This window comes from Cornus florida, unplaced genomic scaffold (genome assembly GCF_030987335.1).
Source record: "Cornus florida cultivar Cherokee Brave unplaced genomic scaffold, ASM3098733v1 CherokeeBrave_3.0.0_Hap2_Chr01, whole genome shotgun sequence".
NCBI classification, from domain to species: domain Eukaryota; kingdom Viridiplantae; phylum Streptophyta; class Magnoliopsida; order Cornales; family Cornaceae; genus Cornus; species Cornus florida.
This window is the reverse complement of record NW_026775571.1, coordinates 54766388-54834049: the sequence shown is the minus strand read 5'-3', so window position 1 is coordinate 54834049 and position 67662 is coordinate 54766388. Positions and strand designations below refer to the sequence as shown.

The 67662-nt window shown below is 36.7% G+C and overlaps 1 protein-coding gene and 1 pseudogene across 2 annotated transcripts; both read right to left on the bottom strand.

The window, feature by feature from the left end:
* Positions 1-10317: 10317 nt before the first annotated feature.
* Positions 10318-13739, bottom strand: LOC132272484 (G-type lectin S-receptor-like serine/threonine-protein kinase At1g11330; annotated as a pseudogene).
* Positions 13740-19018: 5279 nt separating this feature from the next.
* Positions 19019-58094, bottom strand: LOC132297411 (exocyst complex component SEC10b-like). 2 transcript variants are annotated; one of them, XM_059794915.1, is made up of 25 exons: positions 57960-58094; positions 57650-57751; positions 57177-57410; positions 57016-57090; positions 56480-56581; positions 56290-56340; positions 56101-56206; positions 52109-52228; positions 50938-51029; positions 38876-39044; positions 38720-38796; positions 38485-38583; positions 38298-38388; positions 37045-37130; positions 36773-36946; positions 29502-29555; positions 29281-29409; positions 29022-29114; positions 28789-28935; positions 28398-28495; positions 26576-26660; positions 25467-25525; positions 20002-20100; positions 19835-19918; positions 19019-19391 (listed from the first exon to the last, which is right to left on the bottom strand). In XM_059794915.1, the coding sequence occupies exons 2-25, from the start codon at positions 57749-57751 to the stop codon at positions 19313-19315; spliced, it is 2505 nt and encodes an 834-aa protein (XP_059650898.1). In that variant the 5' UTR covers positions 57960-58094; the 3' UTR covers positions 19019-19312. The 2 variants fall into 2 exon arrangements, 1 of the variants encoding a protein (XP_059650898.1); XR_009479228.1 differs by lacking the exons at positions 19019-19391; positions 19835-19918; positions 20002-20100 and having other exon boundaries at positions 29022-29110; positions 57960-58043.
* Between the last annotated feature and the right edge of the window lie 9568 nt (positions 58095-67662).

Here is a 67662-nt window from a genome sequence, read left to right as displayed (position 1 = left end):
AAGTGTTCAAGTGATCTGTTATTGGAGTCCCATCTTGGTATCTCAAAGTCATCAAGTGTTTTATCAAAAACATCTTGTTATTTCTAGTCTTCCGGGCATACAACTGCTCAAGCTTATTCCAAAGTGTGCGTGCATCTGTCTCTTCAACAATGTGGTTCCAAACATTATCTATCAACCCACTGTCTAATATATATATCCACACACTTGCCAATGTTGTAATGCCCATTTTCATCAGATTTATTATCGGGCTTCCCACTAGCAAACACCGGTAAATGAAATTGCTTCACATAGAGAAGGTCTTCCATTTTTCCTTTCCAAGTGTGGTAATTTGAACCATTCAAAGTGAACATTCTACTTAAGTTTGCTTCCATCATTTAACACAAGAAATTAAGCAATAATAATAATAACCAGGCTCTGATACCACTTGTTGGGAGGATTCAAGGACTGATTCTAGCAACCTGAATCTCTCACAATTAAATCAGCAAAATTATACTCCCCTCTATATATATGTAAATCTGTTAGGAAGCAATTAAATAGAGCACAATAATCTGAAAAATATAATCAACATCACACACACAAATAACAAAATCAATTTTAGCGTGGAAAAAACTCCCCGATGTGAGAAGCAAAAAACTACGGAACTGTAGGCATTAAATCTCCACTATCAACAAAATAATGGGTGTACAAAAGTTATCTCTAGTTAGAACTAGAGGTAATCAGTCTCAAGAAATAATCTTTTTTGGCAACAAATATCTTATAATCAAAGATTAAGGAGAGATCTCACCAAAACAGAGGTACTGCTCATAGACCCAAAAAACTGATCAAGAATGCCCGAAATCCAATCTCTACCGTTCAGAATATAGAGCCTTGTATTGCAAACCCACCCACTATATTTCAGCTTGATCGGACCACAAACACCTACTGATCGGAGCTATTGATGAAATTTGGTTGCACTTTCCAAAAACTGGTTTTAGGAATCTTTTCTGTGTGTTTTCGGCAGTAGCAGTAGAAGACGCGACTCATCTCTTTTGTCAATACAGAAACCTACATATATATGTGTGTGTATATATGTGGGCTTCAAACCCACATGGGCTTCACTTGGGCTATCCTCCAATTAGGAGGGAACCCAGCCCAACAGCTTGCACCCCAGCTTTCACACTCTCGACACTTGAACCAATTTTTTGCACTTCACCAATCCCAGGAGAACGAGACACACCCTAAGGCACTGCAGCGAATGTGTAATACCTGTCAACAAACCCTGGGTAGTAGTAGTAGTAGTAGTAATAGTTTTAACCAAAAAAAAAAAAAAAAAAAATCCCAGGGTAGTAGCCACTTTACATTTTACAGTAGGACTCATGGAAACATCATCACTAGAAAGTCTTATTACCTGAACTTCCACCTCACCCACCAATCTGAACATCCTCAATTCCCTTCACAATAGGTACCTCTTCCACATATTCCACAATTTGTAGAATCTCAAAAGTATTTGATGTCTTCAGAAAAATTTATTTCACAGGAGCAACTCTCTCAGGCAAATTATCAGATACCTCATCTACATCACACTTAATAAGTTTGCCTTTCTTCTTAACAATTCAAAAGTGATACAGGCCAAATCAAACCAACAAACCGTAAAGTGGTGGACAGATTGGTTGTCGGATGGAATTGATGTGGATCAACGGAATTATGTAATAGTTAGAGATCAACTGGAGCACAACTAAAGAGATCTTCTAGAGTGCGTTTATAAGAGAAATTGGTTGAAATTAATCGTAAAGTAAATCAATTATGGTGAACAAGCATTGAAGATTTGTTGTCTTGTTGAGTCTAGAAAATTTGGGTTAGTGAAAGAATGTACTATTGTGAAAAGAGAGAAGAAGTAGAAGAAGAATAAGGAGATGATAAAGTGGGCTTCCCTGGAAAGATCGACAGACCTCTATAGTAACTGTACTAGCTCTACCGTATCGTTTGTTTCATTTCTTCTTTTTGTTATTCCGATTTTTTTCAAATTTCAAATAATTATTCTTGCGTTGCGCTCTCCATATCAAATATTGATATTTTCAACTTATTAGCGATTCCATATATCCTTAATGGTGATATAAAAAGGTTTTGAATCCTTTATGGTGGACCACAAGTGATATTAGACCATTATACATTTGAAAGAGATTTTGTAGTGGTGATCTTGCAATTCTCTTGCTTTAGTATCACTGATTATAATGCAAATGAGATTGATTGGTAATGAAAGACTTGAGACCAGCAAAACACAGATCCTTTGTATCAAGATTTCTCATAGTAGGTAAAATAGTAAGCTTTAGTTGTCTCAAGAAAAGCACATTAAAGAAGTGTTTGGAAGATTCATGTGAACAAGGCAAAAGCAGCCATAAGATGTATGATTGTTGTATGCAAATAATAATATGGACAAATAATGTTTGAAAGCAATGACGCCCAGTAGATGACGACTAACATGCTTGTGACATACACTGTTTTTCGATCAAACTCTATTGTTTAGCTAGGGCTCCAAAATCGCATTTTTAAACTGTTAAATATTTTGGAATTTTTATTGGAGTTCTAAATGGGCTCGAAAACTTTTTTTTTTTTTCTTTTTGTTTTTTTTGTGTTTTTTTTAGAGAGATTTGAATTTTGAGCTTGTTTTTAGCTTTCTTATACTATTAGAATTAATAATATTTTCAGAGTTGTCTTTGCTTATTCTTTGTGGATTCAAAATTGAATTATTATTTTTACCTGAATGTTAATAACTTCTGCTTCACAGAAGGTGCATGATGCATCTTCAAATGCCTTTATGAATAATCACATAATTATATATAAATAAACTGGCCAAAATGTTGAATAATGCAATTAAGTTGTGATGTTGATGGCTTCATTCTTCTTGCTTGGCTTCTTCCCTTAATTTGCTTTGATTTTTCCTATAAAGTTGTAGATAGACTTGAGTTTTGAAGGGCATGGACCTTTCAAGCATCTTTTTTCTTTGAAAATTCAAAGCTGATATTTTGTATAATTAATGGATCAAGTAAAACTGCATAAACCAATTACATCTAAATAAATCATGTGCTACCCTTTAAAATGAACAAATAAATAAATTATCAAAATGAAAATTCAAACATCGGGCTTTAAGAAATAGATTTGGCTATGACTTGGTCCAACCTCAAGAAATGGACTAACTACTGCAATATGTATTTGGTCCTCTATCATAAGTTGTGAGGAAATGGAGGGTTGAGTTACTGTTCTTCATTTAAGTCCTTCGGCAACAAAGTTATTAGACTTGCCATGGTTCAAGCTTATTTACTCTTCTTCTAATCCTTGTTCTTGTATTATACAGTTCTTGTACTATAGAATTTTGCACAGCTATAGACACAATTACATCAATTCAAACCATCAATGACCCTGAAACTATAATCTCCAAAGGTGACAACTTCAAACTGGGATTTTTTAGCCCTGTTAATTCTACTAACCGGTATGTTGGTATCTGGTACAACTCTGCGAAGTCTGTGGTATGGGTAGCGAATAGGGATAAACCGGTTAATGACTTTTCTGGGACTGTGACTATATCCAAGGATGGCAATCTTGTAGTCTTGGATGGGCAGAAACAGATTGTTTGGTCATCAAATGTTCCGAATTCTATGTTGAATTCAAGTGCCCAGCTTAATTTCAGATTCTGGGAACCTTGTAATTCGAGATGACTCCAATGGAAACATAATATGGGAGAGTTTTGAACACCCTTCTGATTCCTTCTTGCAGGGGATGAAAATTAGTACTAACAAGTTTACTGATAAGAAGACTCAGCTGAGCTCATGGAAAAGCCCTTCGGATCCATCCAATGGAAGGTTTACTTTTGGCATCAATCCTCTAAATATTCCAGAAGCATATGTATGGAATGGTAGTCATCCATATTGGCGTAGCGGTCCATGGAATGGGCAGATTTTTATTGGCATACCTGAAATGGTTTGCTCATACTATAGCAGATATGAAGTTGTAGGCGATGAAGCAGCAAATTTCAACAAGAAGAATTAATTTGTGGATATAATTCTGGAAAATTCAAGCCCAATGAACAGAATTACGTAACTTTGGTTCAAAATTGATGTTATCAAATAGCCAAGTGCGAGGGATCTCAAGATCGGTCCAATTGAGGAGTTTGGGCTCGATTATTGTATTAAAAGGTCGTGGTTCAAACAAAGTGACTAGTTTTGAGTCAATTGTAGGAACAGTAGCTGTTTCGGGTTCGCGAGTGAGCTCGTAGAGAACTTTCCATTGTATTCCGAGACTGGGTGAGTCATAATCCATTTGTAGTTTCGATAGATGGAGTTTGACTTGGAGTACTTTCTCAATGTTTGGATCAGAAAGTGAGACAAAATAATTAGGTTTGATTTTAAACCAAATTAGGTTGTTAACCAGATTAGATTGGACGCCGCCTATGAGAGCATCTACTGGTTTGTGAAAACGGTTGTCCATGATAAGGGCAATAACAGGTTGATCTGTACCGCGTCGAAATAGAGAGGTTATTTTGATTTGAACCAATCCAATATGAATATATCGCGCTAGAGGATTTTGCTTTTTCTAATGCTCAATCTTTTCTTTGTTAAGGATATTGAACCCGCAACGACCATTGGAGGTATAGTCGATGGTAGTGTTTCCACTGAATTGTTTTAAAATTTGTTTGGAAAAAATAGCGAATCGAGAAGTCTTGTATACTTCTTCTTTCTTTATACATTGAAGTTTATCAAACTGAATAAGTTGTTCGTTTGTGAACTACACTTCTTCACCAATGATGTCACTAAGTTTTATGTTAGTGTTTTCATCAGGTTGTGAAGGAGCAAGGTTCATCATACAGATAGTATCAATATCTGTAATATCACTTTCAGTATCACTGGTGGATGTACTGGAAGAAGAACAGGAATATTCACTGCTTGAAATTTCATACAGAATGGTGTTTGGATCAGTGATCTCGTGACCATAAACAACACAGAGATTATCTGTTTGTAAATGTTTAATCATTTTGGATGCACTTTTGCCTTTTTGAGGGCAATTGGTGGCATAATGACCAGTTTCATTGCATATATAGCATTTACAGTCTTTTTTGACTTATAAGGTTTTAGAAGCTTTGGGGGACTTCTTAGTTTTTTTCTTTTTCCCCTTCTTCGGTTTGGAGGGAGAAGGAGAAGTAGCTTGTGTAACATACTTCTGTGAGGCGCGTACTGGGCGTTTTCCAGCTTTCCATTGTTTCCAGCGAAAATTTTTACGCTTTGGTTTGGGAGAGCGGGAAGAAACAATTTGAGAAGGTGCGCATCCAATTTTCTAAGTTTCTTGTAGAATCTTGTCACAACATCGTTGACCTTCAGCTGTGTTACTGATTTGGTTTTTGACTTGTTTTTTGGCCTTTGTCTCAAGACATTTTTCGTTGATGAGACGATAGACAAAATTAGTACGAAAACCGATGTTATCAGGTTTCTGGATACGAACAAGAAAGTCGGGATATCCTTTTGCTGCAAGTTCATCCCAAGGATTGGGGAGCTTATGAAAAAATTGGATTAGCCAATGTTCAATAGCATTAGGTGGGAGTCGACGAAAATATTTTGTGAAGAGCTTGACGTAGTCAGGAAAACGGCAAATGTCGCATAATTCGATTTTTGAAAGTGCGCATGTTGCATCATCTGTGAGGAGTTGTTCGCCGGTATGGCCGACTAATTCTTCTTTAAGAATTTTAACAAAGCCTCTTAGAACACCATCGATTTTATCGAAGTTATTTAAGAGTTCGTCTTTTTGTCGTTGGCCTTGGGTGGTTTGATCCCATTGTCGAAGCCAATCAAGCGCATCACTTTGTAGGGTTGCAGAGATATAATCAAGGAAACGGTCACGGTGCCAGGTTCCTTTGTAATTATTCACAAGAATAGCTAGGGATTGTGCCCATTCATCAATAGTTTTCTAATGATCTTTATAAGGGACGCTGGAAAGATCAAGATAAGTTCCATGTTGTGAAATGGGAAACTTATTAAGGTCGTCTTTTCTAGTCCATGTAGGAACTGTAGAAAAATCGTATTTATACGAGGAACTATAAACAGAAGGCTTTTTTGGCTCTGTTTTTTCGCCTTGATCACCTGTTGGTTGGCTGGAGGAAGGAACTTCTTCTGCTGGGAGAAGATCTTCAATAGGAAACTCGCCATAAAAAGACTCGTCAAGAACGGTATCGGATCGACGTTTCTTTGAGTATTTCTTTTGTCGAGATTTTGGGGTAGATATGGGATCTGCTTCGATGGTTTCATTGAGAGATTCGGAAGAAGAAAAACGAGATATAGGATCTGCTTCGATGGTTTCATCGAGTTCTTCTGATGATTCTGATTTATCAGAGAAGACATAGACCTGTTCATCATCAGATGGGTCATCAGACTCACTGCTGCTTTCAATTGGCGTGTAGCCAAAGTGGGTAAGAAGATCTTCATTTTGTAGGGAGATCTGTCTTATTCGATTGATGATATGTGTACTTTCATCAAAAGTGAGCTGTGGGTTTACATAGAGAGCTTGTAAACAGTTGAGTTGATCTATGATGTTGTCATAATCATCTCGCCGGTATTTGGGTGAAGAGGTTTCTGAAAAAACTTTGATCTCTTTATGTCCATAAAAAAGGGGTTTTACCTTAAAACGATGAGGTTGCTTATTTTCATCAGAAAAAGGTTTTTCTGGAGTAAGAAAGGCTTCAGGAGATATGGGGTCCTGTTTTTTGGAAGGATCAGGTGGATCTGGTTCTGGGGGATATAGATCTGACATCTTAGCTTTTTGAAGTTTGGCTAAGTCGATAGTCATTTGATTTATTTGGTCCTGAAGGACTGATGTATCCTGAGGAGTAGAAAGGGTGAAAATCTGGGTAAGAGTTTCAAGTTTGTCATTTAAGGAGATCATTCCTTGTTGGACATCTTCGAAGGAGGAATCCATATGGGTATTGGTTGCCTCTAGATTATGTTGGAAATCGATTTTCCAATCAGTAACCATATCGATAAGGAAGTTTAGTCCTGCACCGAGTTAGGTGAACGCAATAGGTTTCATGTGTGTGAAGTGAGAAATATGGCGATAGCCATTGAGATCTTGACCATTGAGATTACGGATACAGTTTACAGAACTAGGTTGTGCCATATAAACAGTTATTGGTTCTTAAGACCTTTGATTTCTGTTATGGTACCTAAAACCAAGAGTTCCTATTAATAGCTTAATGACAGTTGTACACACAGTAGTACGAACAATTAAGCAAGCACAGGATAATATGGGCTTAAAACAATAATCAAACATATGAGATTTATAACAGTAATAAAGCACAAAGTAGGTACTGAAAACTTAAATAAAACTTACAATAGTGGTCCAGATTCGAGGTTCGGCTCTGATACCAATTACAAACGATGCGGAATTACAAACACAAAGAGGAACCAATACAAAGATAGACAGAACTGATATTAAAACCTAATACCGAATCCGTTGTGAGGAAGCGGTTTAAATAAGCTTACAAAAGGTAAACAGTTCTTGAGAGGATAAGAACGAATCCTTTCTTTTACTGTTTGAAAAAGTGGTTGTCGGCAACTTTCACTGTTGATGAATAGTTTGTCGGCAGCTTTTGGTTACTTTTGCTTTTTGGGAAAAGTAGACAGGACAGCTCTTTTTGTCGTGTGCTGGATAGATTGCAGTCAATTGGAAAAGAGTGTCGGTTCATCCTTCCATAGCGTTAATGATGTTATGGAGTTCATATTCATCAAGTGGAGGAGTGCTGGCTGGTGATTGTGCATCAGCAATATCCCATTCAAGATTGAGTCGTTCGACTCCGTCTTTGACTCTTAAGGGGATATCGAGTGTGGTCATGCTAATGATATCTCTTAAAAAGTCTTTAGCAGTCTGAATGCGGTGTTCTGCATTGTCGTCTCCATAATAACAATTGACGGTAGTGACAAAGAGTCTGCGTCCGTCACAACAGTATAAAACTGGATCTTGATTGTGATAGGATCCATCAAGAAGACGTCGAGCAGTATCTTGTAGGTGTAAGAAACTGTGAATTTCGAAGTAATAGGGGTTAATGCTGTTAGCAATTTCTTCTGAATTCAACAGACGATTATGCTCGTACTCATCATGTGCGGTGAGCTTAAGATACCATATTTGATAAGGTTGAAAAAATCGAGTTTTTTCTCGACTTCCAATGGTACTTGAAATCCAAAAGGTAAGGTGGCGGCTATAGTTCCAGAGCCGGCTGACTTTGTAAACCATGGATTTGATCATGGCAGGAAAATGCTGGTATGAATCATGGGAAGAAAAGGTGAGTTTGTTCACGAATCCCCAATCCACTGGTTCCATGGACCAGTCAAAACCAGGAATGATGAAAAAGGCAGACTCTTTTTCCATTATAAAGCATATCAAAGGTATTTATATCTTCATGTAATGTTCGATAATAAAATCGAATGACATCATAATGGTTTTCAATTTTTCGATCGATAATCTGAAATAAATCAGTGGGAAAAACATTTCTTGCTTTTTCAATAAAACAGATACGATTGATTTTGGCAAACGTATTTTGTGGAAAATCTTGTTCTTCTACCAACTGGGCTAGCTTGAGAAAACAATTAATCTGAGATAAAGAAAAATCTTTTTCCCAGTCAATAATAAGACAGATCTGGATGCAAAGCTTTTTAAGCTCATCAGTCATGGCTGCTTGTTTAGCTATGAGGGCTGTAAGAGAACTCAGATGTTGTTTGAATTTCTTATGTGCACCAAGTTTATGTGCTTTCCAAACATTGTTAATTTCATTGTAAAGATCGTTTGGAAAACCAGAGTTGTAGAAATTGTTAATTTCTGCAGCATCTGGAGTTTGAGAAAACATTTTTTGTGAGACTTGACCCACATTATAGAAAACTGTTTGGGCTTCTATAAGCGTATCATAAGCTTTAAAGCAAGAACCATTAAATGAACGAAGCTGTTTGTGACAGTCATTCCAGGTCTCATAAATGCCAGGGTGGTGACCCGCAAAAACCACGAACCATTTGTTTGGCTGTGATGGAGTTGGTTTAGTTGTTGCTTTTTTGGCAACAGTGATCCAACCGTCTTTATCTTTGGGTGGATAGTTGTGTTCATCCATCTGTTTACATAGAGAAAGAAGTATTTGGGTTAGATACGTCTAGTGGTCTGCTTAAGAAGTCTGCAAGAAAGTTGTTAGTTCCTTTGATATGTTCAATAGCAAAAGAATATTGAGCAATCACATTATACCATTTTAAACGACGTCCATCTAAACAATTCTTTTTGTTTATAAGGAAATCTTTCACTGCTTGGTTATCAGTGCGAATAATAAAATCTTCTGGTGCTAAATAAATATGAAAGCATTTGATTGCCATTTTTATTGCCAGAAGTTCTTTTTCATAAATAATATAATTCTGTTCATTGGGCTTGAATTTTCCAGAATTATATCCACAAATTTATTCTTCTTGTTGAAGTTTCTTTGGGATTGGAGCTTTGCGAGCTCGAATCATGGGAAAGGATGGAGTATCGTCAACCCATTTGTCTTTAGGAATGGCTTTTAAAACACATCGCCAGTAGAAATCGGAGGCATCCGTTTCAAGAATAAGTTTATCTCCATTTTGAGGGAAATATACTTCAGGAATATGGACTAAATCAGCTTTGATTTGTTTGATAATGGTGGTGTCATTATCAGTCCAGGTGAAAATGACATTTTTCTGTAGCTTCTTTATTAAAGAAGCTCTTTTTGAGATAAGCCTTTAATAAAAGTGCGACTATAATTCAAGATTCCCAAAAAACTTTGGAGTTGCTTTTTATCTTGAATAGTGTCAGGAAAATCATGGATTTTAATAATAATGTGATCCATGTAATGCAGCTTTCATTTGCTGATTTGCTAGTCATTTTTTAGTTTCTCTCAAGTTGACCTTTTAGATTATGCTTTTCTTTCGTATTGGAAATGGGCCTTTTTCTGTTGATCTCTTACTGTAATCATGGGGTATACCCTTGTTTTCTCCATGTACTTTATCTTAAAAATCCAATGAAACAATCAATGGGAACAAAAATGGTATTATAGTGTTTTTTTCATCTTTTTTCCTCCCACTTTTTAATCAAAACTACAGGCTATTGCCAAAGTGGTTGATTTGCCTGATTAATCTGTAACAACTGGCTAATCAAAAACAAAGAATAGAAGGTTTGGCCAAATAAGTGGAAGGATAGAGGCAAACACTGATTTTTGAATAAAGTTGATGAACACACTATGCAAAACAAAACCATATATGCTATATTCAATTAATGTGCACTTAATGGATGACAATCTGAAGAATTTGCATGCTAACGGCCATCAATGGTTGTAAGAGTTACGTTATTCACAGAACAACTCCCTTGGCTTTGTCGAGAAGACCTTATATTTGAGAGGCACTGTATTTCAGTAAATGCAGGTTGCTTTGGAGTTGGGAGATCTGCAATTTCACTACTAAGCATCGAAAGAACAGTTGAAATAGTTGGCCTATTAGTGGCGAATTCTTGCACACACAACAGTCCTACATGTACGTATCTCAAGATCTCTGCTCAAAAACATGGATCAAAAATTGTTGAATCTGTTAGCATTACAATCCCATCTTCATTCCACAGCTTCCATGCCTGGACAAAGTAACACAACTATGAAATGTTGGACTTAGATTAAAAGAGACTATATGGAGTAACTGAGGCAATAATTCACGTGAACTTATAAATCCTAGAAGGCTTAAAGAGTGCTCGTCAGAATAGAAACTAGTGTTCTTTCGCCCACTTACAATCTCTAACAACAATACTCCGAAGCTAAAGATATCAGATTTTTCCGAGAATTTACCTTGCATTGCATATTCAGGTGCCATATAACCACTGCATTGTGTTATTACAGCCCAAATAGTAAAATTATTTGAGTTCAAGTATTGCATGAGAAAAAAAGATTGTCACATGAATGATTAATCATTTTTGACAAAGCAAAAGCTAGTACTTACTATGTTCCAACAACCCTTAAGGTCTTGGCTTGGTCTTGGTTGCCTCCAAAAATCTTTGCCATGCCGAAATCTGAAATTTTTGGATTTAGATTTTCATCCAATAAAACATTGCTTGTCTTTAGATCTCTATGAATAATCCTTAATCTGGAATCCCTATGCAGGTAAAGTAGACCTCGACCAATTCCTTCTATAATGCTGGCACGTTTTCTCCAATCTAGGAGTGTTCGCTTGATTGGATCTGGAAGAATATTGAAGAAAAGAAAAAAATAAGTAGGTTAATGTTGTATAGAGAATAAATTTATGTTGTGAAAGAATTTATAGTTTTAGTACATCAATTGTTCACAAACACTGCAAAAGAAAAGGCCTTCTGTCTTGTCAACACAATGAAGTTCCTGCTGATGTTAAGGTTATGAAATTTAAATAACTAGAAATAACATAATGAGCATTATCATGAACTAATCAAAGAAATATAAAGAGCTTTATCATGAACTAACCAAATAGAAATGCATCCAAGCTTTTATTTGGCATGTACTCATATATCAACATTTTTTCTTCTCTTTCCACACAGCAGCCAAGAAGTTTAACAAGATTGCGATGCTGGAATTGGGAAATTACCACCACGTCATTCATAAATTCCTCCAGCCCTTGTCCAGAGGATCTTGAAAGCCTTTTGATAGCTATATCTTGTCCACTCAATTTTCCCTGAAATTAAAGATAAAATTGAATTTTTTTTATTTTTTTGGGGGCACAGCATAAAGTTTCAGATGAACATGCATTACCTTGTACACTGGACCGAAACCACCCTGCCCGAGCTTATTAGCTACATCAAATTCGTCTGTTGCAATTGCCAGCAGGTAGCTCTTCAAGTTTAATTTGGTTCAGATTATCTCCAACTGGCATGCTGTCATTTGAACTATCTGCATTCACTTCCATTCTTGTAAATGATAACTTCTCACTTCTTTTCTTCCTTCCTGATTCAGAATTTAGCAATAGGCCGGTAATCTATATAATAACAGAAAATATGTGCTAATCTCTTGAGCTAATTTTTACGAACATATACCTCGTGGTCTAGCCATCCACCTCCAGGAAAGATAGATACAAATTGCAATGGTTACTGACCCTATGAGCACTGCAATTGCGATAACTAATTTTGTGCTTCTCTTTTTTCCTGAAAAACACACATTAACAAACTTTGAGACAGTTCTTAAGTTAATATGGATTGAAGAATCGAGAATTTAGACAATTTCCACGGCTCTAACATGTTTAGTATATGCAATGGTTCAAATTCAAGTGATATATGCTTATTCTGAATCAACAAGTAAAAAAAATAAAAAATAAAAACACAGGAAAAGAGGACTATTTCAAGGATGATGAAAAAAAAAATTACCAAGTTCTGAATACGCCACACGAATGTAAAGATCTGCCCCACCATAGGAGAATTCCTGTATGTCGATTAAGTCTCCCCTCCACTGCATACAACCAATGCCATTATCATATGCATAAGCTATACAAGAACAATTGTTCAAGCATTGGCTTCTACAGTTGTCTTCCAAAGCAAATAACCACTCAGCAAAAGCTGGCACTTTCACTATCTTTAGCTTCAAAAAACCATCTTCTTTGCCCTTTTCACCGCCACTGTTGTTTCTCTCACACCGCAATTGTGTCGTCCTCACACATCCACTGCTCCAATTTCCTCTACTCCATTCCTCCTTATCCTTTGGATCGAACCCTTGTAAACATGTGCAAATTGGTGAACCCTGCACATTGCAGCTTCCGAATGGACCACACTTGCCATAAAATTCACATTCAGTAACTGGGGCCGACCACAAATTCTCCCAAGTCTTGGTCTTCTCCATTAGAGCTCCATCAGAACTCAAGGCAACATATAACAGAGAAGACTCTTTTGCGTAAGTATAAGTTAAAATCACATTTCCTTCCTTATCATCTACAACTTCAAATCTGCTATAGTACACGGAAACCATTTTAGGTATGCCAATAAAAAATTGCCCATTCCATGGACCGCTACGCCAGTATGGATGACTGCCATTCCATACATACACTTCTGGAACATTCAGAGGATTGATACCAAAAGTAAACCTTCCACTGGATGGATCCGAAGGGCTTTTCCATGAGCTCAGCCGAGTCTTCTTATCCGTAAACTTGTTGGTACTAATTTTCATCCCCTGCAAGAAGGAATCAGAAGGGTGTTCAAAACTCTCCCACATTATGTTTCCATTGGAGTCATCTCGGATTATAAGGTTCCCATAATCCAAAAGCTGGGCACTTGAATTCAAAGAAGAATTTGGAACATTTGATGACCAAACAATCTGTTTCTGTCCATCCAAGACTACAAGATTGCCATCACTGAATATTGTCACTGTCCCAGAAGAGTCATTAACCGGTTTATCCCTATTCGCTACCCATACCACAAACTTTGTAGAGGAGTTGTACCAGATACCAAAATACCTGTCAGTGGAATCAACAGGACTGAAAAATCCCATTTTGAAGGTGTCACCATTGGAGACTATAGTTTCAGAGTCATTGATGGGTTGATTTGAAGTAATGGTGTCTATGGCTGTGCAGATTTCTATTGTACAAGAACAGAAAATTATGAGAACAAGGATTAGAAGAAGTGTCATTAAGCTTGAGTGGTGCTTCTTGGTGAAGATGGGATGTATTGTGTTTTCTGATCTGTTGCCAAAGAGGGCTTCCATCAATGAACATTAAGTCATAGCCAAGTCTCTTTTTTTTTTCTTTTTTTTGGTTGGGTAGGTAAATTGTATCTTTCTTGACCAAATGAAAAGTGTTGACTACCAACTGCTTTCTTGGAAAATTCATGAGAGAGAAATGAAATTAAGGGAGGAAGGTATATATGCCTTCTGATCTGTTGTTGCCAAAGGGCTTCCATTTCAACTCTCCATTTCCTCACAAGTTATGAAGAGGATCAGATGTGAAGCAGAAGCTTCCTCCACTGCTAAATGGACTAAAGTCATAGCCAAATAAATGTATATATTGAGGTTGGACTAGGTCATAGCTAAATCTATTTGGGTAAATTCTATTTTCTTCGTTGGAGTTTGTCAATATTTCACAGAAACCTCCTTTTATGTTACATAATTTCACTTAGTGACTTTTTTTATCGTTTTACTCATGAAATGCTTGTTATCATTTCAAGCATTAGAAGGGCAAAATGGTCAAGAAAAGATAATTTGTTAAATAAACCAGAACCTCAAAGGAAACAAGTGGATTAGAAAACATAAAGCCGGTCTATGTAGGTTATTGAGAAGCTTCAAAGGAGATAAAGTGGAATTAACCCAATCTATTTTTGGAGCCCCCGGTTTGGATTTTCATTTGGTCAAGAAAGATACAATCTTTTAGTAATTTAAATATATTATTTTTTTGTTCTTTGTAAAGGGTAATGCATAATTTATTTAGATGTAGTTGGTTTACGCAGTCTTATTTAAAACGTGAATTGTACAAAATATCTGCTGTTCTGAAGAAAAACAGATGGTTCAAAAGTTTGACAATCTACTACTTTCTAGGAAAATTCACGAGAGAGCAAAAGCAAATTAAGGGTAGGAGGAGCCAAACAAGAAGAATAAAGTCAAAGTGAGAACTTATTCAAAATTTTGGTCAGTATATTTATATATAATAATGTGAGGGTCCCACTACTGCGTCAACTGTGATATTGATGATAATGAGAGAAAAGGTTAAATGTGATATGTAGCTTCATTGCTCAATTTATCAAAAAATAGTAATGATAATGAATAAACGTTTGTCTATTTACTCAAAAATTGAAGTTGTTATATAGTATTATATACATACCCATTTATACCTCTTTCAAATACCTCGAAATACAAAGCATTTTTTTTTTTTACAGCTTTTAAACTCTATACCTATTTTGTAGTGTAGCATGTTAATGTGATTCTTCAACCAATACTTCAATTTTTTTTTTTTTTAACACAACCAATACTTCAATTGACTTTTAATCTTTCCCATCCAAAATTGAAGGTTGATTTTGGTGCCTAGATTTTGGGTTAAGCGCTTTTTATTTTTATCAAAAATGTTTAAATATGTGGTCTAAACAATAAGAATTTAAGAATATGAGATAGACTTCACAATTTTAAGAACTATTACCATGGAACGCCACAATTGCTCTTAACTAGTCATGGGTGTAGAGACTTCTTTTTTAGTGTTGTGGCAATATCAACGGGCGTGGAACACGGTCTAATTCTGAGTGCTATGGCAATATCAAACGGGAGTGGAACACGGCCTAATTGAAGTGTTGGAACTTCAATTTTTTTTCTTCATGTTTGGACACTTTGGAGAAACTTTCAGGACGCAGTGGGATAATTCTGTAATTATTTTTTAGAAAATGTGATTCTAATGCAATTTTTATATCTGTTATGGGTTAATTAAAAAATATTAGAAAATAAAAACAATAAGCATCTAGCTCAAAGCTCCAAATGTGATAAACTAATTGTGTAGGCAAATTTTAATGTCGAAACGTGATTAATGGATTCGTATTTTCATATTTATATTAATTCTTAATCTGGGAAGAAGTGATAGACATGATTAGTTTAAAAGTAGTGATACTTACACCGAACACTTGCAGTGAATTGCCTAACCAAATAATTTGTAATTAGTTATTTATACCAAATACAACTAAGTGGAGGGCTTCACTTCTTTATTTGTTACATAATTAACCAATTAATATAGTATATCTAGCAATTCACTTTAACTATTCAGTACAAGAATCATTTCCCTTAGTCTAATACATATCGGTTAGATTTGAACATCACTTACCTCATGTGAGTGAGGGCGTGAGTACACTTTTTTTTTTTATCCTTTCTTTTGAATTTTATTATAGATATTTTTTTAATTTTATTTTCTCTTCTCCCATGTTATATATGGTGCAAAAAAAATTTAATACTTCAACATATTATTATTCATTAATTTAGTAAAAAAAAATATTATCAACATGCCTCCTTAATAAGAACATTGACTTAAAGAATTCACGATTGCGAGATACTGTTACGTAATACCGTTATTCATCCGAGTAATATCTATATTCATCCGAGTTCGTACACGGCAAAGCCAAAATTAAATTCAGACCAGGCATAGTGTAAAAAATATGTATATATTCAATAATCACGATAATAAATATAGATTCCATAAAAATAATATGTCAATCAATAAGTAATTTAAGAAAGATAAATAATTAACAAAAAATTTAAAAATGAAAGAAAAATGAGAAAATTTTGAAAGTGAAAAAAATTGGAGTTTGATTCAAAAAGGAAAATTTGACTTTTTTTAAAGGAAATTAAACGAATTTAAAGAGTAAAAAAGAGAAGAAATACACAATTTAAGAGAGAGTTTTAGAAAATAAAATTTTAGGGGGGAGGGGGGGGGGGCATTATCTAAATTTTTTCATATATATATGTAAAAATATATAAATTTAGTATATATATTACAGTAAGCGGGGCCAGGGGCACGTGCACTGGCTCTGCCCTTGGCTACCGTGACTATAACTGCAAACCTTATAATTAATAAAGCAAAGTACAGAAAACCCCCCCTCAACTTGTAGCCTTTTCCAGTAAACTCTCTTTTCTAATTTTTTACCAAAGAACCCCCTCGACTTGTAGCCCTTTCTAATGAATCTTCTTTGTCTAATTTTTTGCCAAAAAACCCCCCTCAAGGCCTCAACTATTTAGGGGGTAAAAGAGTTAATATTTGGACCAAAATGTCTTTTTATATAAATCTTAATTTTTACGAACTTAAAAAATTAATATCTCACCAGCCGTACATCCAAATATTGCAAATAATATATACACGGAAAACTTATAAAACAAGAATTTCAGAAATATAAGATTTGTTTAACAAAACTTCAAACCAGAGAGAAATAAATAATCTAAAAATCTACTCCAACAATCTTATTTTATTTTAATTTTCAGAATTATTCATTTTCTTATAGAGCATAACATATAAAAAAATTAGCACCAATAGAGACCGAATATTCAATTTTTTTTTTTTTTAAATGGTGAGTCTATAAAAGAATGAAAATATTTTGACGCAAAATATAATATTTCATGAAATCGATCACAGTTGGGGCTAATTTTTTTTATATATTTGGCTCTATATGTAAATGAATAATTCTGAAAATTTTCTTGTAAATATTTCGAGTATTTTTATTTTTTTTAAATAACATAAGATTGTTGGAGTAGATTTTTAGATTGCCTATTTCGCTTTAGTTAAGAAGGTTTGTTGTACAAATATTATATTTCTGAAATCCTTATTTCATAAACCTTTTATGCATATATTATTTACAATTTTTAAATGTACTGTTTATGATATATGAATTTTTGAAATTCAGGAGAATTAAGATTTAAATAAAAGGGTATTTTGGTCAAAATATCAACTCTTTTACCCCCTTCAGATAGTTGATGGGGGTTCTTTGGTAAAAAAATTAAACAAGGAAAATTTATTGAAAAACGACTACAAGTCGAAAGGGGTTTTTTGGTTAAAAAATAAATAAGGAGGGTTTACTGAAAAATGCTACAAGTGGAGAGAAATTTTCTATACTTTGCCCTAATTAATATTGTGTTTCAAGTTAGAGCTCGGACTACTCTAAAAGTTCGAGTGTGCCCACAAATAAGTTTCGCATAAAAAATTTAAGTGAAATTATTTTACTTTTCACTAAATAATTAAAATATCGACAAATTTCTACACCTACAATTACAACTTAAATCTCTCTACATAAAATTTGACCGAATTTATTTATTTTAACAGGTAAGTCACGTAAGCACATTCTTTTGTTTCATATGGACTCCACATTCTATTAATTCCACTAGGGTCAGGAGAAGGAAATGTCAGTTGGACTAAAATTCCTATTAGTAAATTTAGACTAGTTAAAAATACTTAAATCTTTGATTTATCAAAAAGTCACTTCAAATTTTCGAACCGAATGCAGATGTCATAGGAGACCGTGAAGGCATGAATAAAATCATACAAATGACCTAAATGTAAGTCAAATTTAGATAATGGTCAAGTGGAGGAAGATTAGTTTTTCGGTTACAAATTTCTGCAAACCATTACAAGCTTATTTCTTATTAAATTAGCCAGGTAAAGAAGTTTATGTTTTAACTTGTATATGTTTTGGATTAAATAATATGATATTAATTAAAAATTAAAAAATTAACTCTGTAATACAGTTATAGATAATGAAAATGAGAGCTCTTTTTCTTTCCTTATAACCAACATGACCCTTTCCACTGTCCATTACTGCCTATAGCACTTCCACATTTTATTAATATGTTTTATTTAGAAAGTTAAAAATTACTACTAAAACACTTGGTAAGAAGATCAGAGAGCGCATTAATCAATTTTATACATTACAGTATTACATCTCCAGATATTTTTATTATTATTATTTTCTTTGATTCTATGTTTAAGTAACAAAAAGACAGCTGGAATAACCCTTACAGGAAAAAGGGGGGGAAATTGAACTTTGAGAATAAAAAAGAAAAAGAAATAGAAATAGAAATGAACTTTGAGAATAATTCGCCACCTAGAAGTGCGGCCAACATTGAGGAGCACTCTGCAGGCCACTCGCACAACACATATGGAGGGTACGGTTCTAGAGTCTTTCACATTTGTGTAGGGAATTGTAAATGGAAGGTGTAGTTAGAGTCTTTCACATTTGTATAGTGAATTGTAAAGTGTCAAAGTACGATCGATTCTAGAAAATTTCATTAAAGAGTTTGTAGGAAATTGGAGACTTTGTAAGAAATTGGATGTGTATATAAAAGGTAGGAATTTCATTTGTAGTCAACCAAGTCCCTACGGTGCAAGTGTAATGTCACTTTTGGGAGTGTAAATGTTTGACTCGTACAAGAATTCCAGAAAATGTTGAGACGAATGTGAGGTTAGTTTTGGGGGAGAAGACTAATAATTTATTATCTCCCACTTAATTCTGCATTTTAAAGTTATAGACTCATGTCACCACGTCGTACCAGAATGACGGGACTGAATTCAAATTTAACATATAAATGAAAGATTCTTTTTTTATCTTATCCCTCAAAAGAAAAAAAAATATAAAGTACCTTTTAAAAAAATAAATAAATAAAAAAGCATTAAAAAAAACAATTGCTAATTTGCCTATTTTTTCCCAAAAATGAGCTGGCTGACAATCATGTTAGCCACTAATCTGTTCCTAACTTGGTTTAGAATTGAAAAGTCACCAAATTTAAGGTACCAGCTCCCTCACCAACATAATGACTAATAAACCACTCAGAAAGTATGGAGGATTCACTTATCATTCCACAACAGAATTAACTAGAGCTAGGCCACAAGGAGCTAAGTTTGGCTGCAAGTTTTGCACTCTTGTAGTCCTCTCTAGCCTGGATAAACCTGAATTTGCAGTCAATTCAAAAGTTTAGAATCTCAAAAAAGGACACAGGATAAACGATACAGCCGCCAAAAGATAACAAGAAAAGAGCAGATAAGGTATAAACGTTAAAGATATGATGGCATTGTCTTTTTCGTCTTTCCCCAAAAAAAGTTACTGGTAGAAGTTGGTTGAATTTTAAATGTTATTAACTACAATACATGCTTCCTTCCTGAAGCAGAAAGCTAAAGATGAGAATAGTTGTTAAACATTCCAACACCAAGGATCTTTTCTGGAAAAGTAAGTTGTATTGTTAACAACTTCTAGCAGTCAATCGAAATAATAGCATAAGGCATTTCAAAATGTATTTTAGTTAGAGGAAAGCTGTGCCATTGAACTAATTTTTTCTATAAGTAGTGGTGCCAATTGGGTTTTAAGATATAGAACATGGCAACATCAAAATTACCTTTGTGCATCTTTCCGAATACTTGGGGTACCCTCAAATAGGCTGGAGAGGCTCTCAGGAGCAACAATAAAGACATTGGCCAAGCTGTAGGCAAAATTAAATCAGTAAATTAAGATATAAATTACTAAATATAATGCCTGAGATCCTAGCAAACCCCTACAACTTACATGCCCAATGATTCAAATTTCTCATCCACAGAAGGAGCATTAAAATGGCGCACAAATTCTCCATACTCAGTTATATCACGCTTCAGCCGCAGTCCTCCACTAGAAACAAGATCGACAAATTGTTGAGTGAAGCAAAGGGATGAGAACAACAACAATAGTAAATAATAGTTGATTGGTGAAAATTTAAATTTACAGACTTATATAGAAAGTTAATGTTGCAAAAAGGTCCATGTCAGCATCATCAAATGATGCTGGCAAAGATAGAAAATTTTCCCATAATGTCATAAAATGTGTCTTTACCTACCATACTTTATCAATAGTAACTCTGTGAAAGAAAGGTGGAGCCATTTTCCTCATTTATTGCGGGCCATATTATTTGTCACATGCCCTTAAGACAATAGTGACAATTGTCTGAAACCATTTTTAGGATCTTTTACATTTTACAAATACAGCCAAATTGCAGTCTCTTTCACTGATTAGTCTGGTAGCATTTGAGCTGCTTACACCAGTAAATGAAAGAAGCAAACATGTGTGAGCATGCACATGCAGACACGCAATGAACTCTAGTTGCAACGCATTTGATGATAATTTTCTGAGAGAATTTATTTATAAGAAACAATAGGTTGGCAGAAACCCAATGTGTTGTAGAGCAATATAACACCAGACTTTATAATATTCAACCATCAGATTTCTTGAAGAACACCTTTATGCAAAGCAAAACAAGAGGTTATCTGTCAACAAATATTTTTTATATTTTTACCAATTTCAAGAAGCCACTGAAGGTGCTAATCAAAATTTTGATGGTAAACTCAGACATGAACAAATCTAGTAGCTCCATTCAACTTCACCATGTCAAAATCTATCTGATTCAAAAGTTCATATCGCAAGTAAATTCAAGAGCAATCTGTAGCTCTTCCAAAGGGAAAACTCAGACTAACTGGAACTAGAATCAATATCAGAGCCAGGATTTATGTAATATACTTGTTTCCTTCCAACAATGCCTCCAAATAAATATTTTGAACTGGTAGAATAATTTAGAATATTCTAGAGCCAGGTATTTCTATAATTGTCAATCACATTTAGTAATATAAACACGTCGGCATAGAGATGAGTGTCTTATCTCATTTTCTAAAATCCTTCTTCCACTTTCTTTTCTCTCAATCTCTCTCGTACTCAAACTCATTCAACCCTACTTTCAACTTGGTATCAGAGTAATCAATCGGAACCCCGAAACCTTTGAAGAAGTTTGAAATACACCAGGTCAGGCTGAGAATGTATTGATGTCATTAGTACAGTACTAAAAGTTAGCATCTGTAAATTATGTTGTGATTTGTTTTGTTCTTTGAAGCTGTTTGATAGGCTTTTCTCCTTTTTTAAACTTTTTTTGAGAAATTGGGACTGATTCTAGAGTTTCTTGGATGGTGTCAAATAAATTAAAAGTGAAGAGAAGAATTAAGCAAGGAACACGAGAATATAACGTGGTTCGGCCACTACGGCCTACATCCACAGCACACAAAGGCCAAAGGAAACATCTATTGCTGGAAATTGTGTCTCAAATTCATAGTTTAATTAGGTTTCTATTTTAAAGTTGTACTTTGTTCGGAAATTTTTTGTTAGACAAGTCTTGGGTTGCAAGGGATTGTAATCCTTGTCCAACAAGGAATTGGGTTTGTGACTATATAAATAGGTACCTAGGTTTTGGGTTGAGCCTTGTGAGATTAAGAGAGATATAGTCTCACAAGGGATTTGATGGATAGAGATAATTTATGTCTTAGTAGAGTAGGAAAAACATTGGTAGCACTTGTAGTGAGGAGAAAGGCTCATGGAGTGGTACATGTGAAAAGGCATGTACACGATGTTGGTGTTGTAATGTTGTAATATCTCTATGGAAACGTAGTGGAATCTCTTCTCATCCGTGGATGTAGGCCGGTTTTGGCCGAACCACGTTATATCATGTGTTTGTGTGATTTTTTTGTTGGCTTTCATTGGATCTTTGTGTTTGTGTAGTTCCGTTGTCCCAACAAATTGGTATCAGAGCCGAAGGTAAGGGAGATACAAAAAACACAGAGAGTCTCACTCAATAGGTGCTACAACAGGTTGCAGGTGGAGTCAATCAATCAGTTTGTTTGATCACAATGGTCCGAAAATCGTGATGGGTTATATGGCATAGAGCTTGAATAGTTAAGGTGAGGGTTTAGAGATTTGACTGATCGAGCAATGTACAGTGTCGACAATCAAAGTTTTGCAAGTTGATCGTTACATCTTGGCATGCAATCCGAAGGAAAATGAGTAACTAGCTCCGTGGATGAAAGTCCCTAAATCAGACTAGAGGAGGAACTGACTCCTTTGGTGAAAGTCCCTAAATTAGACTGGGACGTAGGAACGATTTTTGGGTGAAAGTCCTTAAAGAGTGATTCAGTTTTGTGTGCAAGATTGAAGCTACAATATATTGTCGTCATCAATGCGTGGGAAGCGACAAATGGCTTGACGAAATTTGAGCCAAGGTGGAGAATGTTAGGAATTGTGTCTCAAATTCCTAGTCTAATTTTCTATTTTAGAGTTGTATTTTGTTAGGGAATTTCTTGTTAGACAAGTCTTGGGTTCCAAAGGATTATAATCCTTGTCCAACAAGCAATTGAACTGTGACTCTATAAATAGGCACCTAGGTTTTAGGTTGAGACTTGTGAGATTGAGAGAGGTGTACTCTCATAAGGGAATTGATGGGTAGAGCTAGTTTATTGGTTAGCATAGTAAGAAAGACACTGGTGGCACTTGTAGCAAGAAGAAAGCCTAGTAGAGTGGTAGATGATGAAAAGACGTGCACTGTGTTTGTAATCTACTATTTGAATATCTCTACAGAATTCTCATCCATGAATGTAGGCCGCTTTTCACCTTCCTCCACTTCATGTTCGTATGTTGTCTTCTCTCTCTCACCCACTGAGGATAAAGTTAAACGAGCCACGTTGTATCTATGTTTGTGTGTGATTGCTTTGTTGGCTTTCATTAGATATTTTTGTTTCTGTGTGATTGCTTTGTTGGCTTTCATTGGATCTTTGTGTTTGTGCGGTTCTATTGTCCCAACAAACTGGTAGCAAAGCCGAAGGTGAGGGATCTAGAAAACACAAGGAATCTTAACAGGTTTTGGTTTCTCTATTTCTTGTTATTCTACTAATTTATGTTCCTTTTTGGCATCTATTTTTTTCGCTTTCTGAATATAACTCCTGTAAGGAGGCTATTCTTGATTATCATTGGCAACAGTCCATGGATGAAGAGCTCTCTTCTTTGCATAAGATTGGCACATGGGATTTGGTACCCTTACCCCCTGATACACGTATGGTTGGTTGTCGATGGGTTTATAAAATTAGGACTAAGTCTGATGGTTCCATAGAGTGGTATAAAGCTCGTTGGGTTGCAAGGGGATTCACACAGGAGTATGGTATTGATTATGTGACGACTTTTACTCCTATTGCTAAAATGACAAATGTTCGCGCGTTTCACTACTAGATGTCAAAAATGCCCTCTTATGTGGGATTTGGCTGAGGAAGTTTATATGGTCCCACCTCCAAGTATTACACATAATCTTGGAGAAGTGAGTAAACTCAAGAAGGCTTTGTATGGTCTCATGCAAGCTCCTAGAGCTTGGTTTCAAAAGTTTTCTACAATGATACATGGCTTTAATTTTCATCCTAGTGATCACGATTCAGCTCTCTTTTTTCGTTCTACTTCTGTTGGTCGCATCATTCTCCTCTTATATGTTGATGACATGATTCAAACTGGTGATGACAAAGCTAGCATTGCTCTTTTGTAGTTGCAGTTGCAACAACAGTTTGAGATGAAGGATCTGGGTCCCCTCCACTATTTTCTTGGCATTGAAGTGGCCTCTTTTCCCAAGGCTATCTTCTTTCCCATTCTAAGTATGCAGCAGAAGTTATGCATAAAGCTTGTCTCATGGATTCTCGGACAGTCGAGACTCCCCTAAAGCTCAATGTTCATTACTCTTCCTCAGATGGTGTTCCATTAGCTGATTCTACTTTGTATCATGTTATAGGTAGCAGTTTAGTGTATCTCACAGTTACACGGCCTGACGTTACCTATGCAGTTCATATTGTGAGTCAGTTTGTTTCTTCTCCGACTACTGTTCACTGGGCTATAGTTCTTCGTATTTTGCAATATCTCCGGGGTACTTTACATTAGTGTTTATTGTTTTCCTCCACTTCTGCTTTGGAACTTCGAGCTTTTTCTTATGCTGACAGGGCCAAGGACTTAACCAATCATACTAGCTTATGTGTTTTTCTAGGTGATTGTCTCATCTCCTGAAAAAGCAAGAAGCAGACAGTTGTTGCTCACTCCTCTACTTAAGTTGAGTATCATGCCATGGTTGCTACTACAGCGGAGATTGTTTGGCTCAGATGAGTCTTGGTGATATGGAATTTCTGTTCCTACTCCCATGTATTGCAATAACAAGAGTGACATTCAAATTGCACACAATTCTGTCTTTCATGAGCGTACAAAGCATATTGAGAGTGATTGTTGTGATGTTGTGGTCCGAATTTGATATTGGGTTGCATTGTGACCCGCTTTTGAGCCGACGACCTATTGGATGAGCTTTGTGTGGGCCCAAGCCCACCAAAGCCCTAGGGGTTCGGGGGCTTGCCCCCAAGGAAAATTTTTGACCCATTTTTTGCTTGTGGGTAGTGGACCCTAATTAGTACTCTCTTGTAGCCCGATATCTAAGGGCGTTTAGGATTTGGGGTGAATAGATTGAGAGACACTGAAAATCATATAGAGAAGAGAGTGGGGCTAAAACTTGTGATCTCCGATTTTATACATAGTGAAGACTTTCGCCAGATCTCCACCGTGAACGTAGGCTTTGCCAAACCACATATAAATCTTTGTTTTCTTTGTGTGGTGTGTAGAAAACACCAGGTTGAAAAGTGAATCAACATAAGAGAGGAAGAGAGCAACAAAAATTGATAACAAGATGCTGTGAATAAGTCTTGCCTTCTTAGACTGATAAGAACAATTGTCTCCGAGATGAACCTACAGCAACAGTCGAAGACTTTTTCCCAACTACTTGGGCCTCCAAGATGAACATAAATTGATTAATGTTTGATATTGTCCAAATTAACGGAAGAATAGACCACATGGGAAAATAAAAGAAAAGTCAAAGCTCCTTCAAGTAATCACCATAATAAGTTACATGAAAAGATGCAAGATTCACTTTTGATGACAAAGTCACTTGCCACATACAACTACTCAATTTATTAGATATATATATATATATATATTGTTTAGCAAAAAGTGGTTTCAAATTTTTGTCTCTTTCTTTTACTTAATGAATAAGGTCTCCAAATTTCTCAAGGATCCAGCATAAACTTCTCCCAGCATTTACAGACACACTTCCTGAATAAGGAAATCATTTATGTTTGTCACACAGGCTGTAAGACATAAGAGCAAGGTCCTACCTGGTGTTAAAAGTGAACTTCTGCCAATGATTAAGAAGCCCTTTGTGTAAGCGGTTTCCCTATATCAACAAATTCACAGTGTCATAAATTCAAAATGTAAATTGAAAAGACCATAAACACCACAACAAAGATTGCTGAAAAATATTACAGAAGATGGATTGCCAAATGTAATCACAAGACATTGCAATTTTAAAGACTTGGAAGATGTTGGAAAAAGGACGTCTATTAGTTCAATAAAATTTGTCACTGTTTAAGTGAATAGGTATTCTATATTATGATGATAGTTCAATGGCTTCATGTCATCAATTTTTTTTTTGGGGGGGGGGGGGGGGGGGGGGGGGGGGGGGTGGGGGTGGGGTGGGGGGGTGTTGGGGGAGGGGAGAGGAGGGAGGCTAGGCCTGTTTTTATCAATAATTTGTTAATAAAACTACACAAACCTTCTAGGAAAAAAAATTAAAAAACAAACTAAAGAAACTATTAATTCCAGTATGCTTGTGGATCAGCATAAGCAACACATCTGTGGTAGAGAGAAACAACAATGGCATGCAGGAACCCATTGGAAGAGACGCAATCATAACCAGAAAAAGTCAACAACAAGAAGGGGAAAAAAAAAAAAAAAAAAAAAAAAGAAGAGTTCTATCAATTAACAGTGTAAGGTTGTTAGAGCTTGTTATACATTGTTGGGCCATTTCTAACAGCTTAAGCTTTTGGGACAATTGGTAAGTATACATGGTATCAGAGCCAGGAGTTTCTGGGAGGTCTTGGATCAAGTCTGCAGATCTTCATTTGTTCCCCAATTTCATTTGAAAGTATTCACTTTGTTCTGGTTTAATTTGGACTGTTTGGGGTTGCACATGAGAGCTTTTTGTACGGTGTTGGGTTTGCTCCTTAAGCTTTAGGGGCTATTGTTAGTCTAACAGTGGTACCAGTTTGGTAAGGTTCATGAAAGATCAAAGACATTCTAACATTATAGAATTTCATGGACTTTTGCATACAGGAAACAATTGCACACATGCTATGCAGGCAAGGCAGAAAAAGTCGAAGATCGACAGTCATAGAAAGAATGTGGGTAACAAAAGAAAGCAGAGAAAAAAATAAGAACACTTTACCAATTCAGACAGGAAAGCTTGTTTGTTAAGACCTTCAAGTGCAGTGAATGCAGCCTCAAGCACACGAGAAAGGTATGCTACAACTCTGGCCAAGAGAAGAGAAAGGTTAACTAAAAATGGAAACAACATCGCAAACAAGGGGCAGATCTGCCATGAAAATTGAATAAGCAAAACAAGAAAAACAAGATAATAAGGGTAAATTGCGTAAAAACCCCCTGAACTATCACCCATTTGCAACTAACCCCCTTGAACTACAAACTGACTCCTTGAACTAAGGAAAATACACACTTAACACCACGGCGTCAAACAACGGTTAATGGAGAAATGAAATTACCGTTTTGTCCATTAATTGAACGACACCGTTTCATGTGGTATCCAACTTTATTCGTCGACATGGCCATTGTAATCCCATGTCCAGTGAAAATTTGTCTCATCCTATCCGTGTCAAAAAATTCATCTGTTTCTCATTTTTGCCAAATCAGTTACCAAACAAGTCATTCTCGCACCAAACCCTAACTTCACGCCATATTCTTCTTCCTCCTCCAACTTCACTCTCTCTCTCCCTACCTATTCATATACATATCTGTATCCATTTATACAAGTATATAATCGCAGTAACAAACTCTAACACTCATTTTAACTTTACCTCTCAACTTCTTCATCTCCGTTTCAGAATGATCAACAGATTCTGATGTTTCTGGCAGTCCACCCCTACAATAGCATATCCCCAGCGACCCTTCTCGGGTCTTTGATCACTCTATCTTGTTGCATATGCAATCACCAACACAAACTCTTCGCAGTGCTAGAAAACAATATCTTCCAACATCTCTCTCTGTACGTATCCTAGGGTACTCTTTTTTTTCAACTTTTCCACTTTCAGTTATCCATGAGATAGAGATAACAGAATATCTTTTTCTGTGTTTTTTTTTTTTCCCCCTCTTTCAGTTATCCATCAATTTAGGGCTAATTGATAGAGATAGAGATGAATAGAGAAATTCTAGGGTTTTTTTTTTTGGCCGTGAAACTCAAGGGTTTTGAGACGAATGCTGTGAAACTCTAGGGTTTTGAGGTAAATGCTGTGAAATTCCTTATGAATATCTCTGGATTTTCAGAATATCTTCTTCTGATCAAGATTAATGCTGCAAAATTCTAGGGTTTTTTTTTTTTTTTTGTGGTAACTTTTCCTCTTTCAATTATCCTTCAATTTAGGAGATAGGGATAAAGACAGAGATAAATAGAGAGACAGAGAGAGAGAGAGAGAGCTGAATGCTGGAAATTGGTGATTTGGTTTGTTTCTCATCCAAGTTTGGAATTGGGGGTTTGTGTTGTAGTACAATGGTAACACACACACGTACACACACAGATAGAGATGAGATAGAGAGAGAGAGAGAGATAGATAGATAGATACAGAGAGAAAATGAGCTGAATGATGCGAATGAACAGAATACATATAACACATATTTATATATATATATATATATATATATATATATATATATATATAATCCATTTAATGGTCGTAAGGGTCATTTTTGTCTTTTTAAATTTTGGCCCGGTCACGTGTGTCACGTGCCTTTAACGTTAGATTTCTAACAGCCATTTACCGATTTAGGGGATAGTTTAGGGGGTTAACTATCTAAATAGTAGTTCAAGGGGGTCTCTTGAGAGAGAGAGAATAGTTCAGGGGGGTTTAATGCAATTTACCCTAATAATAATAATAATAATCAAGGATTGACTTCACATCCACTCAGTTCAGAAAAAACACTCACAAATTGGCATATTAATTCAATTACAAGTTCCGAGCTTGTAAAGTCAGACATACCTCGCACAAGCACTTGTGGGCCGGTGATCAGGAGCCATGCCATCCTCAGGTGACCGATAATCTGTTGCCTTCTGTTCAGCTGATAGCAATCGCTCCACCTGCACAAGTTTTACAAGAAAATATGTTTGAATATCTTGCATGAGGAGGAAAAACAATGCACCACAAAATACATAGAGGACCTGAAGTCTAAGAGCAGATTTGATCATCACCAATGGAAACATATTTTAGACAGCAGCAAACTTGCAAAAGTGGAACAAACTACCATGTAGTGGAAATAACCACCATGACATACAGCTGACACGCTAACAAAGTAGCTTCATGAAGAGCATATTGCCCTGTTTAGTGCACCTGAACCTAAATAATTTATGCAAATTCATTAAATTTTACAGACCTCAGCCATAACAGTTTCAATGCATTGTTGAAGCCCTTTGTAAGCAGCACCCTCTGCACTGGACATAGATGTTGCCATTTCTTCACAGGAAGCAGCATGTGCACCATCAACAGGTAGTAAAAGGCGTGATATAGAATTTGCAAAGTACTGCAGAATAAAAATGTTCAAATCACTCTTAGTTACAGGGAAGTATCAGGGCATTATTCTCTCACTAGTTGATGACGAAATCATACTTGCTGAACAATAGCCACACTGCTTGCGCAACGCTGTACAGCCACCATAAAGGATCTAAAACTGCTTTCACCAGCAGCCGCAGCAGCTTCTGCCTAAGAACAACGAACCTATCTATCATTACTTAACCATTCTCTATTTAAGAAAAAAGAACTTATCTTAACATATCTTTATGTTACAGACAGAAGACTATTTATAAGGCATGGACCAAGAAAAAAGAAAGAAACAAAAATTAAAAAGAGAGATTGATCAAGTAATTACAGCAGAAGCAGCCGCAGCAGCCACCCTTCTGCTAACACTCGTGCCTAGCACAAACCTTTCCCTCAAAGACGCAGCTTCAGTCAGGCTATCTCTGGCACGTTCAAGCCCTTCCGTTATGTATTGACCAACCTGCAGAATGACAAGGGAAAGGGAAAGCTCGTGTGAATGCCCAAATGTACAGCTAAAAGCTCAGACTATTGAAATTAGATCAGCCAACTTACTTGGTCAAGCAGGCAAGTGAACACAGCTTTTACATTGGCCGCAAGGGTAGCAGGCTATACAATGACATTTAAGAATCAATAAATATATTTGTGAAATATCTAGAACTATAAATTCCCATGAAATTCATTATAGAATTATGCACAAAAGGATCTAAAACATTAGACAATAACAGTCATTAGATGTCTGAATACAAAACCAAAAACAACTGGAAGTTTTTCTTCTTTTTTTTTTTTTCCTTGGCTAACAACTGGAAATTCATTATAGAAGTATGCACAAAAGAATCAAAATCATTAGACAATAACATTCATTAGATGCCTGAATACAAAACCAACAACAACTGGAAAAGAGAGGGAGGGAGGGAGGGAGAGAGAGAGAAATACTTGAATATAGTATAGCAACAAATCTCTTAATTATCCAGTGGAGGTGGCAAAAGAACTTATTGCCAGCTACAGATACCAACAAATAATTATGGGTTAAATACAATGACCTCCCCTGAGGTTTGGCTAATTACACTCGGATTAAACTTTTCAAAAACCTTGCACGGACCTCCCCTATAGTGATTTGGGACTAAAAATACCAATAAAATTACTCTTTTAACCATATTATTTTAATAATAAACAAATGAAAAATCTAAACTTGTGAATTGACAATTTTATCCACCAATAATTTCCCCTCTATCTTGTGTCTTCTTCCTCTCCCTGTTCTCTCCCTCCTCTCAAGTCCTCAAGCAATTACCAGTATACCATCGCCACTGCCACCCCCACCCACAACCGCCACCTCTTACCACCACCTCTTCCTCCCACTCTTCCTTCTCTCTCTTATATATACAGACACATATATATAGTTATATACACACATAAATGCACTCATCCAATTGCAATCCATTCAATCATATACTGCCCAAACAAAAACAATGGAATCATAATTTTTTGTTGCTTAACCAAATACAATTCTTTGTCATATCACCTTGTGTGGCTTTATTTTGATTACCACGTTGATGGGTTTGGCTTCGGCGAGCATGGCATGAACAGAAAACTCAGCGGCAACATGCTCGATTGAGTGATTGGGCAACGATTTTCTCATCATTTTTAAGAAACCCAATTTCACAAATCCCTGATTCTCAATGGCCTCTTGACCTGAGAATAATTTATTGCTTCCATAGCTACATGGGGTTTTCAATTCCCAGTCCATTAACTCTTTTTTACCTCTCACAAACGCATCAGTACCTGAAATAGATTCATCAGATACAAAACCCTTTCCCTCATAAAGATAACTCCAAGGCTCCATTATAACACACAGACCCACCAAAGTAAAAGCCAAAAATCTTTGTTCTACAATTCTACCCCATTTAAGGATTAAAATATTAAAGTTACACCCTCTCTAATTGAAACACGAGATCAAACCTCACGTGTTGGACCAATCTACGTCTTTTTGTCCCTTCTTTACCTTCGTTTTCTATTTTAAATGTGAAACTTGTGAGCTTCGTAAACATCATCGAGCCACTTTTAAACTTCGACCTGATGGTCCTTGTTTACATCCTTTTGGGTTGGTTCACTCCGATGTTTGGGGTCCAGCTAGAACTACTGGTTTTTCTAGTGCACGTTATTTCTTCTTTTATTGATGATCATTCCCATTTGACTTGGTTATATGTTCTTAAAGATCATTCCCCAGTGTTTGATGCATTTTAAATCATTTTAAGCTGAAATCACTAATCAAATTAATCCCAAGTTGCACATTCTTCGTACTGATAATGCTTTTGAGCATAAAGTTCATAGCTTTCAGCATTTCCTTGAGTTGAGGGGTATTTGATGTAGGACAGTTTTAGTAGATTTTATTATTTTTTTAATTAGGTTTTTTTATTTATTTTTAATTTAGTGATGGCGTCATAGTGGTCCCTGTTAATAATTCAAAATCAAGTGATTGGGGTTTTCCAAAAAGTATCCGTTTGACTTCCATTCATGTGGAGGAGCAAATCTCATTATCCAACACCAAAGTGGGCATGTACTCATGTAATACTCTGAATGAACCATCATCTTTCTTACCTTTGCTTAAGAAAGAGGCCTTTCAAGTTCATGTTATGGATGATCTCTTGAACAATTGTGTAACAAAAGATTTGGATGACTTTGCATTGTTTACACATGATGATCTGGTAGAGCTCGGAGTTAGTGTTGGATATGTACAAAGAGCAGTGCATCATGAGTCAAGCAATCACTTGCTTGTTACAAGACTGTTGAATGGGCACTGCATGCATCAACTTTGCATAGCGAAAAATCAAATTTTATTCATACTTGTGTATGATTAATTATTTTTAAAACTCGAGGACAAGTTTTTTTTTTAAAGTAGAGGGGACTGATGTAGGACAGTTTTAGTAGATTTTATTATTTTTTTAATTAGGTTTTTTATTTATTTTTATTTTATTAATTTTAGAAGGGTTTTAATTTTAGGTAATTTTCTTTATATTTTTAGTTTCTATTTTATTATTAAGTTACCTTATGTTTTATTTTCCTTTAGGAATTAGTTTCCTTATAGCATTAGGGTTTCTCTATTATAAATATGCATGTAATGCAATAGCAGAATTTAACTCTTTTTTTTTTTTTTTCCTAAATGAATTTAACTTTTTTTATCAATAATATTTCAGAATTCTTTATAAATTTATCTCTTGTTTTATGGATTCAAAACACCCTACTTTGTGAATTCAAAGTAACCCTCGTTCCATGTGAACGAATTTATCGCTTCCGCTACATCAGTATTACTCATCAAACCTCATGTTGATACACCTCAACAAAATGGAGTTGCTGAATGAAAGAATGGTCCAATCCTTGTTGTTGCCATGCTTCAAATGAATGTGCCTAAACACTTTTGGGGGGATGTTGTTCTTATAGCAGTATAGCTTTTTGTTGCAAAGCATAAAACAGAAGCGAAGAGATAAATAAAACAAGTAGAACACACAGATATTATGTGATTCAACCACTACAGCCTACATCCACGGCACAAAGAGCCCAAAGGGCTACATCACTTTTATAATACTCTCTCAATTCATACACAATACAATGATGGAGGCTTCTTTATATAGGAGAAGAAATTATGAGAATGGAAAGAGGGAGAAAATAGGAAACAAGAAGGATTTTTCTCCATTGATTCCTTTAGTAACACTATATCTTCAATGATGGGAAACAACATCAATTACTGGAAGATTTTCCTCCATTGATTCCTCCATTAAATCTTCAATACTCCCCCTCAAGTTGGAGCATGAATGCCCAACTTGCCATTGAGATGACGAGTAGCAACAAGTGTGAATGATGAAGAGATAAGACAAAGAATAATGCTACCGAACACACCCACAGCCCAAACAAGTCAACAAAAAACTAACGGAGACACGGCAAAGGTCAACAAAAAACTACCAGAGACACGACAAAGACGAGGACAATGCTACCAAACATACCGACAGTCCAAACAAGTTGATAAAAACTGCCGGAGACACAACAAAGGCGAAGAACATTACTGCCGAATAAACCAGCAGCCCAAACAAGTCACAAATAGCACCAAGAAACCCTTAGCACGTTTCAAATGCAAAGGGAATACCCCAAAATAGGGGTCCAAACCTAGGAAGAGAAATTAGTCTCTGATACCATGTTGCAAAGCATAAAACGAAAGCGAAGAGATAAATAAAACAAGTAGAACACACAGATATTATGTGGTTCAACCACTATGGCCTACATCCACGGCACAAAGAGCCCAAAGGGCTACATCACTTTTATAATACTCTCTCAATTCATACACAATACAATGGTGGAGGCTCCTTTATATAGGAGAAGAAATTATGAGAATGGAAAGAGGGAGGAAATAGGAAACAAAGAGGATTTTTCTCCACTAATTCCTCCAGTAACACTATATCTTCAATAATAGGAAATAACATCAATTACTGAAAGATTTTCCTCCACTGATTCCTCCATTAAATCTTCAATACTTTTAAATAGAATTCCATCTCGAGTTCTTAAAGGGAAATGACCTTTTCAAATGTTCTTCCTTGATAAAGATCCTTTCTCTCTTCCTCCAAAGGTATTTGGGTGTATTTTCTTTGTCCATAATTGAAATATTACACGTGATAAACTTGACCCTCATCCACACAAATGTATATTCCTTGGTTATTCTCATACTCAAAAAGGATATCACTGTTATAGTCCTACATTAAGGAAACATTTTGTATATGCTGATGTGACCTTTGAAAATGTACCCTCTTACTCTATGAAGGGTCATCAACTACCAGAGCCTCTACTCCAAGAGTCTGTTCGGCCCCTACCTGTTCTTTCCATCTCTTTGTATCCTAAGTTCTATGTTTGTAAACGTCCTTGGTCTTCTCATTGCCTATATAAACCGATTACAACACCAAATAGCAGCATCCTCGAATCCTCCCTCACTCTCCTCAGCGCCTACAGATCTTGCTCCTCTATCTAGTCCTGACATTCCCATTGCCATTCGTAAAGGTAAAAGGTCTTGTACTAAGCACCCTATCTCTAATTTTGTATCTTATGATCATTTGTACCCTTCATTAAAGGCTTTCGCAATATCCTTATCTTCTGTCATTGTTCCCAAGTCATGTAAGGAGGCCCTTTCCCATCCTGCTTTGCAGAAAGCAATGGAGGATGAAATGCATGCTTTATCCTTGAATAATACTTGGTCACTTGCTCCTACGCCTACAAAGTGCACACAATGTTGGTTGCCGTTGGATTTTCATAGTGGAGAAAATCCAGATGGTATTGCTAAAAGGTTAAAGGCTCGTCTTGTTGCTAATGGCTTCACTCAAACCTATGGTCTTGATTACACTGAAACTTTTTCTCATGTGGCCAAGCTAAACTCAATTCGTATTATTATCTCTCTTGCTGCAAATCTTGATTGGCCCCTTCATCAACTTGATGTTAAGACAGTGTACATAGCTCAATCACCTAGGTTTGATTCCAAGGGGAAGTGTGTTTGTCATCTCCAAAAATCTATTTATGGACTTAAATAGTCTCCTCGAGCATGGTTTGACAAATTCAACAAAGTTGCGGTTACACATGGAAAAACTAGAAGTTAGGTTGATTACTCAGTGTTCCTTAAGAAGAAGAGCGTGGTATTGTGATCTTGGTCATCTATATGGATGACATTGTGATTACTAGAAGTGACAGTAAGGGCATTCAGACTCTGATTCGTCAAGGAAATTCAGACAATGATTCGTCATCTTAGTTTGAACTTTCTTGCTAAAGAATTGGGTAAGCTTTATTATTTTCTTGGTATTGAGGTTGTGATATCAAAGAAAGGCATTTATTTGTCTCAACGAAAATATGTTCTTGATATTTGGAGAGATACAAGTCATCTTGGAGCTAAACTTGTTGCTACACCTATGGAGGCTAATAAAAAATTGATGTCTGATGGTGGTGACCTAGTTAATGATCCTAAGATGTATAGAAGACTAGTAGGTAAGTTGATTTACCTATCACTCGACCAGATATTTCACATGTTGTTAGTGTGGTGAGTCAATTCATGACTAACCCACGGGTGCCTCGCATGGATGCATTTATACACATTCTAAAGTACCTCAAAGGTGCTCCAGGCCGTGGTCTCTCTACCAATCTTTAGGACATCTTCGCATTGAAGGGTATTCTAATGCAGACTGGGCAGGTTCTCCCATATAAAAGATCAAATACTATAGGTTAGTGTACTTTTTATAAGGGTAATATTGTTACTTGGAGAAGTAAGAAGCAATCAGTTGTTGCTCGATCTAGTGCTGTGGCTGAATACCGTGCAATGGCTCACACAATTTGTGAGCTAACTTGGTGTTTAGAAGTCTTCTACAGGACTTCAAAATCTCAGTGCAAGATCCAACTCCCCTCTATTGTGATAACCAAGCCGCCATTCATATTGCCAGCAATCTAGTTTTTTTAATGAATGGACAAAACATATTGAAATAGACTGTCATTTCATTCGTTCTAAGGTGGCTTCAAATGAGATAGTGACTCCTTTTGTGCCCTCCTACAATCAGCTAGCTGACATCTTCACTAAAGCTCTTCCAATGAATGCATTCGACTCCATTTGCAGCAAGCTGGGAGTTGTTGATATCCACTATCCAGCTTGAGGAGGAGTGTCATGAATATAGGCTGTTTACAGCCTGTGATTAATTGAGAGAGTTGACAATTCTGATGCATAAAACCTGCTAGCTTGATTATAGGAATTGGTATTTGATTAGCTTAATTTCTGGGTAATTGGCTAAATGATTGTTTTGATTGTATGTCTTGGGTTCCTATACAAACCCCCATGTACTCAAGTTCCCCCGGTGTGAAGCTAGTTGGTTCCGTAGTTTTAGATTTGAATGAGGGGATGACAATAGAATCTTTCACTGAATTGACTGACCTGTCGAGAACCTATGAGATATATAAGAATTCATCTCTTCTATTTTTCTAACTCTTATTTACAACACCATTATTGCTGGTCTAGTGAAGATAAAACTTATCATCTATTTGGTCAGTGTCCCTTCGCTGCTGAAGTGTGGAACTGGTGGTGTTCCGTGCTTCAGGTTGCTATAGGGAATTCTCAAAGAGATAAGATTATCAGGTGTTCCTTTGTCACTATGATATGGAATCTTTGGGACGAAAGAAATTGCAGGGTTAATGGTGGAGCTGTTGGGACCTGGGAGTGCTTCCCAGGTTGGTGTTGATGCTTTTATGGAGACAATTGCCATCATAGTTGAAGGCTTTTTGCCTCTATGCTAGTTTTGCTATTGTGTTCTCTTTGTTTCCTTTTCATTTGTTTTTTGTACTGGAAATGGTTTCTTTCCATGACCAGTTGCTGATGTCTCTGTAGGGGTATGCCTCTACTTTATTATCTTGAACTTTATTCTCTTTTTCTTTTATGTTATAAAATCACCCCATTCAGGAAAAAAATATATATATGACAGAAAAAAAAAAATCTGATACAAAATCAAATATGCAATACACTTGCAAATGATTCACATAATATAAGTTCACAATTATGACATTTCATGACTGATATGGCACTTTAATACATGCATAGAAACTATTTTTTAACACAAACTTTTGGAAGGGGCAAAATATCAAAGAGGCCAAATTTTCATAATTAATTACCACAAAGTAACTTGAAGGAACATTGTAAGGTTTTTCAATGCTTCAAGATTATACACGTACTTAACCAGGCATTTTGAAATCACTTTTTGACAGAACTGTGTGAAGTTAGAACTTTCAGAAGTAAAAGCATCAAACGTAGAAACAAACTTTACTTGAGATGATAACAAAGTGCATCTGGAAATTGCTTCTTCGCTCCAACGAACGAACTCTGTAACTACAGTAACAGATATCTGCTGTTGGGAAGATGCTAATGAAGCTCCTTTTGAGCGTCCAATTGACCCAGTTGACTCTGAAGATTGCTTATTTTCAGCATGCAATTCCTCCGTCTGCATGGCACAGTTCATGTTAAAGGTGGTTTGTCGAATCCACAAAGCCAAATCAAAGTCACCAAAACACAGACAACCAGAGAGAGAGAGGATTAAACCTTTGCTTTATACAATTGTCTCAAAGAGGCCTGCTCATGCTCGATATATTGATCTTTGTGAGCAAGAAATAACGATTCTGTTAGGCCTGTATCAACAGTGAAAGAAATATACGAAACAGATTTCAGTAGTGTAATTCAACCAATAGAAAACTTAAAAAGAAAATATTAGTTAAGATTGCATTTATTTGAAAAAACAAGACTGTCCTTCAGTAACTTGTCATAAATATTTATACATATCTATGTGCACAAACTGCTATTGAATGGATATTTCAAAGGCTCACTAATGCAACTTTCACTACTAAAATTAGCAAAATGGAAGACAGAATTTGAACTTCGTTAATTAAATATAGCCGTGAAACATACTTTTAGCCTGCTAATGATTAAATCTATAGTTATCTTGTGAGAAGGAAAATGTTGTGAAAAAAGAAGTTGACAGAAAAAGAAAAGCACAAATAGAACTTCATGATCGAACCATCCAATTAGTGGACTAAGGATCACAGAAGAGTTGACATAGAACAACCTGTCTCTCATACCAATTGACGCAGGACAAATAGCAACCAGGAAGAAAGAAGGGGATGAGGATGAGAAGATGAGATGAGGCTAGAAGATGGAGGTGAGAAGACAGATGAACAGGACGAGAAACATAGTGAAATAGAAAGACTAGAGACTGAGGGATTGAGAAAAACAAGAACTGAAGGGAGAAGAAAGACACGAGAAGAGTTCCCAAACTCACAATACTAGTTCAACATTCCAAAGCTGAATGGTTTAGTTACATAGAAGCCTTTATATGGGCAAAACATTAACCAAACCGTAAAACATGAAAATACCTAATTAACCCATTCAACCATTACAAAAAAATAAAAATAAACCTAATTATATCTAATCCCTAATTTTATCTATCTTTGCCCCTTCTTCTAAAGTAAAGGCACGCATGCGGCTCATCCATGGAAATCATAACTCGTTCTCCATCATTTCTCCCTTCTTTATTTATGGTTACTATTTGTCCTGTGTCAATTGGTATCAGAGACAGGTTGTTCTACATCAAGAGTTCTACGGAGAGAAATATGACACTGGAGAATGTCTTTAAAAAGGGCTTCAATATTCGTGATGCTGGTGCAGAAATCAGGTTTTTCTGGTCATGGTTTGATATATTGCAACTTGCGACTCGTGCAAAGAAGCTTAGGGTGGATTTGAAACTGAGAAAAAAAAATGCCCCAATAATATTCCCGCTAGCATTGTTTTTTAAGTGTTACCTTCAACATCCAAGTCACCACAGCCTACGGCACGCAGGTCTCTAGCAAGTTCCTGTGTTTTCTCATATGCCACTGCTAGTGCTTTAAGATACTGAAACATCAGGAACATACTTGGGTCAAAATCTGGCTATAACATCATTGCCATAGGTATTATAAGGGCAATTGCAACCTCATTAATTCAACTCACTAAAAGAAGCCCGCCTTCATCCGTAGGAGGTGGATTAACAAGAGACGGTTTCTGCAACAGCTTGTCAAGAAGTGTAGTAACTCGCTGCTCTAAAACTCGCTGCAAAAAACCAGAGGAAACATGTCAAAATTGTAATATTACAACGCAATAAGATCCTAGTATCTTCATTTGGGTGCATCGGCATTGAACATATGTTGGGACAAAGGACAAATTGAGGGAGTAAGTGATGAAATACCTGAACCAAAATTGACATAACATCATTCGGAGAAGGGAATACAGCCATTATTGTGGCTGCTTCTTTACGAACGGTATCTGCAGGCCAAACATAAGACGGACATCAAATACATTGAGTACCAACACCTTTATAGAGAACAATGTCAGGCCTTCAAACCTGTGATTTCTTTGTAGAATGAAGAAAGTCCACGTGCAACATTGCTAGGACTAGTTAAGGTACCCTCGTCACCAAGAACCAATCTGCTGTCTGCATCCATGATCTCCAAGTCAATAAACATTGGACGTGTTGCCACATAATGTTGCATAGCACTGGTGCCCCTATTAAACTGCGTGGTGTGAAAAAAAAAAGGTAAGAAGATGTACAAATTACCATGACTTCTTTATTAATTACCAGTTTCATTCTAAAATTAAAATGATCTGCTTATGGCCATGAATGCATCAAACACTTGATCCCATGATATAAAAGTAACACAAGAAGATGTAGGGGGATGCCCCCTCATCACAAAAGAGAAGTGGGGAAAAAATATTGAGTACATCAGGCACTTTAAATGGCCCTGAGATTCTGGAGGAGCTCACCGTTTGCTGCAACTGTGATCATTATATAGCCAGTTTCTTCCTAAAAGTTGAGGGTGTAAATCAGAATGATCTGCTTATAAAGATGAATGCATCAAATACTTGATCCTCTCAGACAAAATTGCCAAGAAGTGACAGAATGTGATGTAGGAATTACCCATCACAAGAAGAAAAAGGGTTACTTACACAAGAGTAGAGGGCATCACGTGCTTTAAAATGCCACAAGATTCTGGATGAGTTTGCCACATTAAAGGGTTAGCCCAGTGTGCTAGTCTCCCACCATTGCAGGATTTGGGGAGGGTCAAATGTAAACAACCTCACCTCCTCATGCAGAGAGGTTGCTTCCCGTTTTGAACCCATGACCTCCAGGTCACAATGGAGCAACCTTACTGTTGCACCAAGGCCTATGGTAATATGTATATTTGTTGGAGTGGGGTTGGTTCCCATTCATGCCAATTAATTACTATATATATATATTTGTTGCAATTGTGATTATGTAAGCAAAATAGAAAAGGAATTACACAAACGTCTATATGTCTTACTTAAAAACAATATGTACACTTGCACTTTTAAATTGGAGTCAGGTGGTACATTTTTTTTTTTTTTTTTTTTTTTTTTTTTTTTTTTTTTTTTGAAATAAAATCAATATAAATATAGGGCATTGTTATTAATGCTCCAAAAACCTCCTTTGACACTTCACACTTTCTTTAAGACATTAAGATAACAATTTTTCCATCACTTTCTCTCTCAACCCATTCAAACTCTATGAATGTCTCTTGGTTCTTCAATTACTCCACCCGCTTTGTTTCATCATATTCGTTGTCAATGATAAAGTTTGTGATCTGTAAATCCTTTATTTTCCAGTAAATAGCTAGACTAGTGAAACCCCTCGTTCAAATCAAACATATTTTATTTTCTTCATTGGATCAAACAATCAAATATTTGACAAATTTCTGATGACTTGGTCACTATTCAATTCAGAATGTTTAACAAATTTTGGTATGTTATACAAAGCAAACAAGTTGAAATTCATTTAGAACCATGGGTTTATTCCTTCATTTCTCCTGCTTGTTAAACCATGCAAACCACTCATCCTTTATGCATTAAAAGTTGTTACGACAAACGCAGCGAACCAAGCGACAATTATGAAGCACGATAGAAAAATAAACAGTAGAAATATAAAAAGAAGAAAAATGAGAGAATTGTGTAACGGCTTAAATGAGATGCATCACTCATTCACAACTCTAGTATTTATAGATAAAAAGAGCACATGCTCATATTACAAGAAATCAAATCTAAATCAAATCACATCATATTCTATGCTATGATTCGTGGCTATCATATCTTTGTTAATATGGTAAGTCATTCCATAAATTGTGACTATCATATCTGCTAACACTCCCACTCAAGTTGGTCCGTGAATATCTAAAACGCCCAACTTGGACAATGCATTCTCAAACTCAATCTTGCTAACGCCCTTTGTAAAAATGTCTGCAAGCTACTGAGACAAATGGAGTGCAAATCTGACTAGCGATGATTTTCTCTCAAATGAAGTGCCGATCAACAAATCAAAAATGTCTCTTCAGACCGTTAACAACCAACAATGTCTCCTCAAACTGTAAATGACCAACAATGTCTCCTCAGACTGTTTCCCTTCATACACATGTTTAAAACATGTAGTTGGAAGAATCAACAATGTCTCCTCAGACCATTCCCCTTCATAAATGTGTTTAAACAATGCAGATGAAAGAATCAGCAATGTCTCCTCAAACCATAAAAAGAAACAATTATGTCTCCTCGGACCATTTCTGAATAGGTGGTGCCAAACTTGCAACATTTTGAGGTCGGACCACCCTGCCTACCCGACACCTCCCGGATGGGCAATGTCACCTTAGACCATTCCCGAATAGGTGGTGCCAAACTCGCAACGCCCTCATTGCAGTCAGACCACCTGGCTCTGATACTAAGTAGAAATATAAAAAGAAGAAAAGTAAGAAAATTGTGTAAAGGCTTGAATGAGATATATCGCTCATTCACAGCTCTAGTATTTATAGATAAAAAGAGCACATGTTTATATTACAAGAAAAGAAATTAAGTCAAATCTAAATCAAATCACATCATATTCTATGGCATATTTTATGCCATGATCCGTGGCTATCAAATCTCTGCTAATACAGTAAGTCATTCCATAAATCATGACTATTATATCTGCTAACATAAACACACCACACAAAGAACACAAAGATTTATACGTGACTCGGAAAAGCCTACATCCATGTTGTAGATCCAGCGAACATCTTCACCATGTGTAAAATCGGAGATTATAAGTTTCAGCCCCTCACTCGCTCTCCGTACAATTTTCAATGTCTCTTGATATCACACTCCAAACCCTAAGCACCCTTATATATCGGACTACAAGAGAGTACTAATTAGGGTCCACGACCCAAGGGCTAACACAAAGCTCATCCAACGGGTCGTAAGCGGGTCACAATACAACCCGGCACCAAATTTGGGCAACAACATCACAAAAGCTTTATCAATAAATTGCTTGGTTATATTACCAGTCCATCTGTAAGAAATATGAGATGGGGAGGTTGAAAAGAAAAACAAAAAGGAGGCATCAGTGGTGGCATATAGAAAGAAAGGGTGAGAGTGATGGAAGGGGCAACAAGGTGGGGACAGGAATTTTTTAAACCCGATGCCAAAACTTTAATTCTAGTCAACCATCTTACAAATGAGTCAATCACATGCAGTTTTAACACGGCCATCTTCGACAACCAGCAACCTTACCATGAACCATGCCTCCATGAAACCCCTTTTGTCTTCGACAACCATCAATTTTCATTTGTACTTCCACCTTAGCCCCAATTTATTGAGCAAATCAATTCACAAAATTTTTTGCTGGTGAGTGCCAAGGAATTTGGTTGTCAAGATTTTTCCATGCGCCATTATCAAGGATCAATGAAGAAGAAGTGAGCATGTGTGTATGTTTTATTTTTAAAACTTTTTTTTGTGTGTAAAGGATGGATATGGGTTGAGAACGAAAAAGGAAAGATAGAAAGCATACTCACTCTCACAGTTGATCTTAAAAAATAAGGACAGAAGAATATAGGGCTGAAGGAGATAGAGTAAAGGCCGAAAGAGACGGAATAGGACATGGGCCTTAGGTTGCTTTTGATGTCAGAGTGTTGTGCTATTTACAAGCATGTGCTGAGCGCATGAGCATTCCACGTGGCACCAAATGATTGGGCCACGTGTCCTATACTCACTCCCAGGGCCTGAGCATGGATCCCCCTAACTCGCGGGGAACGTGAGCGGGATTCTCTCCACGCCTATCTAGATCCCTCTTAGATGAACCCTTTACTCAATCTTACCAAACCACTAGAGACTCCTATTCCCATGCTGAGCTATGACATGGTATGTCTGGTTATCACACATCACGGCAGGAAGCAACATCTAAGCGCGATAGGTAGCTACTCCCATGATGCATGCCTTGGTCCGACATTGTTTCTAGCGATCTTCTTTTCAAGACATTTCCACGGTAAATGTCTTTGTTAGACTATCACAAGAAACAAGGTCGTCCTCATCATCGTCTTTCCCGTGTCAGTCGTCTACAGGAAGAAGAGTTGAGACGCAGACCTACCCCCATTTGCATACTTTGCAACCTAAGTAAGCAAACTATTTGTTAGCTCATCAGAGTTTAACCACCAGTGCCTACCCCATCACTACCGCTATGCTCCTAGATCTAGTGTTGGCGACTTGACACAATCTTGGGCTACACCAAGAGTTTCCCGTGCCACTATTCACCACGAGTTCCCTCTCCTTGAGGTCCCCAAAGAGGTGAATTTGTAACATGGAGATTCGAGACACAGCCATGTCAAGGGTTATGAAAACTTTGAAGAGTGGCCCCTCACCCTTCCATGCCCATTCCCTGTTATTGTCGCGGTTATTTCCGCAAAGGTCCCAGGTATCCCTGTAAAGGTCGCGGGTCTTACCACATTGGTCGTGGCAGTCCATGACTTTGCCATCCTCTTACATTTTGAAAAGAGAAACTGGAATATATAAAGTTGGGGCAATCGAACTCTTCCCTTAGGCACAGCTGGTATAACCTCTCCTTACTCAAAGGGGAGGTGAGGGGTTCTACCCTGTAGTGGGCATTTGTGGGTGAGTGCGAGTATTTTATCTAACATAAAATTAAAATTAAAAAACAAGTTCTTCTTCCCTTGCGTATGGAAAATTTGTGATCAATCATGCAAGACATAGCCTATAAACCATATCATGGCCATAGATATAATCTCGCCAATGAAAAGATGGAAAAGATGTAGTTCGAGACTCTGATCATCCATCTCTAACCATTATGTAACAGAATAGAATTTGAATAAATGAGAGCGATTTTGTCATTTAAATTAAAGAAAACTAAGGGTGGAATTTCTTGAGGAGAAATTTGGAGCACAAACAGCTCTTCCTTAATTCATTACCTAACAAATGTCTAGGGCACAAAAGAAACCTTCAATATTTTATTCTTCCCCATCAAAAAGCCTTCATTGCACTTCCTAATTAATGGATTTTTTTTTTTTTTTTTTTTTTTCTGTTTTGATATACAAGAGTTCCAAATCTTAAATTAAAAGGAAAAAGAAAAAATATATAAATTGAGGAAAGTTTTTGAATAGGGAATTCTATATTTCCTTCATCATTTATAGATTGTACGAGGCCTATATATATAAGAAAGGTCAGCTACCCTCTAGGCAGTAAATAAGGAAAGAAATAAATGTAAAAAGTCAAAAATTTGCAGTTGTACAAACAGCTGGAATCGGAGACAAAAATGGGAAGGAATCATTCCAATTTATTCAGGGAATAATTCTGAATAAATTCAATTCGAATCCTCGGGTCAACTGCGCCTAGAATCCCAAATTTTCTGGTGATCAGCTTTTCCACACTCCCCCTCAAGCTGGCGTGTAGATATCAGTCATGCCCAGCTTGCCAATTAACTCCTGAAACTGTCCTTTAGCCAAACCTTTAGTCAAGGTATCAGCTAGCTGTTCTTTAGATTGGATGTAGGGAGTACAGACTAGGCCTCCTTCAATTTTCTCCTTGATAAAGTGTCTGTTGATTTCAACATGTTTTGTTCTGTCGTGTTGTACTGGATTGTGAGCTATACTAATGGCTGCTTTGTTGTCACAGTAGAGTTTCATAGGATTACTGCTTTCCAACTTCAGTTCTTTTAAAATAAAATTCAGCCAAAGTAACGCACAAATTCCCAAAGCCATTGCACGAAACTCATCTTCAGCACTCGATCTAGCCACAACCATTTGCTTCTTACTCCTCTATGTCACCAAATTACCTCCTCTATATCAAGTTTGTGGTTGAAGTCTATAGGAGTATCTTCTGGTTTGCATCCCAATAGACCGGTTTCCTTAAGCAAATCGATGATATACTTCCTTTGTGAAAGAAATTTTCATTTTTTTGACCTTGCAACTTCTATTCCCAAGAAATACCTCAGATTTCCCAACTCCTTAGTCTCAAATTCTTTTGCAAGAGACTTCTTCAGGTCATTCACCTCGGTGTCATTATTACCAGTCACAATGATGTCATCAACATACACAATTAGTACAGTTACCTTCCCTCCTCCTTTGTGTTTGTAAAACATCGTGTGATCTCCTTGGCTTTGCGTATATCCCTTACTCCGGACAGCCTTGGTGAATTTTTCAAACCAAGCATGTGGGGGATTGCTTCAGCCCATAAAGAGATTTCTTTAATCTGCATACTTTCTTTTCTCCAAAATTACCTTTGAATCCTTGCGGCAGCTCCATATACACTTCTTCCTCAAGGTCTCCATGGAGAAATGCGTTTTTTACTTCAAGTTGGTCCATCGGCCAGTCTCAGTTTGCAGCTATGGACAGTAAAACCCAAACTCTAGTCATCTTTGCCACAGGTGCAAAGGTTCCTTTGTAGTCTATCCCATAGGTTTGTGTGAAGCCTTTTGCGACCAGTCTTGCCTTGTATCGATCAACCGAGCCATCTGCCTTGAATTTGACAGTAAAAACCCATTTACACCCCACGGCCTTCTTTCCACAGGGCAAATCAGCTAGTTCCCAAGTGTTGTTCTTGTTGAGTGCCCTCATTTCTTCCATCACAGCTTCTCTCCACTTTGAATCCATCATTGCTTCCTGAATGGACTTGGGAATCTTTTCTTGACAAACATTATCAGAAAATGCTTTGAAGGAAGGGTTAAGATTCTTGTATGAAATCATTAGAACTCTCATTAGGGGACTCACCTGATCTCTCCAAGATCTCATTAGAATCTGAAGTGACCGTAGCTCAGGGATTGGGCAGTGCCAAGGAAATGTCCCAGCCTCCTTATCCTTGTTCTTTCTTGTATAAACCTTCAGTTCTTTAGTCTGCCCATCATTGGTTGCTGGTTGTTGATCAACCAACAGCTGTTGTGACTGTGGTGGCTGCTCCCCCTCGTTTGACCTACCCGGGCTCGGTTGTGGGCTAGGAAGGCTAGGTTGTGGGCTAGGAAGGAAGCTCGATTAGGGATGTTTAGGCCCAGTGTGGACTGAACAAGGATAGGAAACACGGTAACATCCCAAAACTGATTTCCCATTTGATTATTCTCCCCCTGAAGTGAAGTTTTGGTGAAGAACGATTGATGCTCAAAAAAGGTTACATCCATGGAGACATAAAAAAAAATTGGTAGTGGGGTCAAAACACTTGTACCCTTTCTTAGGTGGAGAGTAACCAAGGAAAACACATTTTATGGCTCTAGGATCCAGTTTGCTTTTGTTGGGACTGTGATTATGAACAAAAGCAGAACATCAAAAAATTTTAGGGCTTAAGGAAGAGAATAAATGTTTTGTCAAAGGAAAGGATTTCTTGAGTTGGTTCAAGGGTGTCTCATACTTAAGAATACGACTAGGCATTCGATTGATTAAGTATGAGGCTTTTAAAATGGCTTCACCACCAAGGTATTTAGGAACACACTCATTTGGATTAGAAAAGCCCTGGCCACTTCAAGTAACTGCCTATTCTTCCTTTCAGCTACCCTATTTTGTTGGGGCGTGTCAACACGAGGTTTGGTGAACAACACCATAAGCAGCAAGATAATTTCCCAAGATGTTTGAGAAGTATTCCTTACCATTATCAGTCCTAAGGATCTGAATTTTTTTCTGAAATTGGTTCTCAATCATTTTATGGAAGGTTTGAAACACTTGGGCTGCTTCGGACTTTTCTTTAAGAAGATAAGTCCAACTCATCCTAGTATGGTCATCAATGAATGTTATGAACCATTTTGAACCAGAAATATTCGTGACATGCGAAGGTCCCCAAACATCACTATGAATAAGAGCAAAAGGGCTAGACTCAATGTAATTCAAAGTTGGAAAAGGCACTATATGATGCTTAGATAATTCACAGGTTTCACACTTGAAATCTGAAACATTTTTCTCTGAAAATAATGAAGGAAACAACATTTTTAGATAGGAGAAACTCGGTTGTCCCAACCTAAGGTGCCACAAAAGAACATCATTCTTGCTAGCCAGATTCAAAGTCCCACATTGCATAGCTTTCATGCCTTTGCCTTCTTCGTCTCTGCCTTCTTCAAGGACAAACAAGCCATCCATTTCTCTAGCACTGCCAATCCTCTTCCCAATATACAGTTCCTGAAATTCACAATGAGTAGAAGAGAATTTAACTATACAATTCAAATCTCGAGCAAGTTTACAAACTGATATAAGGTTGCAGGAGAGATTTGGAACATGTAGGACAGATTCAAGAACAAAATCCTTTGAGATAATTATGGAACCTTTCCCTGCAACTGATGATAAAGTACCATCTGCAATCTTAACTTTCTGTTGTCCTGAGGCTGGGAAATAGGTATTGAAGAGGCTGGATGAACCTGTCACGTGGTCTGAAGCCCCAGAATCTACGATCCAAGGGCTGGTTTTTGAAGTTTCTGTGTGTAAAACAGTGAGAAAGTTACCTGCTTGTGCAATATTAGCTGAAGAGGAAGGTGTAGGATTAGTACTGCATTGACTCATGAATTTATGAAGATAATTTAACTGTTCTTTACTGAAAATAGTAGTCTCCGAGCCTTTCTGCACATTCTGAGTCTTCAGGTTGTCAGCTGCTACCTGATAACCTCGATTGGGCTGGCTGGATTGGTTGTTGTTGCTGCCAGGCCTGGTTCCTCGCCCAATGCCGTGCGGTTTCCCATGAAGCTTCCAACAATGATCTCTTGCATGGCGTGGCTTGTCGCAATAGTCACACCATAGTCTGTCTTTGTCCTCATTTCTCTTACTGGTTCGCTGTGCTCCAAAAAAAGGCATTCTCAGTTTTCACAGCCATGGCTGAGTTCTCATTACCCGAGTTATTTGAGACATTCATCATCACAGCCAGCCTTGATTCTTCCCTTCTAACTTAAGAAAAAACCTCTCTAACAGATGGAATTGGTTTCCTTCCAAGAAATCTTCCTCTAACCTGATCGTATTCAGCATTTAATCCAGCAAGAAAATCAAACACTCTGTCTCTCTCAAGAATCATCTTATATTTCATGCTGTCCTCCACATTCTTCCGATCATGGTCCTGACACAGGTCCATTTCTTGCCAAAGACGACTCATTCCATTGAAATAGACAGTCACACTCTGCGTACCTTGTTTTGATTCATGGATCTTATGCCTAAAATCAAACAACTGTGAGTCGTTATCCTTGTCCGAATAAGTGAGATCGACAGCCTCCCACAGCTCTTGTGCAGTAGAAAAAAACATGAAACTCTGACTTATTTCTGGCTCCATCGAGTTAATGAGCCAGGACAAAACCAAAGAGTTTTCAGCATCCCACGCTTCAAAACCCGGCTCCTCTGGTTTGGGTGCCTTCGTTGATCCATCCAGCAGTCCCATCTTCCCTTTTGATGAAAAACTTCACGGACTGAGACCAACGAAGAAAGTTTTGGCCATTGAGTTTGTGGGTAGTAATCTGAATGGTAGGACTTTCTATAGGCCCTGAGGTTTGCCCACTAGAAGTCTTTTCCGAAGTACTAACAGAGGTTGCTTCAGACATGGTGGTCGGAAGTTAGCCAGCAATAAAGGCCGACTGATTTAGAAGAAACTGAACCCAGAACTCAAAGGAGGCTCTGAAACCATGAGGAAAGTTTTTGAATAGGGAATTCTATTTCTTTCATCGTTTACAGATTGTACAAGTCCTATATATACAAGAAAGGACAGCTACACTCTAGGCTATAAATAAGGAAAGAAATAAATGTACCAAGTCAAAGATTTGCAGCTGTAAAAACAACTGGAATCAGAGACTAAAATGGGAAGGAATCATTCCAATTTATTCAGGGAATAATTCTGAATAAATTGGATCCAAATCCTGGGGTCAACCGGGCCTAGAATCCCAGATTTTCTGGTGATCTGTTTTTCCACATAAATCATAAAAGAAGAAATGTGCATTGCTTGAACTTCTCCTGAACTCGAACACCAATGACTCAATTGTCTAACAACATAAGTACTCAGTCATGCATCATTACTTTATAGCTGTTTCTTAGACAAAGTGAGTAGACAGGACTCATCAACAAACAAGTCAATGTGTACTGCTTGAAGCTTTCTTTAACTCAAACACGAATGACTCAATTGTCAAAACAACATGAGTACTCAGTGAGTAGGCAGGAACTCATCAACAAAAAACTCTCATCTAGAAACTCAACCTAATGAAAGTGTTAGGATATTGAGTCATGTCTTGGCAAGTTCCTGAACAAAAGTAGGGCTGTTAGTTAAACAAAATTTCTTGAGTCAGTATGTCTACAACCAATAAAAATATCGGATGCAAAAGATGAAGAGCAACAGGAGGATCATGCCGAAAATTCATTGAAGCTCAATCGGATATTTAGGTTGAGGTAGGATGAGACCTTAGTAGAAAAAGGAATCTAGGTTGGAATTAGGGTTGGCAAAATGGGTTAGGAACCATCAACCCGCCCATATCCGCCCGCTTTTTAATGGTTATGGCTGAACCATATTTAGTTTGAGGGTCAAGATGGGTTAAATATGATTCATATTTCACCCGTCACATAATAAACACACTATACACATCTATTCTATATTGCACTCAACTCATTTCTCTCTCTAAAATTCTCTCACTCACAATCCTCTCTCTCTATATTTGTCTCTCATCAATCCCTCTCTCTCTAAGTTTCTCTCTCCAAAAATTTCTTCTAAAAAAAATAAATAATTAAAAAATAATTTTAAATAATTAAAATATATATTTTAAAAATAATAAATAATAAAAAAATTTAAAACCTTTCGAAAAAAAATGATTAAAAAAAATAATAATTAAAAAAAAAATTTAAAAATTTTAAAAATTAAAATTTTTTGACAAATTTAACGGCAACGCCAAAGAGGTGCATTTCAGGGGTGTACGGAAGAGGCCGTGGGGGAGATACGCCGCCGAGATTCGAGATCCGGGAAAGAAGAGCCATGTGTGGTTGGGGACGTTCGACACGGCGGAGGAGGCGGCCAGGGCGTACGACACCGCCGCGAGGGAGTTTCGCGGCAACAAAGCCAGGACTAATTTCCCGGTGTCGGAGGAGGTGAGTGTGAGGAACGTTAACAACGGTGGTGGTGAGAAGATAGATGTGATGAGGATCAAGAAGAGTAGTTGTAATTAGAGTCCGGATCAGAGTAATATCGTGGAGTCGTCCGGGTTTTCACTCGCGCTGATGGTTGATTCATCGCCGTTGGATCTCAATCTCTCTCACGGCGCCGGAGGCGTAGCTCGATTTGGATCTCAAACTCGCGACTTCGATCTCAACTTTCCCCCACCGGAAAACACCTGATGCCACTGCTGGTGGAGGCGGGATTTTTTTGTTTTTGACCGTCTTCTATTTAATTTTTTATTTTTCAGTTTTCCCTTTTCTTCTGTTTTTGGAAATGGGGATAAGATTAGGTATCAGGGAAGTGTTGGAGCTTAGGTGAAAAAAAAAATTAAAAATACAAAATAATTAAAAATAATAATTAATGGGTCCACGGGTCATAACGGGTTAACCCTACCAATTTTCAACCCGCCCATTTTTAACCCGTTCTGAACAGGTTGAATATGGGTCTTAACCCATGTTGACCCACTCATTTTCAACTCAACCCAAACCCGGCCCAACCCACCCATTTGCCACCCCTAGTTGGAATAATGAATTAGAGAGTTGGACCTCCCATGTCCTGGGTTTGATCATCAAAAGGCTCAAATTAAAGTTTTTCAAAATTCTGGATACGGATCAATCAAAAACTTGTAAAGTAGTTGCAGGCAAACTCTAAACAAAAGCTTCTACAAGCATTTGATCTCCTCGATGACAACATAGATAAAGATCCGTACATTAATACCAACAAGTATTCAACTAAACCAGATAATATGAGTATCAAATGGTGCATCTGATAAATGCACAAACATAGCTTTGCTGTCATAGCTTTGTCACCAAGCACTTGCTAAGTTATCCCCTGGCTGCCACCAGTCATAACTATCAGCAGATAACATGATACATGTGCCATTATATTTAACACATGTTTCTGGTTCCCTAGCATGCAATTTACAGAACTTCTAAATATATAACCATAGTAAATCCTATTAAACAAAGGCAAAAATGAAATTTTCATGTAAATCACCTGAGATAAAATTTTAGCACACTCTGCCATGGTAGACAATTCTCTTCTCTGTGATGCTGCATCAAATCGAGACAACAATCTATTCTCCAGTTCTACACAAGCAACAAAAGGCGAAACAGCTCAATTACACACCGCCTTGAAATACCAAAATTACCATTAAAATATATGAGGGACATAAGAGGCACTTAACCTCCTAAAAATCCTGAATGTTCGCACTCTGATTATTATGTAAGGTACATATAAATAGTCAACATGGAATCCTCACGTTCCAATGAGAAAAGAAGTTATTCCAGCAATTCTTAAATGGATTGGTCTTATTAAATCCGACCAGTATAATTTGATGAAGCGTTCATCGATAAAGCTGATATTTTATATATTAATTAAATATATAAATTATCGAACATTTATTGAAATTCTTGTGGCTTTTATTGGAATAAAGACATGTGAAAGGACCTATTAGCAAAGAAGTGATAGAATGGGACTCAGTTGTAAATAGATTATTCCCTAGTGTTTCTTTGTAAATATGTTAGTGGACATATTTGCAACAATAGGCTTTTATTCCCTACATATTAGGACATATATATGCAATAATTCAATTAGGACTACTATTCCTAATTTGTTTCTAAGTTGGAGAACTAGGGAGGGTCATAGCTAGAGAGATAGTTCCTATAAGATCCCACGCATAGGCTCTCCCAAACAACTTTTGAAATTCACGTTATTGACTGATAAAGAGGAAGGCCACCATCTCCCTAATTTGTGAAGCAGTATAGTGAGGAAAGTCGAAGGAGAGCAATGTGATCAAGTAGGAGGCGAAATGCTTGAGCTGCTAAGTGAGATCTGAAAATAAATCCACAGTGTTCTCATCAATTAAACGATCTACAAATCGTTTAAGGTATGTTCTTATTGATTCGATTAAAATTATGTGATCAAGATCCATCTATTAATTAAAATATTGTTTCCACTACCTTCAGTAATGCCAACAAAATCAAATTGAATCTTCCTTATCTCATGTTTGAAATCTTATGTAAACACAACAGGTAGATTTTGTTTCAAGTCCACATCCACATGCGCCAGTTTTTTTCTCCTTGGTTCAATTAGAGTCTAAATAATAACAAGAGACAATAACAAAACATTGCAATATTACTGAAGTTTAGAAGCCGCAATAACAAACCATTGCAATATTCCTGAAGGTTAGCAACCGCAACTTCCAATCCTCTTCTTGCAGATGCATTTCCCACAACTGATGGTCCAGATATTCCATGTCTTCCAACATCTTCTTCAGCGAATGACCCTAAAATAACAGTAGCAGCATATAAAATTTTACTTTTTTCTGCGAAAGCTCTCAAGAGAACATTAGAGTGTTGCAGTAAAAATTATGGAGATGCAAATTGTTGTAAAGTATAAAACATATGTGAAGAGAAATTAAACGAGATAAACACAGATATTACGTGGTTCAGCCACTAGGGCTTACATCCACGACACACAAAGCCCAGAGGGCTACATATCTTCTATTATAATCTCTCAACTCATACACAATACAATGGTGAAGAGTCCTCTATATAGGAGAATCTCCCAACTCATACACAATACAACGGTGAAGGCTCCTCTATATAGGAGAAGAAATTATGAGAATGGAAAGAGAGAGAAAATAGGAAACAATGAGGATTTTTCTCCACTAATTCCTCTAATAATAGCAAATCTTCAATGATAGCAAACTACATCAATTACTCGAGGATTTTCCTCCACTGATTCCTCCATTAAATCTTCAATACTGCCCCTCAAGTTTGAGCATGAATGCCCACTTGCCATTAAGATGACGAGCAGCAGCAAGTGCGAATGATGAAGAGAGATGAGAGATGGCGAAGTACAATGCTACTAAACACACTGGCAGCCCAAACAAGTCAAACAAAAATTGCCGGAGACACGGCAAAGGCAAAGACAATGCTACAGAACACACCCGCAGCCCAAACAAGTCGATACAAACTGCTAGAGACACAGCATAGGCGAAGATCAGTGCTACCGAACACAAGAAGCCCAAGCAAGTCACAAATAGTACCGAGAAACCCTTAGCAACATTTCGGATGCTAAGGGATACCCCAAAATAGGGGTCCGAACCTAGGAAGAGAAATTAGGCTCTGATACCATGTTGTAAAGTATAAAACATATGTGAAGAGAAATTCAACAAGAAAAACACAAATATTACGTGGTTCAGCCACTGGGGCTTACATCCACGACACACAAAGCCCAAAGGGCTACATATCTTCTATTATTATCTCTCAACTCATACACAATACAATGGTGAAGGCTCCTCTATATAGGAGAAGAAATTATGAGAATGGAAAAAGAGGGAAAATAGGAAACAAAGAGGATTTTTCTCCACTGATTCCTATAATAATAGCAAATCTTCAATAATAGGAAACTACATCAATTACTCAAGGATTGCTCCACTGATTCCTCCATTAAATCTTCAAAAAAGAGTAGTTGCAGGAAGCAAACAATATCTCTACAAACATCATATGTTAAGAATGTGAAACTCATTCAACGTTTCACAACATATTGCTGCACCCAAATTTAAATTTGAAACAAGTATCATTCCTTCTATATTAATACCAGTCATATTGATGGATCTATTAAAAGTAGAAACAACTATTGTCTTCCCAGAGAAAGAAGAAGAAGAAAGAGAAAGATCTTGCCCCTTTTTGTTTACAAAATAAATGGTTTCAGTTTTTAGTTCATTCTTATCAAGAAATAACAAATGAAATTAATATTGATAGAAATATGATAAAACAAGAGGAAGAAGGAGAAATCCATCCAAACGAGGGAACAAGATGAACCAAACAAAAGAAGGATAATAACATAGGAGCCTGAACTCAATGAAAGATCATTCAAGGAGGGTAGAATACCCTCTCAAATATTTTGAGAAGCAGCATCTTCTAAGCCCATAAGTCAGCCTCTTTGTTGGCTGATCTATAAAACCACTGAAGCTTCACATGGAACAATTAAGCAAAAATCATGAATTCCTTGAAATGGTAATGTTTTAGTCTCAATTACTGTAAAAGACAGGCATATGATAATAAAGAAGCGTGAATGTAGTATATTCGAAGAAGATAGAGAATGAATTCGAAATAAGCAAGAATGTAATGTATTAAAAGAGGATTACTAAGAGGAAGACAGAGAAAAAAAAGGACAACCGTCTACCAGGAACATATAAATGCTTTTCTGCAAGAGTTAATTCTGCTTCTGTTAGAAGAACAATATAAAAAGTAAGTTTCCAAGTATACCCGTATACTGAAGGAGCTGGCATCCAATAAAGTTGGTTACTACAACAGTTAGTGTAGGTACATGCAGAAACAGAGCCACCTCAGCCCCTGGCTGGCTCCATCAATTTATTTTTACCTTTTTACTTTTGTTGTATGGAATGGTGGGTATTTACAAAATCCTCCCCCCCATCCCCCCCCCCCCCAAAAAAAAAAAATTCCGTTTTCTAAAAATTTCTCCAACTCTTTCTTGTTTTTCTCTTTTACTATTCTTCTTCTTCAAATTTATTTGATTCCCTTCAAAAAAAAAAAAAAAAAATCTTTGCATCCCCCTTCAATCACACCCTAATTTTTTTACCCTTCAAAGATCTCTCTTTTTTCTTCTTAAAATTTATTCTTCTTGCACTCATGAATGATATGTGTGCAGTACCATTTTTTTTTTTCTCTTCCTATACATTTTTTTGCTCTTCTTCTTCTTTAGATTTATTATTGAAATCTTAAAAACTTAATGACCTTATTTTATGCTTCTAAAAAATTTATACTGTAATTGTTTGCAAATAATGACATATTGTTTGAACCTTGATTATTGCACCGTTATTGCATTTCTATTTTAGTAGGAAAGTGCCCCCCCCCCCCCCCCCAATAAATTCCTAATTCCGTCACTGGGTACATGTGAATTTGTTTTCACTTCTTCAATTATGTTATATTTGTTTTATCAATCAAAAAAGCATCAATTATCCTTTTTTAGCTCGAGTTGGATCTTTAAGCTGATTGGAGAAAGAGGATTAACAACCCAAGCAAATGGTAAAGGCTTTGTTGAGTTGAGTTAAGTTTTAAAAAAAAAAAATTTATCAGCTGAAACTTATAACCTTATTTTCTCCTTTGAGTTCTTATTCGTTACATCCTATATCTCTCTCCCTCTACCTGCTTGAGTTCACAATTTCATAAAACATATTCCATTCAAACAGAAGGTAAACAAATAGGAACAAAGAGTAAAATAACAGAAACAAATGACTGCGAAATGAGAAACCAAACTTCGTGAATTAAAGTTGTCGGCATGCAAAAGCAATAGATAAGTCGAGAAATATAATCTCCATACAAGAATGTTTTAATTCATCAACTAACATCAAAAAATTATGAGCAAATTGGAGTTTGGAAAGATGGGACAACGAGGACTCATTTGATAAGATTTGGTCAGAACAACAATGGCCGTTGGAAATGTGTAGAAGGAAGGAAGATATGAACATGGACTCGGTGGAACAGGAAAACTGGATTCACACATCTTAGCACAAGTAATAGGTACCAAGAATTGAAGAAAGATCACAACTTAGCAAGGTGACAAGGAAGTCATTCAATAGCCACGGTTTTGGGAATATTCCTTCTCGCCCAGTGATTCAAGTAGTAAGAGAGGGGGAAAAGAAACATCCTGGTATAACGAGTAACAATTAATATAAACATTATCATGAGATTTGGTCACAACAACAATGGCCGTTGGAAATGTGTAGAAGGAAGGAAGATATGAACATGGACTCGGTGGAACAGGAAAACTGGATTCACACATCTTAGCACAAGTAATAGGTACCAAGAATTGAAGAAAGATCACAACTTAGCAAGGTGACAAGGAAGTCATTCAATAGCCACGGTTTTGGGAATATTCCTTCTCGCCCAGTGATTCAAGTAGTAAGAGAGGGGGAAAAGAAACATCCTGGTATAACGAGTAACAATTAATATAAACATTATCATGACAAGTTTGTACGAAATGAAAATGCACTACTGTCAAAGTCCACTTCTTGTAATGTAATTTAAGGTCTTATTCTGTGTCAAAAAAAAAATCACAACATTCAGGAAAAATAAATAAATACAATGCACTACTGTAAAGCTTTCCTAGAAAATAATGCCATCTTACGCAATTTCTGTGCAATTGAAGCAGCCTCAGCAACACGACTATCATCAGAAAATAATGGTGAAAGTTCCATTAGGTCACCCGGGCTGCTATTAAACTCCATCAAGTACTGAAAAATTCAACCAAATAGAATCAGAAAATATAAGAAAACTATTTCAATTTACATGTTACAGTCAATGATAATATTAAAACCTTTATGAGGTCTATCGTTTGGCGGGCAGCATCACGTTGAGAATCTGCACTCTGATGAGAAAGACTAACATAAATTAAAGCATAGGATCACATGTAGCCCAAAAAAATGAGGCAACCCAGCAATTCGATAAACATTAAGTACATATGGGGTCTGAAGCATTAAATAATCAGATCATTACACAAACTTTACCTGCAGATGATCTCCAATTTTGGCAGCAGTCTGCCCAACGCTTGAAATACGTGAATCCAAACGTCCAAAGCTATCAAACAAGCCATCTACACCTTTTTCTATCTGAACATTGACATAAGCATGAAATGTAACTGAAAGTGTATCTTAATAACAAGCAAATATTCCAAAACAGTCCATAGCTGAATGTAGTTCCAATGATTTGTAAAAATACAAACATGATTACACTAGAAAGTGATATCAAGGGCGAATAGAAAGAAATAAGCAATGAATGTCAATAAAATAAAAGATAAGACGCAACAATCCTCATCTCCAAAGATTTTCCCAAGTACTCCTGATTGAATTATGATTCTAAAAAAGCACAACAATTAGTGTTGAAAACTTTTTCCTGAAAAGGTGAGCCACATACATTTAAAATATAAAGAAACTTGTGCCCCCTCCAGGCTGTTATTCAAAAAAAACAAAAAAATTACACATTGCTTTTTAACTTTTCCTATTCATTGGAGGAAGTAACCAATAAATGCTGTCTACTAACTCACCTCACCAAGTGTCTTCCGGTGCATAGAATCTTGAACAAAAACCTCCTTCTTGAGATTATTTTGTCTTCCATCAATCTTTAACAAAACATAATAAATCAAATTTTGGTTAACGAGTTCACGCAATTGATCACATCAAGTCCCTCCCAAGTCCTAACTAATACCTGTTTTCGAAGATCAACTAACTTTGTGCAAGAATCATTAAACAAAGACAGTAGAGCATCTACTTCTGGGAATAAAGGGCCTGAATCAGGCGGAATTCGCATATTCCCATTCGGTAAATCATCATTCCCACCAATGTTACTATGTCCATCTAACGACTCTGATTCTTCTTCTTGAAAAGATGGAAGGAGCTCATTCACTAAGTTCCCAAATAATGCATCAAATGAAAATTCCCCCTACATTAAATTAAAAAAAAAAAAAAAAAAGTAAATATAAATAAATAGATCTTTATCAATCTTTTCAAATGGTAATTTTTTGGTAAATAGCAAGCAAAGCATAATACCAACATTAGCTACCTACCTACTACTTACGAACATAGGATTAAAAACATACATTCACTCACACACACAAATAAAAACATGAAATTGATCCCAACAAAAAAATAAATTAATTAATTAAAATATAAAACCCTTACCTTGAAGTCGTCTATGTCTAGCTCAAGGGTAGTAGAATTAATAGATGAAAGTCCATCAGTACTAGAACTCCTGGTTCTATCTCTACGATTCGATTTCATCATCTGATTCACGAGAAAATTAAAAATCAAAATTTAAACAAAGTAAGTACAACAAATTTATAACAAACTTGATACATATTCATCTTATTTGGCTCAAATTTGAATCAAACTATCACAGGACAGCTATTCCATTTAGTTTCCAAAAAAAATTCATATATATATATAAATATATATGAGTATGTATTTATTTATCTATTTCATCTGTACGTACAATTATATCTGCCGGAGTCGGAAAACGATGATACCAGAGCGAGAGAGAGCAATTCTTGTTGCATCCGAATCGAGAAACAAAACTGAAACTTGGGTCCCATTTATAGTAAATCTTTTCAAGAAATGAAAAATATGATTTTACCCCTATATTTTTAGATAATCATAAAATTTCCTTATAAAATTACTTTTTTTCTTTGTTTTTTTGACAACTTTTTAGTACTTGTTTCAAAATAATATTTTCTCGTGCACCGAATTTCAAGGTTTATGCCAATTCAACGTTTCTAGTCTTTTGTTGTATTATTTTTTCAAATTTGAACAAAATCTACTCTAAATTTCTTTTCTTTTAACCTTCTAGTTTGGTATAATTCATTCATGGGATTATAAAAGTACCAATTGGCACGGACCTATTTGAGAGTGGGGCAATTGCCCCTACTAATTTTTTTTTTTTTTTCTTTTATAGTATTATATCGTTTTTTTTTTTTTCCCCTGACTACCAATAATATTGTTCATAGAGAGAGAGAGATTTTGTAGTAAGAAATGAAGGCTGGCTTTTTTTGCAATTTTATGGAACCAATGTTTAAGAAAAGGAAAATGATTTTAATTGGTCACCAAATATAAAGAAATGGGACTCTGCACTTTCTTATCTCTTAAACCCAATTTTCGCGATTTGGGAGCCCAAATACACCGAGCGGTCCCAGAATGATTCACAGGCTGACTCGCACAAAAGTACAAGCCCTAGCCTTATCGCAATTTTTTTTTTTTTTTTTTTTGCCAAATGGCATGTTTTTGACGCTGGCTTTTAAAAAAAAAAAAAAAAAAAAAAAAAAAAACCCTCAAATATTGGTTATTTTGGGCTCTTTTTTAAAAATAATAAAATAAAATTCATTTAATAAAAAATAATAGTCCTTATACACTGTTTGTCCAATAAAAAAATTGATTTGAAACAAAAATAAATTTAAAAACCTTTTTTTCCCTTAAAAATTAATTTTTTTAACTTTTTTTGCTTTAATTTTTAAAAATCTGCCACAACCTGCACTTGTGGCAGTTAAGGCACTGCTTGGCTGACACAAACAGTGCCTTAATGGCTAAAAAAAAAAATTTAAATCAATTTTTAAAAAAAAACTTTTAAAAATTCATTTATCTTCTATAAATACCCCTACTCCAACCACCATTCATCTCACATCTAACATATCTCTACTATTTACCATTCGAGCTACTTCATCTTCTATTTTCTCAATCTTAGTTATCATTTTCAAACTTTATCCGATCCCACAGATTCTCGATCAAGTAACTCCCAACCTTCCACACAACAACCGATTATCCGAATTCTAAATTGGTCCACGATCGAAAATGAGGCTTTATGTTGGGCGTAGATGTCCATTACCTCCGATGTGATTACAGGGGCAAATCAATTTAAGAAGAAATTATGGGAGTGAATGTAATTTCCTGGATTTTTTCGAATTTTGCTATATTTTTCTTTTATTTATTCTTTGTGCCTCGTTTTACATGCCATACGGGCCCCGAGGGCCGTTTAAGTCATTTTATCAAGCCGAGAGTTTTAGAAATATTTTTTTTTATTTTTTTGAAGCCAATTGCAAGTGACGGGATTAATTGTAGAGTTTTTTTCGAAACTCGGGACAACTTTCGGGCTCGGGAACTTCTCCCGGTTTTCTCATTTCAAATGAGGGGAATTGTAAATATTTCACACACATATACATATGCATATATATCTATACATTGAAGTAGATATTTTGGGGATATAGATGTCATTGCATTGGAAGGGAAAGGGCAAAGGAGTAACTTTGCCAAAGAGTTAGTAACTATTGACACTTGGCAAGTGTTGGACCACTCTTTCAAATGCAAGACCAAACCATTCCCCTTTCCTTTCCCATTTTCAGTCAAGGCTCTCTCTCTAGTTCTTCTTCTTCTCTTTTTATATCTATATACGCAATGCTTTAAGGCCATTTTTGAGGGGTTTAGGTTACGATTTTGCTAAAGCCATGGAAGGAGAAGTTGATAAGCTTGGCAAATGCTACATTCTGAGACCATTGAAGCTAGGGCTTGGGGAATTTTGAATTTGGCTTAGCCTTAGGACTTGTTTAGCTAGCACACTTAAGGTATGTATTTCTGATGCTTCAAACTTTGTCTTTTATTGAGTATTCACGCTATGATTTCAATTAACTTCATTCTTAAATGTGCGATTATGAACTAAAGTGGTGATGTGTTGATATGTGAAAGCATGCTAGTAAATGAAGTGAAATTGTATTCTCTTCCACGTTAACGAGGTGTATAATATTGCTCTAGAATGAAATTAGTTGGAATATGAATGCTAGCATGGTTGTGATGATGTGATTTTTATGAAGAGCATGTTTGTTATTGAATTAAATGAAGAATGCTATGAATGTGGTTATATTGTAGAAAATGTCATGTATGTGCTCATCTTTTAGAGAATGTCATGATTATGCCATTGTTATTATGCGAAAGAAATTGAGGTGCAATTAATGAAATCAAATTATATGCATAGCATGGCGGAAGGTTGAATGAGAAAAGGCATGAAATGAATTTTTATAAAATAAACCGGATTTTGCGAGTCCAGTGCTAACTTGACCTAGAGGGTGCGCGTGCCGGTTTAAGACGTGAAAAGTTGATTATTAGGCCCCAATTGATTGCCGGATTTGGAGCTAGGGATAGTAACTTAATCTTGCCTAGGTAAAGTCGGTTAGCAGTTTTTAAGTGTGAGTTAGGGTTGGTAGAAACCAGGTTCGGGGACGGTTGTGCATTACATTACATTTCTATGTAATATTCTGGTGATTTGTGATTTGAATGTGATAAAATTTTCCTAGGTATGATCCCGATTTCTCTTTATCCCTAATGTGTGATATGTGTCTCAAGAGAGTCCAAAGTTGATACCTTAGAAATCTTCTACTAAACCTCTGTGTTTACCCATTCCTTTAACATTTTTCAAGTTATGGCAAAGACGTGGTTAATGACGAACCCTTACAAGTTTAGTTAGGGTTGATGAATGTATTTTTGTAAACTTTTGTAACTAATGTTTAGTTGATATGTATTATTTTGTAAAGCATTGTAATTGAGGCATTAAGGGCCTTAGATTTGTAATTATATTCTTTTGGACATGTAATACCTATTGTAAACACTCATTTGTGACCTAATGAATGAGGTGGAATGTTTGAGAATGAATTTAAATTTACAAAGGGGATCTTATGTTAATTGCATATACAAGCGAAGTATTTTCGGTCATGGAGACCTTGCAATGGTAGCTATTGTAATATTTTTTATTTTTTCCATTTTTCATTTTCTGAAATTTTTTTATTTTTTCGAGGGTATTTTTGTCTTTTCTTTTTTGCGTGCCGGACACCGTGGGGTGTGCCGGGTGTGTCAGAGTATTGATTAGGATATTTCCTTGAGTTTAGAACTCTTGGAAATGCATTAATTGCCATTTCGGCATTTTTTTATTTTTCAGGCTGGGAGGTCCCAGGTGGGACCCGTTATTAAAGTCGTTGAGCATGGGGATTTTATTTTGGGTTCAGTGCATATCATACATCATTATTTTTTGCTCATTTACTTGGTTACATGTTTATTTTGTGGATGTTAATTGGTTAGTGTAGATATATATATATATATATATATATATATATATATATATATATATATATAAAACAAAATTTTTATTTTTCTGTTGAGCCCACTTTGACTTGGTCATTATAATGACCAATGGTCATTTTGCAGACCATTTTCATTCTCTCTCTCTCGTCAATTTCTTTTCTCTCCCTCTGTGACTTCTTCTTCTTCTTCTTCTTCTTCTTCTTCTTCTTCTTCTTTTCACCATTCAAAGCTTGATCTTGCCATAACCTTTGGGAATTTGGTATTGTCGCTTAATGCAAAGTTGGAGAGTTCGTCGAGTCCGTCATTTTGATCGGAGCCAATCTCCGTTTGGCCACTAATTGGGAATTCAAAAATTGGGCATTTTTAGGACTTTTTCCCCAATTTAAGGTAGGGGTGCTATAACCCACAATTTCTTTAATTATAGTAATTTTCTACCTTAAATTTGTTCTCAAACATGTTTAACTTTAGTATTTGACTTATGATGCTTAGTGTTTATGTGATGATTTGATTTATGTGAATATTTGTCCTAAATTCTTGTTTTTTTATGTTAATGTGATGAAATACAATTCAAAGTATGCTATGATATGTTCAAAGTGTTTAAATTGTTTATTTAAAAGCATGAAATATAAGTATGTGGTTGGACTTGGTGACTTATGTGAGATTTTCATTGTTGGCATAGTGAGTATGAAGTATGAAGCATTCATGCATTCATTGGGAAGGAAAAAGGGAAAAAGTGTTTTAAAAACAAATGAAATTGTTTTGGAAAAAAAATGTTTTCGAAAAGTATTTGCGAAAACCGAACGCCTAGGAGTCGTCTAGTGGTCCACGACGTTAGTATGGTCTAGAGGGGACTAGGGAAAGACCCTACCGTGGTTGAGCTACCTAGGCCGGATACGAAGCCTTGGAGTTGCCTTATAGTCGTGAATAGTTAGCCAATCCTTCTCTCGTGACGCCTTAGAGTCAACTTGGGTCGGATTGCACTAACGATTTGGAAAGGTAAAACGGTATTGTTTCACAAATGGGGAGCAACATTTCATAGCATGGCATATATTGCACACTTGGTAATCGGATGACTTGTGTATGTATTTGTTGATATTATTACTGTTTTACTTGCTTCCCAAGGCATGATCTCGTTCACTTGTATTATATTCCTTATATGGGTTCACGGGGTCGTAAAAGGTATGTCTTAGACACTTCTAACTGAGCAGTTGGCTCACCCCATTACTTTAATATTTTCAAGACACGGGAAAGAGGTGGCAGAAGACGATCCACCACAAGTTTAGACGGGATTGGAGATTTATATTTTGCTATCTTTTGTAATTGAACTTTAATATTTTGTAAATATAATCTTGACTATTTTGTAAAACTGTAGTTTAATTTGTATAATGTTGTAAGTTATGGACTTTTAATTTTAGCTATATTTTATGGACTGTAACTTGATGTAATTAAAGTGCGTTCCTTGTAAAAGATTATGGGACTAGGTAGTGGACTGGTGTTTCCATGTTTGGATGAGATAAAGGAACGAGACTCTTTTTATATGTATGTGTTGATTTTGGGAATGTTGTATATTATTTACATTATGCGTTGGGACAGGATAGAGTAGTTTTAAGGCCAAGTGAGACCATTGCATTTTATATGTATTTCAGCAGGTCGTAGTAGGAATTTTTCTGCAAAGGTCATGCCGAATTTATTTATTTATTTATTTATTATTTTTGGTACTGTCAACTGGCATCTTTTTTTTTTTTGGTGGTTACAAATTTGGTATCAGAACAATGGTTCGAATACCATTAGGACGACGGGTAGAGGCCTACCTAGGATTGCATGGGAAGTTGAATTGCATATTTATATGCTTATGTGTTAAGGTATTTAATTGTTTGAAAAGCATGTTAAGGGTATTTTGTCTTTTCTCGTTTTGCGTGTCGAACACTGTGGGGTGTGTCAAGTGTATTAAAGTGTTAATTGGGACATTTTCTTGAGTTCAGAATTCTTGAAAATACATTGGTTGCCATTTCGGCATTTTTTTTTTCATTTCTCAGGTCGGGAGTTCGCAGGTGGGACCCGTTATCGGAGTCGTTGAGTACGAGAATTTTATTTTGGGTTCATTACATATCATACATCATTATTTTGTGCTCATTTACTTGGTTACATGTTTATTTTGTGGATATTAATTGGTTAGTGTAGATATATATATTTATATATAATGTAAAAGAAGATTTATATTTTTTTACTGGGCCCACTTTGACTTAGTCATTTTGCAGACCATTTCCATTTTCTCTCTCTCGTCAATTTCATTTCTCTCCCTCTGTGACTTTTTTTTTTTTTCTTTTTCTTTTTCTTTTCACCATTCAAAGCTTGATCTTGCCATACCTTTTAGGAATTTGGTATTGCCGCTTATGGCAAAGTTGGAGAGTTCATCGAGGCCGTCGTTTTGATCGGAGCCAATCTCTATTTGACCACCAATTGGGAATTCAAAAATTGGGCATTTTTAGGGCTTTTTCACCAATTTGAGGTATGAGTGCTTTAACCCACAATTTATTTAATCCTAGTGAATTTTCTCCCTTAAAATTGTTCTCAAGCATGTTTAATTTGAGTATTTGACTTATGATGTTTAGGGTTTATGTGAATATTTGGCCTAAGTTCATGTTCTTTATGTTAATGTGATGAAATATATTTCAAAGTATGCTATGATATGTTCAAAGTATTTAAATTGTTTATTTGAAAGCATGAAATATAATTATGTGGTTGGACTTGGTGACTTATGTTAGATTTTCATTGTTGGCATAGTGAGTATGAAGCATGAAGCATTCATGCATTCATTGGGAAGGAAAAAAGGAAAAAATGTTTTAAAAATAAATGAAATTGTTTTGGTAAAAAAAAAAAAGTTTTCGAAAAGTATTTGCAAAAACCGGGCGCCTAAGAGTCGCCTAGTGGTTCACTGCGTTAGTGTGGTTTAGAGGGGACTAAGGAGAGACCCTAGCGTGGTTGAGCTACCTAAGCCGGATACGATGACTTAGAGTTGCCTTGTGGTCGTGGATAGTTAGTCAATCCTCCTCTTGTGACGCCTTGGAGTCGCCTTGGGTCGAATTACACTAACAGTTTAGAAAGGTAAAACGGTATTGTTTCAGAAATGGGGTGCGACATTACATGGCGTGGCATATCATTGGCATATATTGCACACTTGGTAGTCGGATGACTTATGTATGTATTTATTGATATTATTACTATTTTACTTGCTTCTTGAGGCATGATCCCGTTCACTTATATTCTATTCCTTATGTGGGTTCACGGGGTCATAAAAGGTGTGTGTAAGTGCAAATTTTTACACCCGAACACTTAAAGAAAATATTAATCTAAAAAATCAAGAACAAGAAAAAGCTTAAATGAATCAGACAATAAAGGAAGTGTTTTCAGTGGAATTCGATGATCTTTTCCTTCTCATTCATCTCCTATTTATATGCCTTTACAGAGCTCTTTATGGAGCAGTTACTAACGGTTTTCAGTGGTAGGCATTCATAATGCCTTTATTGCATGCCATTTACTTCATTGTGGGTGTTACACAGTTTTGGATGTAAATGGGAGTTACAAAGTTTGAATATAAATGGGTTGGGCCGCTTTTTTGGCCTGTTGCTTTTATCGAATGGGCTGTATTTAGCCAAGTGGGCCGTTTTGGCCTCCCTAAGGCCCTTTTTGATCGGGCTCCAGAGCCGTGTGGGCTGATTAGGCTTGCTTCTTTATATTTGTTCTGCGAACACGTGGCATGTTATGATCAGTGGGGAAATTCTCGTCCACACTTTGCCCCCAATTCCATTTATGAATTAAATTCATGTATGGAATTGTAATTATTTTTGGAAGTGGAGAAGTTTCTATGGCTGTTACTGCTTATCATCGTCAATTGGTCTCTAAGATTTGGGGTTTTGCGCTTGCCTCTTCGTGATCCGTCTTATACTTGCAATATATTGGACACTTTCTGTTGTTTACACTAGCAATCAAGTCTTAGCTTTATGCGAAAAGACCTACCTGCTACTCCTCAGTAATCCCTTAGGGTTAAGGTCAGTAAATTTCTCTTAGGGCGCGATCAGTTTTCGGACTCTTGAGGTCCGAAGATAAATGTAATTACTCGGCAGTTCCTTGTGTCTTAGAGGAATTTTTTGAGGTCCGAAGATAATTTTATTCCTCTTTGTAGCTCGTTGTGCCGTAGAGGAAATTTGAATTCCTCGGACTCTTGTGGTCCGAAGACGAATTTTATTCCTCGGCAGCTCTTTATGTCTTAAAGGAATTTAAAGTCCTCGAACTCTTGGGGTCCGAAGACGAATTTTATTCCTCGGCAGCTCTTTGTGCCTTAGAGGAATTTGAAGTCCTCCGACTCTTGGGGTCGGAAGATGATTTTATTCCTCTTTGTAGCTCCTTCTGCCGTAGAGGAAATTTGAAATCTTCGGACTCTTGAGGTCAGAAGATAAATTTTATTCCTCGGCAGCTCTTTGTGCCTTAGAGAAATTTGAAGTCCTCGAACTCTTGGGGTCCAAAGACGAATTTTATTCCTCGGCAGCTCTTTGTGCCTTAGAGGAAATTGATGTCCTCGGACTCTTGGGGTCCGAAGATGATTTTATTCCTCTTTGCAGCTTGTTGTGCTATAGAGGAAATCCTCGGACTCTTGGGGTCCGAAGACGAATTTTATTCCTCGGCAGCTCTTTGTGCCTTAGATGAATTTGAAGTCCTCAAACTCTTAAGGTCCAAAGATGATTTTATTCCTCTTTGCAGCTCGTTGTGCCGTAGAGGAAATTTGAAATCCTCGCACTCTTGTGGTCCAAAGGTAACTCTTTGTGTCTTAGAGGAATTTTAAGTCCTCGGACTCTTACGGTTCAAAGATGAATTTTATTCCTCAGCAACTCTTCGTGCCTTAGAGGATTTTGAAGTCCTCGGACTCTTGGGGTTTGAAGACGAATTTTATTTCTCAGCAGCTCTTTGTGCCTTAGAGGAATTTGAAGCCCTCGGACTCTTGGGGTCCAAAGATGATTTTATTCCTCTTTACAGCTCGTTGTGCCATAGAGGAAATTTGAAATCCTCGAACTCTTGAGGTCTGAGGACGAATTTTATTCCTCGGCAGCTTTGTGCCTTAGAGAAATTTGAAGTCCTCGAACTCTTGGAGCCTTCGCTTATTTCGCGATCGGCTCTTGGGGCCGTTTGGCTTTTTAGGACTTGAGCAGTTTTACTGGTTAAACCTGATTGGGCTTTCGGCTTTTGGGGCCTTCGCCTATTTTGCGATCGGCTCATGGAACTGTCCAGCTTTTTTGTACTTAGCCAAATCTTTATAAGATTTGGTCTAGTATGACGTTCGGCACTTGGGGCCTTTGCCTCTTAATGCGGTCGGCATTTGGGGTCGTCCGGCTTTTTTACACTTGGCCAAATCTTTGGAAGATTTGGTCTAGTATGGCGTTCGGCACTTGGGGCCTTTGCCTCTTGGTACGGTCGGGACTTGGGGCCGTCCGGCTTTTTTGTACTTAGCTAAATCTTTGGAAGATTTTAGTCTAGTATGGCGTTCGACACTTGGGGCCTTTGCCTCTTGGTGCCATCAGCACTTAGGGACGTCTGGCTTTTTAATACTTAGCCAAATCTTTAGAAGATTTTGGTCTAGCATGGCGTTTGGCACTTGCGGCCTTTGCCTTTTGGTGCGATTGGCACTTGGAGCCGTTCGGCTTTTTTGTACTTAGCTAAATCTTTGGAAGATTTTGGTCTAGTATGGCGTTCGGCACTTAGGGCCTTTGCCTCTTGGTGCGATTGGCACTTGGGGCTGTCCGGCTTTTTTATACTTAGCCAAATCTTTGGAAGATTTTGGTCTAGTGTAGCATTCGGTAGTTGGGGCCTTTGCCTCTTGGTGCGATCGGCACTTGGGGCCATCCGGCTTTTTTATACTTAGGCAAATCTAGTATGGCGTTCGGCACTTAGGGCCTTCGTCTATTTTGCGATCGGCTCTTGGGGCCATTCGGCTTTTAAGGATTTGAACAGCTCTACTGGTCAAGCTCGATCAGGCGTTTGGCTCTTGGGGCCTTCGCCTGGGGTTTGCCTGAATTCTATTGTGTCAA

Excerpts from the sequence above, each read along its gene's own strand:
- LOC132297411 (XM_059794915.1), bottom strand. The coding sequence starts at position 57,751 with ATGATGAAATCGAATCGTAGAGATAGAACCAGGAGTTCTAGTACTGAT. Across the intron at positions 39,045-50,937 it reads GTGCTAAAATTTTATCTCAG|TTTAATAGGGGCACCAGTGC; the intron begins GTGATTTACATG and ends CACACCACGCAG. Across the intron at positions 20,101-25,466 it reads AAGTTCACTTTTAACACCAG|TGGAGGACTGCGGCTGAAGC; the intron begins GTAGGACCTTGC and ends TCTTGTTTCTAG.